At 44.0% G+C, this 72,089-nt stretch overlaps 1 protein-coding gene across 1 annotated transcript; it reads left to right on the forward strand.

Moving 5' to 3' along the window:
* Positions 1-3,302: 3,302 nt before the first annotated feature.
* On the forward strand, positions 3,303-33,665 carry EN1 (engrailed homeobox 1). The gene is made up of 3 exons (XM_072122178.1): positions 3,303-3,616; positions 3,671-4,456; positions 33,182-33,665. Exons 2-3 carry the CDS (start codon positions 4,093-4,095, stop codon positions 33,496-33,498), a joined length of 681 nt encoding a protein of 226 aa, XP_071978279.1. The 5' UTR covers positions 3,303-3,616; positions 3,671-4,092; the 3' UTR covers positions 33,499-33,665.
* Positions 33,666-72,089: the final 38,424 nt, after the last annotated feature.

Here is a 72,089-nt window from a genome sequence, read left to right on the forward strand (position 1 = left end):
AAAGGTATTAGAAGAATTACATGTTTTATACACAGAGGTATCAGTAGTATTGTAAATATATATACATAGTTATTAGTAGTATTATATGTTGTATACACAGATGTATAAACAGTATCACATAAAATATACACAGATGTATAAGTAGTATTACATGTTATATACACTGTGGTATTAATAGTATTAAATATTATATGCACATTAGTAGCATTGTATATTATATACGCAGTGGTATTAGGCATAATAAATATTATATACACAGCAGTATCCGCAGTAATTTATGTGTTAAAAACTCAGTTGTAATAGTAGTAATTTATGTTATATACTCAGTGGTATTAGTAGTAATATATGTTATATACACAGAGTTATTAGTAGCATTACATATTATATACACAGAGGTATTAGAATGATTACATGTTATATACACGGAGTTATTAGTAGCATTACATATTATATACACAGAGGTATTAGTATGATTACATGTTATATACACAGAGGTATTAGTATGATTACATGTTATATACACAGTGGTATTAGTAGTAATATATAATATACATAGTGGTATTAGTAGTAATATATAATATACGTGGTGGAATTAGTAGTAACATGTTATATATATATATATATATATATATATATATATATATATATACAGGAGTATTATTAGTAATATGTGTTATATGCACAGTGGTATTAGTAGTAATATATCATATACGTAGTGGTATTAGTAGTAATATATCATATACATAGTGGTATTAGTAGTAACATGTGATATATATACACAGGAGTATTATTAGTAATATGTGTTATATGCACAGTGGTATTAGTAGTAATAAATATTATATACACAGAAGTATCAGAAGTAATATATGTTATATACACAGTGGTATTACTACTGCTCTATATCATAGACCCTGGCAAGAGGCATTTCTTGTGTGCAGAATAAAACTCATAGATCCATCTTCAATCAGACCCAGGAAAAGTGAAATAGATCTTTTTTAACCACTTATTTGCCCACTTATCCTCATGTGTCCGTTCTGGTTTATTCCCTTTTAAAACCCTAAAAATCTTGGATTTGTCTTTATGTTTTGGTGTGATTTTTCTGCTGTTATGAACAATGATTGTCAGGAATTTTCAGTGCAGCGGAGATTTTTTTAGTATCATGGGATTTTTTTAAGAATGCATCTCTTGGTAAGAAAAATGTTGGGACTGATTATTTGGATACATAGTGATTTCAGTAGTTTGATATTATATGTTATATACACAGATGTATCAGTAATATTATATGTTATGTATGCAGAAGTATCATTAGTAATATATGTTATATACACAGAGGTATTAGTAGTATTATATGTTATATACACAGTATATAAGTAGCATTACATATTATATACACAGAGGTATCAATAGTATTATATATTATACACAGAGGTATCAGTAGTAATATGTTACACATACAGAGGTATCAGTAATATTATATGTTATACACATAGAGCTATCAGCAGTAATATATGTTATACACACAGATATATCAGTAGTAATATATGTTATACATACAGAGGTATCAGTAATATTATATCTCATATATACAGAGGTATCAGTAGTAATAGATGTTATACATACAGAAGTATCAGTAATATTATATGTTATTCACACAGAGATATCAGTAGTATTATATATTATACACAAAGGTATCAGTAGTAATATATGTTATACATACAGAGGTATCAGTAATATTATATGTTATACATACAGAGATATCAGTAGTAATATATGTTATACATACAGAGGTATCAGTAATATTATATGTTATATACACAGAGATATCAGTAGTATGATATCTCATATATACAGAGGTATCAGTAGTAATAGATGTTATACATACAGAGGTATCAGTAATATTATATGTTATATACACAGAGGTATCAGTAATATTATATGTTATATACACAGAGGTATCAGTAATATTATATGTTATATATACAGAGGTATCAGTAGTATTATATCTCATATACACAGAGGTATCAGTAATATTATATGTTATATACACAGAGATATCAGTAGTATGATATCTCATATATACAGAGGTATCAGTAGTAATAGATGTTATACATACAGAGGTATCAGTAATATTATATGTTATATATACAGAGGTATCAGTAGTATTATATCTCATATACACAGAGGTATCAGTAGTAATAGATGTTATACATACAGAAGTATCAGTAATATTATATGTTATTCACACAGAGATATCAGTAGTATTATATATTATACACAAAGGTATCAGTAGTAATATATGTTATACATACAGAGGTATCAGTAATATTATATGTTATACATACAGAGATATCAGTAGTAATATATGTTATACATACAGAGGTATCAGTAATATTATATGTTATATACACAGAGATATCAGTAGTATGATATCTCATATATACAGAGGTATCAGTAGTAATAGATGTTATACATACAGAGGTATCAGTAATATTATATGTTATATACACAGAGGTATCAGTAATATTATATGTTATATATACAGAGGTATCAGTAGTATTATATCTCATATACACAGAGGTATCAGAAATGTTATATGTTATACACACAGAGATATCAGTATTATTATATTTCATATACACAGTGGGTGTGTAGTAATCTACGATATATTGTTATCATTCTAGTTAGAGCTTTTTTTCGTCTTCCCTTCTAGCATCCTGTAACTTCATATTTGTGTCATTCCTATTCCTCTGTGATGTTTTGTATATGTTCTATACATCGTGCATATTATACACTGACACGTTATCTACGTCATAGTATACCTGGTATACACCGTGTAACATTCTACAGGATATAGTCTGCATCTATCCGTAGTATCCAAGTAGCTTTGTGCCTCATATAACACCTCGGCAGTGGCATCATACAGTATATGGAGAATTGGGTCACATTGCTGTATGACGTCACACATTGTTATTATTATTACGTATTATATACAGATATTTCTGGGGACACTGTTTCTCGGCGTCAGATCCCTTCTCTCCCATTGGTCCGTGTCAGGAATGTCAGGCAGATTCCGGGCTTCCTATTGGTCGCCCACACGTGCAGCCGCTTCACGTGCTTCCAGCAGGGGGTGAAAAAGTCCATAGGAGAAGAAGAGCAGCCAGAGAGAGGAGAGAAGAGGAAGGGGAGCACAGAGTGGGGGAGCAGGGGACAGTACTACTGCCTGGGGGAGCAGGGGGCATTATTACTGCCTGGGGGAGAAGGGGACATTATTACTGCCTGTCGGAGCAGGGGACATTACTACTACCCGGGGGAGCAGGGGACATTACTACTACTCGGGGGAGCAGGGTACATTACTACTACCCGGGGGAGCAGGGGACATTACTACTACCCGGGGGAGCAGGGGACATTACTACTACCCGGGGGAGCAGGGGTCATTACTACTACCCGGGGGAGCAGGGGACATTACTACTACCCGGGGGAGCAGGGGACATTACTACTACCCGGGGGAGCAGGGGACATTACTACTACTCGGGGGAGCAGGGGACATTACTACTACCCGGGGGAGCAGGGGGCATTACTACTACCCGGGGTGCAGAGGAACTTACTACTACCCGGGGTGCAGAGGAACTTACTACTACCGGGGAGCAGGGCAAATTGCTACTACCCGGAGGTGCAGAGGAAATAACTACTACCTGGGGGTACAGAAGACAGTACTACTACCCGGGGGTGAAGAGGACATTACTACTACCCAGGGGTGAAGAGGAAATTACTACTACCCGGGGGTGAAGAAGACATTACTACTACCCGGGGGTGAAGAAGACATTACTACTACCCAGGGGTGAAGAGGACTTTAGTACTATCTTGGGGTACAGAAGACTTTACTACTACCCGGGGCTGAAAAGGACATTACTACTACCCCGAGGTGCAGGGGACAGTACCACTACCTGGCTGCCTAATAAGGGGGTGCCACCCCTGCCAGTGATGAGGAGTCGGGACTTTTAGTGCGCACAGTTAGAGGGTAACAGTCCAGTGGGTGCTGAGTCCCCTGGGGTCACCCATCTGGGGTGGGCTCCGGGGCTGATTGGTGCCACAATGGAAGATCAGACTGAGCACAGTCCCGGAGCCCCGAGCGATGCGGACAATGGGGGGTCCCCGCCACCCCAGCACCCAGGGGCGCTCCCGCACCGAACCACCAACTTCTTCATAGACAATATTCTTCGTCCAGATTTCGGCTGCAGGAAAGAAACCCCCGGCAGAGAGAACGTGAACCCCCTGCACGCCCGGCCGGGTCACCCGAGCCCGGACTCTGATTCCACCTCCGAAAGCTCCAAGGGGAACGAACCCAACCCCGCGCTGCTGCTGGTGGGGAACACGGCACCCCCAGCCCACAAGAGTGACCCGCTGGTGTGGCCCGCCTGGGTGTACTGCACCCGCTACTCCGACCGACCGTCCTCAGGTGAGTGTCCACCTACCTGACTACCGCCTGCATACATTCTATGCATGATTATATTATAGCGTATATACCCGACTACTGCCTAGATGTATTATATACACGACTACTGCCTAGATGTATTATATACACGACTACTGCCTAGATGTATTATATACACGACTACTGCCTAGATGTATTATATACACGACTACTGCCTAGATGTATTATATACACGACTACTGCCTAGATGTATTATATACACTACTATAGTGTAGAGAGAAAGGGTTTGTTGTAGCAATGTAATGAGAGCCGGTGCATGGAATAGCTGCTGCCTGGGTATATTATAGATTGTATATATATATATATATATATATATATATATATATATATATATAGCCCAGCTTTCTAATATACATGATAGTGTTATAGCTCATATATACACATTGTCTGGATACATTGTAAACACGATGAAATTATAATTTATTTACTCTGACTACTTGATACATTATATACCTCGACTCCTGCCCAGATGTATTATATACACTATTATAATATATATTTATTTATACATACACATAGGTATACCAAATGATGCTTGTATACATTTTATATATATATACTCCGACTACTGCATGGATACATTATAGGTTATATACCTCGACTCCCGCCCAGATGTTTTATATACACGATTGTATTGTAGTTTATGTCTACACAAAATAATGTATGGATATAAGATATACACGATTAGAGTTTGTGAAGGACAACTACTGCCTGGATAGATTATTTAAATTATTATATGATAGTTTATATATCTCGACTCATGCTCAGTTGTATACATGATTTTATTCTAGCTATACAGCAAATGCTACCTGGATACATGAAATACATGATTGCAATATAAAACACACACACACACACATATATATATATATATATATATATATATATATATATATATATATATATATATATATACATATATAGACGCCTGCCCAGGTGTATTATTTATACGACCGTCTTATAACTTATATTTACACCAAACACTGTCTGGATACATGATATACACGATTGTACTATAGTGTGTGGACTGCCAGATGTATTATTTTCGTGAATACATTATAGTTTATTCATAAACACAAAATACGATACCTGAAATACACGATTACTTTATATTATATACACTCCGACCACTGCCTGGACAAATTTACACGTTGGCATTATATTGTATATACTCCGACTACGACATACATTCTAGTCTATATACATTGTAAATAAACTGTATATTGTTTATGTACTGGATACTGGATTGTATTATAGGTTATATATACAGCAAATATTGCCTGGATACATGATATACACGATTATAATTTAATATATAAACACTCCGACTACTGACTGGATACATTATAGATTGTATACCTTGATATATATACTACATATATATACGATCATATTATAGTTTATATACACACCAAATACTGTCTGGATACATGATATACGTGATTATAGTATTGTTTATGAAGCCCGACTACTGCCTGGAAACATTATATACATGATAATATACACTTCGACTACTGGATAAATTATATATTTTTTATATTAGAAATAAACAGTATATAGTTTATGTGCTGGATACATTATATACCATATACACAGACTCCTGCCCAGATATATACACGATTTTAATATACAGCACATACTGCACAGGAACATTATATGCACGATTATGTTGTAGTATATATAGAACCAAAATTGGAGACATGATATACACGATTACTATATATATACTCCGACTACTGCCTGGATACATCATATACTCGACTATAGTATTGTTTATGAAGCCCGACTAATGCCTGGATTACTTATATATAAACGGTTACATTATTGATTATATACATCCCAAATACTGCCTGGATATATAATATACACGATTATATCATAGTTTATATATACAACGAATACTGCCTGGATAAATAATATATATGATGATATTTCACTTTATATACCTCTACTACTACCAAGATATACAGTAATATTATTGCTTAAGCACCACAAATACTGCCTGGATATTTTATATACACGACTATATTATAAAATAAGAGGGTAAAAAAAATCTGCCATTACTATGTATCCTTGTATGATGATAATATTAGTGAATGGATATAAAAGCTGCCCATGCAATAACTGCAAAAGACTAAACTATTTACAACATGAAGCACTGACAATGTATTAGTAATAGTAAGAAGATTCTAATTCATAGAAAAAAAAAATGTGCAAGACCTAAAAAGACAATGCACTAAAAATGCAGTGTGATAGTAACGAGTATAGGAATGAGGGGGAAGGAATTTGGAGCAGCACCGTGTAAAAGGAAGTTGGGTGCAGGTCTTCGCAAGGTCTGACGAAAACCACAGTAGATAGGCACAATCACAAGTAGGAAAAATGAAGAATTCTTTCGCCTTATCCTTAAAGGCAATGTTTGATAATGCCTTTAAGGATGAGGCGAAACGTTGCATACTGATGGTGGAATAAAGAATTCTTCATTATTTTACTTGGAGTTCTGCTTCTTCATTGATTGTGAGTATAGGAATGAGTAATAATGATGGTAAAGCTAGAATATATTAATGTACTAGAAGAAATGAATGATGAACGTTATAAAGCAGCATTCACACGTAGACAATATGGCTGCGCTTTATGTTCGGTATAAAATGTTAGGAAAGCTGATTGATCCAGGAAGTTTCTCCAATAATCAAGACAATCAGTACTTCATCTAGTTTTTAAGTAGTCAGGATTTTTTATAGTTATTGAATAAACAATGATCACATCCATTCACCCTCAGACATGGAGACCAAGTCACAGCCTTCACCCTCCATCCACAGGATCCCTGGGGTGTACAGCTACAGACACCGACTCTATGGATTACTGACAGAGCCCTATATTTCATTACATGCAGTCTGGATATATAATATATACGATTATATATATATATATATATACCTCATATACCCTGAATACAGGATATACACGGTTATAGTATAGTTTATGAAGTCCGACTGCTGCCTGGATATATGATATACACGATTACATTACAGTTTATGTACTCTGACTACTTTATACATTATATACTTCGATTCATGCCCAGATGTCTTATACAAGGCTGTATTATAGTTTATATATACACCAAATACTGTCTGTATGCAGGATATACACGTTATTGTAATGTTTATGAAGACCGACTACTGTCTAAATACTGGATACATTATATACACATTTATATTGGATTAAATAGACTCCGACTACTGCCTGGATACAGGATACATTATATACAGGAGTACATTGTGTTATATACACTCCGATTACTCCCTGGATACTGGATACATTATATACACGATTACATTATATTATATACACTCCGACTACTGCCTGTATATTGGATACACTATATACACGATTACATTATATTATTTACACTCCGACTACTTCCTATATACTGGATACATTATATACACGATTACATTATATAATATACACTACGACTACTGCCTGTATACTGGATACATTATATACACGATTACATTATGTTATATACACTCCGACTACTGCCTGGATACTGGATACACTATATACACGATTACATTATGTTATATACACTCCGATTACTCCCTGGATACTGGATACATTATATACACGATTACATTATATTATTTACACTCCGACTACTTCCTATATACTGGATACATTATATACACGATTACATTATATAATATACACTACGACTACTGCCTGTATACTGGATACACTATATACACGATTACATTATGTTATATACACTCCGACTACTGCCTGGATACTGGATACATTATATACACGGTAACGTTATATTATATAAACTCCAATTACTGTCTGTATATTGGATACATTATATACACGATTACATTATATTATATATACTCCTACTACTGCCTGGATACTGGATACATTATATATACGATTACATTATATTATATATACTCCAACTACTGTCTGTATACTGGATACATTATATACACGATTACATTATATTATATACACTCCGACTACTCCCTGGATACTGGATAAATTATATACAGGGATGCATGATATTATATACATGCCGACTACTGCCTTATTATAGTTTACATACCTCGACTCCTGCCAATATGTATTATTATATACCATTGTATTATAGTTTATATACACACCAAATACTGTATTATTGTATATAGTATTATTTATGAAGCCCGACTTATTAATTATATACATTATAAATAAACAGTATTTAGTTTATGTACTAAATACATCTTAGCTTATATACCTCGACTCCTGTACAGATATATTACATATAGGATTGTATTGTATATATACACCTAAAATATTCCCTGCATATGTGTTATACACGATAATAGAATAGTTGAAGTCCGACTACTGACTGAATATAATGTATGATATATGATAACACGATTACATTACGACTACTTGAAACAATATATACCTTTACTCCTGTCTAGATGTATTATATGCACGATTGTATTATAGCTAATAGATACACACACCAAACAATGCCTGGATACATGGCTATAATATTGTTTATGTAGACCGAATATTGCCTGGATACTGGATACATTATATACACGACTACATAATATGATATACAATCCGACTACTGCCTGGATACTGTGTACATTAAATACACGATAACATTATATTATATACACTCCGACCACTGCCTGGAAACTGGATACATTATATACATACGACTACATTATATGATATGATGTACACTCCGACTACTGCCTAGATGCTGGATACATTATATACACGATAACTTTATATTATATATACTCCGACCACTGCCTGGAAACTGGATACATTATATACATACGACTACATTATATGATATGATGTACACTCCGACTACTTCCTAGATGCTGGATACATTATATACACGATAACTTTATATTATATATACTCCAACTACTGCCAGGATACTGGACACAGTATATACACGATTACATTATATTATATACACTCCGACCACTGCCTGGATAAATTTACAGGTTGGTTTTATATTGCATATACTCCGATTACAGTATACATTCTAGACTATATACATAAAAAATAAACAGTATATTGTATATGTACTTGTTACTGGACTGTGAAAATCGTGTATATTATGTATCCAGTCAATATTTGCTCTCTCTCTCTCTCTCTCTCTCTCTCTCTCTCTCTCTCTATATATATATATATATATATATATATATATATATATATATATATAGAGAGAGAGAGAGAGAGAGAGAGAGAGAAAATATTGATTGGATACATAATATACACGATTTTCACAAAAATAGCGATGAAGCAGCACTCCATAGTGAAAAAGTGTAATTTCTTTATTCCACTTTTTCACTATGGAGTGCTGCTTCATCGCTATTTTTGTGTAGATCGCTGCTGGTTTAGTCTGACCTATTGTGGAGACCTGGACCCGACATATTCTACTACAGGGTGCTGCTCAACTTCCTTCTTAATCCCTGCATATACAACATACAGTCTGGATACATGATATACGCGATGATAGTATTCTTTATGAAGCCCGACTACTGCTTGGATACATTATATACACGATTTTATTATATTAAATACACTCCTACTACTGGATAAATTATAGATAATTTATATTACAAATACACAGTAAATGGTTTATGTGCCTGGATACATTATAGATCATATACCCAGACTCCTGCCCAAATATATACACGATTGTAATATACAGCAAATATTGCATATTACACATTATATGCACGATTCAGTTATAGTATATATAGAACCAAAACTATATATATATACTCCGACTGATGCCCGAAGACCTGATATATACAATATTAATACAATATATATGTACTTTATATGCTTCAGATGATACAATAGCCCATACACACGACGTTCCCCAGCCCCTCCAGCGATCCCCCGCAGCATAGATATTATATACCTGATCATTGTGAGGTCGGATTCCGTTCTGTAAAAAGTTCTGTAAAAACGATAAATACATTATAAATTACTGTTTCGATCCTTAAATTATATAAACTGCTTCAATCTTTCTACATGAATATGATATATTCACACAGAGTAGAAAACCTCGACCAAAAATAATCAAGGGGAAATATCCCTCCGATTGTGCCATAGGCCTCTTTGTAAATAGTATTATTATTTTAAAAATACACATTGTATAGATTTATATATAAAATGCCGATTCTTTTTCATATACATTTTAAAATCGTTTCTGCCTAAATATAAGAAACCTGATTGTACCAGAACAGGATTTAAACAGCTAACATATTAAATATAGTATATCATATCTCCATGATGTCTCCCCTGTATACTATATCCCCCTAATGTCTCTCCTGTATATTATATCCCCTGATATCTCCCTGTATATCCCCCCCATGTCTCTCCTGTATATTATATCCCCCCGACATCTCTCCTGTGTACTATATCCCTCTGATGTCTCTCCTGTATATTTTATCACCCTGACGTCTCCCCTGTATATTATACCTCCCCGATTTCTCTCCTGTATATCATATCCCCCTGATGTCTCTCCTGTATATTATATCCCCCTGATGTTTCTCTTTTATATTATATCTACTGGTCTTTCTCCTGTATATAATAACCCCTATTGTCTCTCCTGTATATTATATCCCCCGGATGTCTCTCTTGTTTATTATATCCCCTGGTGTCTCTCCTGTATATTATATCCCTCAGATGTCTCCCCTGAATATTATATCAACCTGATGGCCCCCCTGTATATTATATCCCCCGGATGTCTCCCCTGTATATTATATCCCCCTGATGTCTCTCCTGTATATTATATCCCCCTGATGTCTCTCCTATATATTATATCCCCCTGGTGTCTCTCCTGTATAGTATATCCCCCCGATGTCTCTCCTGTATATTATATCCCTCTGATGTCTCCCCTGAATATTATATCAACCTGATGGCCCCCCTGTATATTATATCCCCCCGATGTCTCTCCTGTATATTATATTCCTCTCTCGTGTATATCATATCCCCTGTCTCTCCTGTATATTATATCCCCCGATGTTACTCCTGTATATTATATCCTCCTCATGTCTCCCTGTATATCCCCCCATCTCTCTCCTGTATATTATATCCCCCGATGTTACTCCTGTATATTATATCCTCCTCATGTCTCCCTGTATATCCCCCCATCTCTCTCCTGTATATTATATCCCCTTGATGTCCCCCCTGTATATTATACCCCCTGATGTCTCTCCACTATATTATATCCCTCTAATGTCTCTCCTGTATATTTTATCACCCTGACGTCTCCCCTGTATATTATACCTCCCCGATTTCTCTTCTGTATATCATATCCCCCTATTGTCTCTACCGTATATTATATCCCCCTGATGTCTCTCTTGTTTATTATATCCTCCTGATGTCTCTCCTGTATATAATATTCCCCCGATATCTCTCCTGTATATTATATTCCTCTCTTGTATATCATATCCCCTGTCTCTCCTGTATATTATATCCCCTGATATCTCCCTGTATATTCCCCCCCATGTCTCTCCTGTATATTATATCCCCCGATGTTACTCCTGTATATTATATCCTCCTCATGTCTCCCTGTATATCCCCCCATCTCTCTCCTGTATATTATATCCCCTTGATGTCCCCCCTGTATATTATACCCCCTGATGTCTCTCCACTATATTATATCCCTCTAATGTCTCTCCTGTATATTATACCTCCCCGATTTCTCTTCTGTATATCATATCCCCCTATTGTCTCTACTGTATATTATATCCCCCTGATGTCTCTCTTGTTTATTATATCCTCCTGATGTCTCTCCTGTATATAATATTCCCCCGATATCTCTCCTGTATATTATATTCCTCTCTTGTATATCATATCCCCTGTCTCTCCTGTATATTATATCCCCTGATATCTCCCTGTATATTCCCCCCCATGTCTCTCCTGTATATTATATTCTCCTGATGTCTCTCCTGTATATTATATCCCCCTGATGTCTCTCCTGTATATTATATCCCCCTGATGTTTCTCTTTTATATTATATCTACTGGTCTTTCTCCTGTATATAATAACCCCTATTGTCTCTCCTGTATATTATATCCCCCGGATGTCTCTCTTGTTTATTATATCCCCTGGTGTCTCTCCTGTATATTATATCCCTCAGATGTCTCCCCTGAATATTATATCAACCTGATGGCCCCCCTGTATATTATATCCCCCGGATGTCTCCCCTGTATATTATATCCCCCTGATGTCTCTCCTGTATATTATATCCCCCTGATGTCTCTCCTATATATTATATCCCCCCGATGTCTCTCCTGTATATTATATCCCTCTGATGTCTCCCCTGAATATTATATCAACCTGATGGCCCCCCTGTATATTATATCCCCCCGATGTCTCTCCTGTATATTATATTCCTCTCTCGTGTATATCATATCCCCTGTCTCTCCTGTATATTATATCCCCCGATGTTACTCCTGTATATTATATCCTCCTCATGTCTCCCTGTATATCCCCCCATCTCTCTCCTGTATATTATATCCCCCGATGTTACTCCTGTATATTATATCCTCCTCATGTCTCCCTGTATATCCCCCCATCTCTCTCCTGTATATTATATCCCCTTGATGTCCCCCCTGTATATTATACCCCCTGATGTCTCTCCACTATATTATATCCCTCTAATGTCTCTCCTGTATATTTTATCACCCTGACGTCTCCCCTGTATATTACACCTCCCCGATTTCTCTTCTGTATATCATATCCCCCTATTGTCTCTACTGTATATTATATCCCCCTGATGTCTCTCTTGTTTATTATATCCTCCTGATGTCTCTCCTGTATATAATATTCCCCCGATATCTCTCCTGTATATTATATTCCTCTCTTGTATATCATATCCCCTGTCTCTCCTGTATATTATATCCCCTGATATCTCCCTGTATATTCCCCCCCATGTCTCTCCTGTATATTATATTCTCCTGATGTCTCTCCTGTATATTATATCCCCCCGACGTCTCTCCTGTATATCATATCCCCCTAATGTCTCCCCTGTATATTATATCCCCCTGATGTCTCTCCTGTATATTATATCTCCCTGATGTCTCTCCTGTATATTATATCCCCCTGATGTCTCCCCTGTACATTATATCCCCCTGATGTCTCTCCTGTATATTATATTCCTCTCTCCTGTATATTATATCCCCCGATGTTACTCCTGTATATTATATTCTCCTGATGTCTCTCCTGTATATTACATCCCTCTGATCCCCCCCTGTATATTATATCCCCCCGATGTCTCTCCTGTATATTATATCCCCCTGATGTCTCCCCTGTATATTATATCTCCCTGATGTATCTCCTGTACATTATATCCCTCTGATGTCTTCCCTGTATGTTATATCCCCCTGGTGTCTCTGGTGTATATTATATCCCTCTGATGTCTCTCCTGTATATTATAACCCCCCCATGTATCTCCTGTATATTATATCCCCCTTATGGCTCCCCTGTATATTATATCACCCTGATGTCTCTCCTGTATCCTGTATATTATATCTCCCTGATGTCTCCCCTGTATATTATATCCCCCTGATGGCCCCCCTGTATATTATATCCCCCTGATGTCTCGCCTGTATATTAAATCCCCATGTCTCTTCTGTTTATTATATCCCCCTGATGTCTCCCCTGTATATTATATCCCCCTGATGTCTCTCCTGTACATTATATCCCCCTGATGTCTCCCCTGTATATTATATCCCCTGATGTCTCCCCTGTATATTATATCCCCCTGATGTCTCTCCTGTACATTATATCCCCATGATGTCTCTCCTGTATATTATATCCCCCTGATGTCTCTCCTGTATATTATAACCTCCCTATGTCTCCCCTGTATATTATATCCCCCTGATGTCTCTCCTGTATATTATATCCCCCTGATGTCTCTCCTGTACATTATATCCCCCTGATGTCTCCCCTGTATATTATATCTCCCTGATGTCTCTCCTGTACATTATATCCCCCTGATGTCTCTCCTGTATATCATATCCCCCTGATATCTCTCCTGTATCCTGTATATTATATCTCCCTGATGTCTCCCCTGTATATTATAACCCCCCCCATGTCTCCCCTGTACATTATATCCCCCTGATGTCTCCCCTGTATATCATATCCTTCTGATGTCTCCCCTGTATATTATATCCCCCTGATGTCTCCCCTGTATATCATATCCTTCTGATGTCTCCCCTGTATATTATATCTCCCTGATGTCTCCTCTGTATATTATAACCCCCCCCCCATGTCTCACTTGTATATTATATCCCCCTGAAGTCTCTCCTGTACATTATATCCCCCTGATGTCTCTCCTGTATATTATATTCCCTGATGTCTCACCTGTATATTATATCCCCCTGATATCTCTCCTGTATATCATATCCTTAGCTTATACCATTAATAATCCCCAATACACAGCTCTATGGGGGTATATACTGTACTAGGGTGTTATATACTGATTGAAATATGACAGGAGAGACCCCCGTATCCTGCAGCTCCCAGCACATATGTACAGGACATGATACATGGTACATTCCCCCATATATCACAGACATATTATATGCAGATGACATAATGATGCTGTGTGTATATTGGGAATATTTTCACTCTCATCATATCTACGGCTATAACGACTACTACTCCTATTATGGCTGTTATCCGAGTTTTTAGGGGTTTTAAGGGTAAACGTTCAGGGCCACAGAAAAGCCGTTTCCCCAGGTCTTGCAGGCTTTTTGCAACCGTAGAACCTGACACTTTTCCTGTGTTCTAGTTTCCGGACACGTTTTTGGCACATACCAAGTTCTATAACAATCCATGAATGTGGAGATAGTTCAGACTATTTTTGTTTGTGCAACAATTCATTAACCCCTTGTGATTAACCTAACATCCCAGTGTAAATCACCGGACCCTGCGCCACTGTTAATGAAAGTCCCCCCAGAAGTCTCTGAAGTCTCTGTTAGAGCCTCTCAATGGTCCCCAATCACTAGGACGGCACCAGTACTTCCTTCTATCCAGCCCAGTGACATCACATAAAACTGGAAGGGATAGGAAAACTAAAGGCAACTTTGAAACCAACAAAAGACTAAATGTCTAAGGACACATGCAAACCATTGTTTTATCCTGTGGTGGTACACACCATCTGTCTCATGGCAAGTCCTATTCTCAGCGCCGGTCGGAAAAACAAACAAACCATGAACTCACCTTTCCGACGTTCCCCCGAAGCTCTGCAGCTTCATCAGCCCCGTCCTGCAGTGACAGCTCTGTGTGTGCCGGCGTTGCACAGACTGTTACCGCAGGACGGAGAGGATAAAGTAGCGGAGCTTCGGGGAACGTGAGAAAGGTGGGTTCATGGTTTATCAATTTAACGTGCTGGACTGACTGGCTGTATAGCAATATACAGGGGGACTGGTTGGCTGTATACTGGGGGACGTGCTTGGCTATATACAGGGAAGCTGTCTGTATACTGGGTGGGGTGGCTGTTTGGCTATATACAGGGGGGTCATCTATATACTGGAGGGGAGGTTGGCTGGAGGTGTTATATAGCATAGTAGTTATATTCCTGTACATAGAGGCAGTATTATAGTAGTTATATTCTTGTACATAGGGGGCAGTATTATAGTAGTTATATTCTTGTACATAGGGGGCAGTATTATAGTAGTTATATTCCTGTACATAGGGGGCAGTATTATAGTAGTTATATTCTTGTACATAGGGGGCAGTATTATAGTAGTTATATTCTTGTACATAGGGGGCAGTATTATAGTAGTTATGTTCCTGTACATAGGAGGCAGTATTATAGTAGTTATATTCTTATACATAGGGGGCAGTATTATAGTAGTTATATTCCTGTACATAGGGGGCAGTATTATCGTAGTTATATTCCTGTACATAGGAGGCAGTATTATAGTAGTTATATTCTTGTACATAGGGGACAGTATTCTAGTAGTTATATTCCTGTACATAGGGGACAGTATTATAGTAGTTATATTCCTGTACATAGGGGGCAGTATTATAGTAGTTATGTTCTTGTACATAGGGGGCAGTATTATAGTAGTTATATTCTTGTACATAGGGGGCAGTATTATAGTAGTTATATTCTTGTACATAGGGGGCAGTATTAAAGTAGTTATATTCTTGTACATGGGGGGGGGGGGGGCGGTATTTTAGTAGTTATATTCCTGTACATGGAGGGCAGTATGATTGATAGTAGTTATATTCTTGTACATTGGGGGCAGTATTATAGTAGTTATCTTCTTGTATATAGGGGGCAGTATTATAGTAGTTATATTCCTGTACATAGGGGCAGTATTATAGTAGTTATATTCTTGTACATAGGGGGCAGTATTATAGTAGTTATATTCTTGTACATAGGGGGCAGTATTATAGTAGTTATATTCTTGTACATAGGGGGCAGTATTATAGTAGTTATATTCTTGTACATAGGGGGGCAGTATTATAGTAGCAATATTCTTGTACATAGGGGGCAGTATAATAGTAGTTATATTCTTGTACATAGAGGCAGTATTACAGTAGTTATATTCTTGTACATAGGCGCAGTATTATAGTAGTAATATTCTTGTACATAGGGGGCAGTATTATAGTAGTTATATTCTTGTACATAGGGGCAGTATTACAGTAGTTATATTCTTGAACATAGGGGGCAGTCTTATAGTAATTAACATGGGGGGCAGTATTATAGTAATTATATTCTTGTACATAGGGGACAGTATTATAGTAGTTATATTCTTGTACATAGGGGGCAGTATAATAGTAGTTATATTCTTGTACATAGGGGGCAGTATAATAGTAGTTATATTCTTGTATATAGGGGCAGTATTATAGTAATTATATTCTTGCACACATGGTGCAGTATTATAGTAGTTATATTCTTGTACATAAGGGCAGAATTATATTAGTTATATTCTTGTACACGGGGCACTATTGTAGCAGTTATATTCTTGTACATAGGGGGCAGTATTATAGTAGTTATATTCTTGTACATAGGGGGCAGTATTATAGTAGTTATATTCTTGTACATAGAGGGCAGTATTATAGTAGTTATATTCTTGTACATAGGGGGCAGTATTATAGTAGTTATATTCTTGTACATAGGGGGCAGTATTATAGTAGTTATATACTTGTACATAGGGGGCAGTATTATAGTAGTTATATTCTTGTACATAGGGGCAGTATTATAGTAGTTATATTCTTGTACATAGGGGGCAGCATTATAGTAGTTATATTCTTGTATATAGGGGCAGTATTATAGTAATTAACATGGGGTGCAGTATTATAGTAATTATATTCTTGTACATAGGGGACAGTATTATATAGCTATATTCTTGTACATAGGGGGCAGTATTATAGTAATGTTCTTGTACATAGGGGGCAGTATTATAGTAGTTATATTCTTGTACATAGAGGACAGTATTATAGTAGTTATATTCTTGTACATAGGGGGCAGTATTATAGTAGTTATATTCTTGTACATAGTGGGCAGTATAATAGTAGTTATATTCTTGTACACAGGGGGCAGTATTATAGTCGTTATATTCTTGCACACATGGGACAGTATTATAGTACTTATATTCTTGTACATAGGGGGCAGTATTATATTAGTTAGATTCTTGTACATAGGGGGCAGTGTTATAGTAGTTATATTCTTGTACATAGAGGGCAGTATTATAGTAGTTATATTCCTGTACATAGGGGGCAGTATTATAGTAGTTATATACTTGTACATAGGGGGCAGTATTATAGTAGTTATATTCTTGTACATAGGGGGAAGTATTATAGCAGTTATATTCTTGTACATAGGGGGCAGTATTATAGTAGTTATATTGTTGTACATAGGGGGCAGTATTATAGTAGTTATATTGTTGTACATAGGAGGCAGTATTATAGTAGTTATATTCTTGTACATAGGGGGCAGTATTATAGTAGTTATAGTCTTGTACATAGGGGGCAGTATTATAGTAGTTATATTTTTGTACATAGGGGGCAGTATTATAGTAGTTATATTGTTGTACATAGGGGGCAGTATTATAGTCGTTATATTCTTGTACATAGGGGGCAGTATTATAGTAGTTATATTGTTGTACATAGGGGGCAGTATTATAGTAGTTATATTGTTTTACATAGGGGGCAGTATAATAGTAGTTATGTTCTTGTACATAGAGGGCAGTATTATAGTAGTTATATTCTTGTACATAGGAGGCAGTATAATAGTAGTTATGTTCTTGTACATAGAGGGCAGAATTATAGTAGTTATATTCTTGTACATAGGGGGCAGTATAATAGTAGTTATATTCTTGTATATAGGGGCAGTATTATAGTAATTATATTCTTGCACACATGGAGCAGTATTATAGTAGTTATATTCTTGTTCATAGGGGCAGAATTATATTAGTTATATTCTTGTACACGGGGCACTATTGTAGCAGTTATATTCTTGTACATAGGGGGCAGTATTATATTAGTTATATTCTTGTACATAGAGGGCAGTATTATAGTAGTTATATTCTTGTACATAGGGGGCAGTATTATAGTAGTTATATTCTTGTACATAGAGGGCAGTATTATAGTAGTTATATTCTTGTACATAGGGGGCAGTATTATAGTAGTTATATTCTTGTACATAGAGGGCAGTATTATAGTAGTTATATTCCTGTACATAGGGGGCAGTATTATAGTAGTTATATTCTTGTACATAGGGGGCAGTATTATAGTAGTTATATTCTTGTACATAGGGGGCAGTATTATAGTAGTTATATTCTTGTACATAGGGGGGCAGTATTATAGTAGTTATATTCTTGTACATAGGGGGCAGTATTATAGTAGTTATATTCTTGTACATAGGGGGCAGTATTATAGTAGTTATATTCTTGTACACAGGGGGCAGTATTATAGTAGTTATATTCTTGTACATAGGTGGCAGTATTATAGTAGTTATATTCCTGTACATAGGGGGCAGTATTATAGTAGTTATATTCCTGTACATAGGGGGCAGTATTATAGTAGTTATATCCCTGTACATAGGGGGCAGTATTATAGTAGTTATATTCTTGTACATAGGGGGCAGTATTATAGTAGTTATGTTCTTGTACATAGAGGGCAGAATTATAGTAGTTATATTCTTGTACATAGGGGGCAGTATTATAGTAGTTATATTCTTGTACATAGGGGGCAGTATTATAGTAGTTATATTCTTGTACATAGGGGGCAGTATTATAGTAGTTATATTCTTGTACATAGGGGGGCAGTATTATAGTAGTTATATTCTTGTACATAGGGGGCAGTATTATAGTAGTTATATTCTTGTACATAGGGGGCAGTATTATAGTAGTTATATTCTTGTACATAGGGGGCAGTATTATAGTAGTTATATTCTTGTACACAGGGGGCAGTATTATAGTAGTTATATTCTTGTACATAGGTGGCAGTATTATAGTAGTTATATTCCTGTACATAGGGGGCAGTATTATAGTAGTTATATTCCTGTACATAGGGGGCAGTATTATAGTAGTTATATCCCTGTACATAGGGGGCAGTATTATAGTAGTTATATTCTTGTACATAGGGGGCAGTATTATAGTAGTTATGTTCTTGTACATAGAGGGCAGAATTATAGTAGTTATATTCTTGTACATAGGGGGCAGTATTATAGTAGTTATATTCTTGTACATAGGGGGCAGTATTATAGTAGTTATATTCTTGTACATAGGGGGCAGTATAATAGTTGTTATATTCTTGTTTATTGGAGAAGGTATTGTAGTAGTTTTTTTTTTGTATATAAGTAAGTATAAACTTGTGTTCTGTAAAAAAAAGAGGCTTTATTCCTGTACAAGAGAGGCAATAACAGTCTATTTCGCTGCGCTCTTGTGTTGATTTAGACCATCTATAAACAGTTTGTGTGGAGTTTAGTAGCTCCACCCACATCACATGGCCACACCTACTTGTTTTGACTCCGCCCACAGAATGGGGTCACTTTTACATTTTTTTCCAGGGCAACTTTGAATTCCCAGTCCGCCCCTGGTTGTGAGTGTTGGAAAAGCAGCAATACTGTGGTGCCGACACCTCCGAAATACGGCAAAAGAGCCACAGCTAGAAGGCTGAAAGTCAATAATAAATGCTCCTCAGAGCGTGTCCTCTAATCAGAGCGGGTCCTATTTTCTGTGCAGGTGCTATTCAAAAAGTCGGTCGTATTCTCTGAGGCAGGTCCATTTCTCAGACACGGGTCCCGTTCTCAGAGCCAGGCCCTGTTCTCAGAGTGGGTCCTGTTCTCAGAGCCGGTCCTATACTCTGTGCAGGTCCTGTTCTTACAGACAGGTCCTGTCTTATTCTTATAGCGGAACTTATTCTGTTATCAGAGCGGGTCCTGTTCTCAAAGCGAGTCCTGTAATCAGAGCTAGTTCTATACTCTAAAGCAGTCCTATTCTGAGAGTGGGTCCAATACTCAGAGCGGGTCCTGTTATCAGAGCGGGTCCTGATATCAAAGCGGGTCCTTTCCTCAGAGCGGGCACTGTTTTTAGAGCGGGTCCTGTTATCAGAGTGGGTCTTATTCTCAGAACATTTCTGTTCTTACACGCAGGTCCTGTTCTCAGAGCCTGTCTTATTCTTATAGTGGTACTTATTCTCAAAGGTGGGTCTTGTTCTCAGAGACGGGCCCTGTTCTCAGAGCGGGTCCTGTTCTCAGAGCGGGTCCTATAATCAGAGCCCGTTCTATACTCTGTGCAGGTCCTATTCTGAGAGTGGGTCCTATTTTCAGAAGGGGTCCCATACTCAGAGCAGGTCCTGTTATCAGAACGGGTCCTCTCCTCAGAGCAGGTCCTGTTATCAGAACGGGTCCTCTCCTCAGAGCAGGTCCTGTTATCAGAGCGGGTTAATTTCTCAGAGCGGGTCCTGTTATCAGAACGGGTCCTCTCCTCAGAGCAGGTCCTGTTATCAGAACGGGTCCTCTCCTCAGAGCAGGTCCTGTTATCAGAGCGGGTTAATTTCTCAGAGCGGGTCCTGTTATCAGAACGGGTCCTATTCTCAGAGTGGGTCCTGTTATCAGAGCGGGTTAATTTCTCAGAGTCAGTCCTACATACTTTGCAGGTCCTGTGCTCAGAGGGGAGTTCTGTTCTTACAGACGGGTGCTGTTCTCAGAGCCTCTCTTATTCTTATAGCAGAACTTATTCTCAGAGCTGGTCCTGTTCTCAGAGTGGGTCCTGTTCTCAGAGCGGGTCCTGTTTTCAGAGGCAGGTCCTGTTCTCAGAGGTGTTTCCTGTTATAAGAGAGGGTCCTGTTATCAGAACGGGTCTTGTACTCAGGGCGGGTCCTGTAATCCAGCGGGTCCTGTTATCAGAGCGGGTGCTGTTATCACAGCGGGTGCTGCTTTCAGAGGGGGTCCTGTTATCAGAGCGAGTCCTGTTTTCAGAGCGGGTCCTGTAATCAGAGAGGGTCAGGTTACCAAATCGTGTCTTGTAATCCAGCTGGTCCTTTAAACTAGCAGGTGCTGTTATCAGAGCGGGTGCTGTTATCAGAGCGGGCCCTGTTCTCAGAGCGGAAGCTGTTATCAGAGCGGGTGCTGTTATCAGAGCGGGCCCTGTTCTCAGAGCGGGTGCTGTTATCAGAGCGGGCCCTGTTCTCAGAGCGGGTGCTGCTTTCAGAGAGGGCCCTGTTCTCAGAGCTGGTCCTGTTATCAGAGCGGGGCACTGTTCTCTGAGCAGGTCCTGTTATCAGAGCGGGTCCTGTTATCAGAGCGGGTCCTGTTATCAGAGCGGGTCCTGTTATCAGAGCAGGTCCTGTTATCAGAGCGGGTCTTGTTCTCGGAGTGGGTCCTGTAATTCACCGGGTCCTGTTATCAGAGCGGGTGCTGCTTTCAGAGAGGGTTCTGTTCTCAGAGGCGGGTCTTGTTCTCTGAGCAGGTCCTGTTATCAGAGTAGGTGCCGTTATCAGAGCGGGTGCTGTTATTAGTGCGGGTCCTCTTCTCAGAGTGGGTGCTGTTATCAGAGTGGGTCCTGTTATCAGAGTAGGTGCTGTTATCACAGCGGCTGCTGTTCTCAGAGCCGGGCCTGTTATCAGAGTGGGGCCTGTTATCAGAGCCGGTCCTATACTTGGTCGTGTGTGTAGCTCTCCTATAGAAATGTATAAGCCTGTGTGGATGGGGCTATAGCTGCATAGCTCCCAACCGTCCCGATTTTGCCTGGAAAGTCCCGTTTTTCTTACCCCTGCCCCGCCTCATGGGCAGCTATGAGATTGTCACGGATTTTCGGATTTGCGCTGTGTCCGCATAGTAAATACTTTGAAAGCCAGAACTGATAGTACAGAATGGCTTCTACAGACATCGGGCAGGGAATCCTTTTTCAGAGAAGTGTCGGGCTTAGCGGAGAGGAGGGACCACGTCATCAGCTTCAGATCAGCATCTGTCCATATATGGTCACTGCATCTCCTAGGGTTCCCCAGAGCAGACATCGGGAGGGAATCCTTTTCAGAGAAGTGTCGGCTTAGCGGAGAGCAGGGACCACGTCATCAGCTTCAGATCAGCATCTGTCCATATATGGTCACTGCATCTCCTAGGGTTCCCCAGAGCAGACATCGGGAGGGAATCCTTTTCAGAGAAGTGTCGGCTTAGCGGAGAGCAGGGACCACGTCATCAGGTTCAGATCTCTATCCATATATGGTCACTGCATCTCCTAGGGTTCCCCAGAGCAGACATCGGGAGGGAATCCTTTTCAGAGAAGTGTCGGCTTAGCAGAGAGCAGGGACCACGTCATCAGGTCAGATCAGCATCTGTCCATATATGGTCCCCAGGGCTTCCCCAGACACAAGCTCTTTATATAATTACTGCACTGCACTGATATATAGATAGGGATCTTCTCAGAGATTATTGTAATTATTGAGACTATTATTATTATTATAAATTTTATTATTTTTATGATTATGGAGATGATTATTAATAATAGTAAAAATAATAATCATATCAATAATAATAATAATCTCCATAATAATAATAATAATAGTCTCAATAATTACAATAATTTCTGAGAAGATCGCTCTCTATATACCAAGGCATTAAAGGGGTATTCCAGGAATCAGCATAATTCATATACAAGTGGGCACTCAAAATATAAGCTAATGTGTAATTAGTTGTTATTTAAAATTTTGCTCCCCTTAGCAGAAAATGCTGATGGCATAGACTGTAATGAAGAATTAAAATGCTACCGGCCCTTTAATCAGTCCGTTAATTTCCTCCGCGCGGTCCGTCGCAGAAAAGAAGATGGCCGCTGGTCACATGTCCACATCACATGTCCTGCACCTGCCTGGGCAGGTCATGTGATCACCACTACGTTTGGCTGTACTCGGTTGGTTGCAGTGCATCGAGTATGGTCAGTGTTGTGGTGATGGCAGTTACACATCATTACTATGGTAACAGAGCAAGAAAACCTGTTACATCATCATTGGGAGCAGAGCCTGAGAGGGAGGAGGAGTTACTGAGAACTAAAGGATCATGGAACTTGTAGTTTCCAATGGCAACCATCTTAGTGATAACTCCACCTACTTTAGAGAGGCCATAAATTTTGTCATAAAATCAAATTATTTTAGCTCCGTTTTGTGACTAATGACATTGAGTATTGTTGTATTCATTTATTTATATCATCAAGGGTTTTTGTGTCAGACATTCATATTCCCGGAATACCCCTTTAAATCTGTGTCACAGTGTAACAGTAGTCATAGTTCTTAGTTACCAAAATTCTACACCTTGTTAATCACAGGGGTTACAGCTCAGTTGGTTGAGGCGCTGTGTTATTATTGTACATGGACACTGCAGGTTCTGGGTTCAAATCCCAATGAGGATACTTTTTTTTTTTTTATTGAGATGATTTTTATTATTATAATATGGCTAAAATTTGGGGCGTGGCCAGGGAGTGATTGGGGGTGTGGCTTAGGGGGATCGCCATTTTGTCCCTCTTTCCCTTTCACAAATGTTGGGAGGTATGTAGCTGAGGTCTGACACTCGTTCCAGTGGCTTGTCCGGATATACGTGTCCAGAGCCCCAGTGTACCGTCCGTATTTGTGGATCAGTTTCTAGGTAATAGACTTATGTGACTCAGACACACGGCCCATAAAACCGACCCAGAAACGCTTAGAATAAATATGATTGTGTGTAGAAGGTCTAAAACTACTAAAAGATCCAAATACACCAGAATGACGCCCACAATTGTTCTCCATTGATGATTACTACTCTCGTCATTACTGTATATTATAACACTGACATTACTATTATTACACATAATATTACTGCTACTTTTACAAATCTTCCTTTATAAGGCTCATTTCACACTGTGGTCAGATTTTCCGTTTTTTTTAAATCCTTTGAAACGAGAAAAAAAAAAACGATGATAAATAAACGTAGATAAACTGACAGTGACTGAAGGCAAAAGGCCACTGGGTCACTGTTCTGCGCTCAAGTCTCATTGCACCTGAATTATCACAAGCTACAAGCATCTGTGATGAGTTGACTTCCTGTCTATTATTTGTCTCTTTACTTTAGGTGCAATGTTAGATTCGGGCTCTTACATGTGATCCTGCTACAAGCTCCTCTCTGCTTCTCTCCCGCACCCCAGCGGCAGCATGAGAATAACACTTACAGCAGAGCCCAGATGTGTGACACCCACACCCAGTAATCTCCTCTGATGGGGCTTCTCCTGGAGGGGATTCTCTGGTGCTGATCTTCTACTGCCCCCCCTGTAATTCTGCCCGTATCCTCCTCAGACACCAGTGTGGTCATCCTGCTACATGGGGAAACTTCTCTGTACTATCTACAGCTCCCACACACTTCTTTTCTATCCTGCTACATTGGGACACTTCTCTGTACTATCTGCAAAATCCTACAAACTTCGATCCTGCTACACAGGACACTTCTCTGTCCTGTCTGCAGCTCCCACTCACTTCTTTTTAGCCCTGCGAGGTGGGGACACTTCTCTGTACTATCTGCAAAATCCTACAAACTTCAATACTGCTACACGGGACACTTCTCTGTCCTGTCTCTCCCCCACTCACTTTTCTTCTATCCGGCTACACGTGGACATTTCTCTGTACTATCTGCTGCCCCTACACACTTCTCTTCTATCGTGCTACACAGGGACACTTCTCTGTTCTATCTGCAGATCCTACTCAATGCTCTTCTATCCTGCTACACAGGACATTTATCGGTACTATCTGCAGCTCCGACACACTTCTTTTCTATCCTGCTACATGGGTCACTTCTCTGTCCTGTCTGCAGCTCCCACTCGCTTCTCTTCTATCCTCCTCTGAGCTGCTTCTTTTGCAGATTGTTTTTGAATAGAAGGTCATGAACTGTAAACAGAGGCTGCACGCAGTGTCTGTAGTGTCTGCTGAGCTCTGCCGCTAGGGATAAGTTGCTCTGCACAAGAGCTCAGTGTTGCTTCTAAGTTTACGCCGCCTTCAGGCTGGAGTGTTTTTGTACCTAAATGAAGTAGTTGCTAATGATGAATTATTAGGCGCAACAAAACATCGGGGTCGGTAGAAAAAATGAGTAAAACATGGTTATTTTTGCTGTGCGGCTAGTTTGGTGTTTAGTCGCAAACTGGTGCAAAAACAGCGTGACAATATGAAAAGGTGCAAAAACAACAGAAAAAAACTAGTGATACATCAGGCCCATAGTGTGTGTTTATTTAACTGGTACTTTAAGACACTTGTCTTTCTGTTTTTTTGGAAAAATCCGTTTTTTTCCCTTTATCTTGGCTGCACATTTCCTTTTTACTTACACTTCCAATACATCGATCTATAGGTTCTACATCTATCTATTTCTCCCTCATAATAGTTGCTATCTATGGATATCAAATTTTTATCTACCTACCGATTTTGGTGGGTAAGGGCTATGGATTATGGCATAGCCTGGGTCATGCCGTGGATTATGGCTGGGGTCAGCGCTGTGGATCTGTGGTATAGCCGGGTTCAGTGCTGTACATCATGGAATAGCGAGGGTCAGTGCTGTGAATTATGGTATAGCCGGGCTCAGGGCTGTGGAGAATGGTACAGATGTGGTTATAGCTGTGAATTATGGTATAGCAGGGGTCGGGGCTGTGGATTGTGGTATAGCTGGGGTCAGTGCTGTGGATCATGGTATAGCCATGGTTAGTGCTGTGGAATATGATTATGGTATAGTTGGGGTCAGGGCTGTGGAATATGATTATGGTATAGCAGGGGACAGGGCTGTGGATTATGGTATAGCAGGGGAAAGTGCTGTGGATTATGGTTATGGTATAGTCGGGGTCAGGGGTATGGATCATGCTATAGATGGGGTCAGTGTTGTGGATTATGGTATAGCCAGGGTCATTGCTGAGGATCATGATATAGCAGGGGTCAGGGCTGTGGATAGTGGTATAGCTGGGGCCAGTGCTGTGGAGTATGATATAGGCAGGATTAGCTCTGTGGATCATGGTATAGCCGGGGTCAGTGCTGTGGAGTATGGTATAGGCAGGATTAGTGCTGTGGATCATGGTATACCTGGGGTCAGGGCTGTGGATAATGGTATATCCGGGGTCAGGGCTTTGGATCATGGTATAGCCAGGGTTAGTGCTGTGGGATATGATTATGGTATAGTTGGGGTCAGTGCTGTGGATCATGGTATAGCAGGGGACAGCGCTGTGGATTATGATATATCCGTGGACAGGGCTGTGGATCATGGTATACCTGGGGTCAGTGCTATGGATTATGGTATATCTGGGGTCAGGGTTGTGGATAGCGGCATAGACAGGGTCAGGGCTGTGGATTATGGTATATCCGGGGTCAGGGCGCTGCATCATGGTATAGCCAGGATCAGTGCAGTGGATTATGGTTATGGTATAGTCGGGGTCAGGGCTGTAGATTATGGTATAGCTGTGGTCAGTGCTGTGGATTATGGTATAGCCAGGGTCATTGCTGCGGATCATGTTATAACCGGGGGTCAGGGCTGTGGATCATAGTATAGCCGAGGTAAGGGCTGTGGATTGTGGTATAGATGGGGTCAGGGCTGTGGATTATGGTATAGATGGGGTAGGGCTGTGCATCATGGTATATCCGGGGTCAGTGCTGTGGGTCATGGTGTACCCAGGATCAGGGCTGTGGATTATGGTATAGTTGGGGTCAGGGCTGTGGATTATGGAATAGATGGGATCAGGGCTGTGGATTATGATATAGCTGAGGTCAGGGCTGTGGATTATGGTATAGCCGGGGTCAGGGCTGTGGATCATGGTATAGACAGGGTCAGGGCTGTGGATTATCGTATAGCAGGAGTGAGGGTTTTGCATCATGGTATAGCAGGGGTCAGGGCTGCGGATTATGGTATAGCAAACGTCAGGGCTGTGGATCATGATATACCCGTGATCAGGGCTGTGGATTATGGTATAGCAGGCAGCGTGCTTTGGATCAGGGTATACCAGGGGTCAGGGCTGTGGATCATGGTATAGCCGGGGTCAAGTGTGTGGATCAAGGTATACCCGGGGTCAGGGCTGTGGATCATAGTATAGCCGGGGTCAAGTCTGTGGATCATGGTATAGCCAGAATAATAGCTGTGGATCGTGGTTTAGACGCGGCCAGGTTATGGTGTATCCGAGTCAGGGCTCTGCATCATGATATAGCCAAAGTCAGTGCTGTTATTATGGTATAGCAGGTGTCATGCTTTGGATCGTGTTATACCCATGGTCAGTGCTGTGGATCATGGTATAGCAGGGGTCATACTTTGGATCATGGTATAGTAGGGGTCATACTTTGGATCATGGTATAGCCGGGGTCAGTGCTGTGGATCATGGTATAGCTGGCGTCAGGGCTGTATATAATGATATAGCAGGGGTCAGGGCTGTAGATCATGGTAAAGCCGGAGTCAGGCCTGTGGATTATGGTATAGCCAGAATAACAGCTGTGAATTGTGGCTTAGACAGGGTCAGGGCTGTGGATTATGGTATAGTCGGGGTCAGGGCTGTGAATCAGGGTATAGCCGGGGTCAGTGCTGTGGTTTATGGTTATGGGTATAGCCAGGGTCAGGGCTGTTGATTATGGTATAGCTGGGGTCAATGCTGTGGATTACGGTATAGCAGGGGTCAGGGCTACGGATCATGGTATAGCTGGGGCCAGTGCTGTGGATTATGGTATAGCTGGCGTCAGGGCTGTATATAATGATATAGCAGGGGTCAGGGCTGTAGATCATGGTAAAGCCGGAGTCAGGCCTGTGGATTATGGTATAGCCAGAATAACAGCTGTGGATTGTGGCTTAGACAGGGTCAGGGCTGTGGATTATGGTATAATCGGGGTCAGGGCTGTGAATCAGGGTATAGCCGGGGTCAGTGCTGTGGTTTATGGTTATGGGTATAGCCAGGGTCAGGGCTGTTGATTATGGTATAGCTGGGGTCAATGCTGTGGATTACGGTATAGCAGGGGTCAGGGCTACGGATCATGGTATAGCTGGGGCCAGTGCTGTGGATTATGGTATAGCTGGCGTCAGGGCTGTATATAATGATATAGCAGGGGTCAGGGCTGTAGATCATGGTAAAGCCGGAGTCAGGCCTGTGGATTATGGTATAGCCAGAATAACAGCTGTGGATTGTGGCTTAGACAGGGTCAATGCTGTGGATTACGGTATAGCAGGGGTCAGGGCTACGGATCATGGTATAGCTGATGCCAGTGCTGTGGATTATGGCATAGCCAGGGTCATTGCTGCGAATCATGGTATAGTCGGGGTCAGGGCTGTGGATGGTAGTATAGCCAAGGTCAGGGCTGTGGATTATGGTATAGTCGGGGTCAGGGCTGTGGATTATAGTATAGACAGCGTCAGAGCTGTGGATTATGGTATAGATGGGGTCAGGGCTGTGCATCATGGTATATCCCGGATCAAGGATGTGGATTGTGGTATAGTTGAGGTCAGGGCTGTGGATCGTAGTATAGCCAAAGTCAGGGCTGTGGATCATGGAATAGCGGGTTTAGGGCTGTGGATTATCGTATAGCAGGGGTGAGGGTTCTGCATCATGGTATAGCAGGGGTCAGGGCTATGGATTATGGTATATCCAACGTCTGGGCTGTGGATCATGGTATACCCGGGGTCAGGGCTGTGGATCATGGTCTAGCAGGTGTCGTGCTTTGTATCATGGTATACCCTGGGTCAGGGCTGTGGATCATTGTATATCTGGGATCAAGCCTGTGGATTGTGGTATAGCCAGAATGATAGCTGTGGATCGTGGTTTAGACAGGGTCAGGACTGTGGGTTATGGTGTATCCGGGGTCAGGGCTCTGCATCATGATATAGCCAGAGTCAGTGCTGTGGATGATATAACAGGGGTCTTGCTTTGGATCGTGCTATACCTGGCTCAGAGCTGTGGATCAAGGTATAGCAGGGGTCATGCTTTGGATCATGGTATAGCCGGGGTCAGGGCTGTGGATCATGGTATAGACGGTGTCATGCTTTGGATCATAGTATAGCAGAGGTCATGCTTTGGATCATGGTATACCCGGGGTCAGGGCTGTGGATCATGGTATAGCCGGGGTCAGGGCTGTGGATCATGGTATAGCTGGGGTCAGGGCTGTGGATCATGGTATAGCAGGGGTCAGGGCTGTGGATCATGGTAAAGCCAGGGTCACGCCTGTGGATTATGGTATAGCCAGAATAATAGCTGTGGATTGTGGTTTAGACAGGGTCAGTTCTGTGGATTATGGTATATCAGGTGTCAGGGCTGTGAATCATGGTATAGCCGCGTTCAGGCCTGTGGATTATGGTATATTCATAATAAGAGCTGTGGATTGTGGTTTAGACAGGGTTGGGTCTGTGGATTATGGTATATCAGGGGTCAGGGCTGTGAATCATGGAATAGCCGGAGTCAGTGTTGTGTATTATGGTATAGCTGGGGTTAGGACTGTGGATCATGGTATAGATGGAGTCAGTGCAGTGGATCATGGTAGAGCCGGGATCATTGCTGTGGATTATGATATAGCAGGGGTAAAGACTGTGGATTATGGTATACCCGGGGTCAGGGCTGTGGATCATGGTATAGCCGGGGTCAGGGCTGTGGATCATGGTATAGCTGGGGTCAGGGCTGTGGATCATGGTATAGCAGGGGTCAGGGCTGTGGATCATGGTAAAGCCAGGGTCAGGCCTGTGGATTATGGTATAGCGAGAATAATAGCTGTGGATTGTGGTTTAGACAGGGTCAGTTCTGTGGATTATGGTATATCAGGTGTCAGGGCTGTGAATCATGGTATAGCCGCGTTCAGGCCTGTGGATTATGGTATATTCATAATAAGAGCTGTGGATTGTGGTTTAGACAGGGTTGGGTCTGTGGATTATGGTATATCAGGGGTCAGGGCTGTGAATCATGGAATAGCCGGAGTCAGTGTTGTGTATTATGGTATAGCTGGGGTTAGGACTGTGGATCATGGTATAGATGGAGTCAGTGCAGTGGATCATGGTAGAGCCGGGATCATTGCTGTGGATTATGATATAGCAGGGGTAAAGACTGTGGATTATGGTATATCCGGGGTCAGCGCTGCGCATCATGGTATATCCAGGGTAAGTGCTGTGGGTCATGGTATAGCAGAGGTCAGGGCTGTGGATTATGGTATAGCTGGTGTCAGTGCAGTGCATCATGGTATAGTAGGAGTCATGGCTGTGGATCATGGTAAAGCTGGGGTCAGGCCTGTGGATTATGGTATAGCCAGAATAATAGCTGTGGATCGTGGTATAGACAGGGTCAGTGCTGTGGATTATGGTATAGTTGGGTCAGGGCTGTATATAATGGTATAGCAGGAGTCAAGGCTGTGGATTATGGTATTGCCGTTCAGGGCTGTGGATTATGGTGGATCATGGTATTGCCGGGTTCAGGACTGTGGATTATGGTATAGTTGGAGTCATGGCTTTGGATCATGGTATAGCTGGAGTCAGGGCTGTGGATAATCATATAGCAGGGGTCAGGGCTGTGGATTATGGATTATGGTGGATCATGTTATTGCCGGGTTCAGGGCTTTTGATTATGGTATAGTCAGGGGTCACGTCTTTGGATCATGGTATAGCCGGAGTCAGGGCTGTGGATAATCATATAGAAGGGGTCAGGGCTGTGGATCATAATATAGCGGGCGTCAGGGGTGTGGATTATGGTGTAGCGGGGGGTCAGGGCCGTGATTCATTATCATTATTATATTGCAGTCCCCCATTAATCAATGCCCCCTCTTCTATATTGTAGCCCCCTATACTAACACCTAAATTTATACCCAGAGAAGACAAGAGACCAGGCCCTTATTTAGCTCGTAAAACGATGAATCTAGGAGACTTAACACTTGTGGATCAAGTTCTGAACAGAGAAAAACAAACTCATTGAGGGGCATAAATGAACATTAAATCAGGTAGGACAGAAAAGGGTCAAATGTTACAGAAAGAAACAGACACATGCAATACTAGGGCAATTAACAGATATATACCATGGCAGAAAGTCAGATTGGATTTAAAGACACAGTAGATGGGTGAAAATGGATTCAGCAATCAGAGATATTTACCTGTAGAAGAGAAGAGAGTGTGGTGTTATATCCATTCAATGTATAACTGCAGCATACTTGTCAGAATATTATGCTAAGCAAACCAAGAATGCAAGCATCTAAGAATTATTATTATATAAATCAGTGCCCCTCTTTTATATTTTAGCCCCCCTAATAATCAGTGCCCCCTCTTCTATATTGTAGCCCCCCCATTAATCAGTGCTCCCTCTTCTATATTGTAGCCCCCAATTAATCAGTGCTCCCTCTTCTATATTGTAGCCCCCAATTAATCAGTGCCCCCTCTTCTATATTGCAGCCCCCAATTAATCAGTGCTCCCTCTTCTATATTGTAGCCCCCCCATTAATCAGTGCCCCCTCTTCTATATTGTAGCCCCCTATTAATCAGTGCCCATCTGCTATATTGTAGCCCCCCCCATTAATCAGTGCCCCCTCTTCTACATTGCAGCCCCCATTAATCAGTGTCGCTCTTCTATAATACAGCTCCCGCATTAATCTGTGCCCCTCTTCTAAATTATAGCCCCCCATTAATCAGTGCCCCCTTTTCTATATTGTAGCCTCCCATTAATCAGTGCCTCCTCTTCTATATTGCAGCCCCCCATTAATCAGTGTCCCCTCTTCTATATTGCAGTGTCCCCATTAATCAGTGCCCCTCTTCTATATTGCAGCCCCCCATTAATCTGTGTGCCCTCTTCTATATTGGAGCCCCCCCCATTAATCAGTGCCCCCTCTTCTATATAGTAGCCCCCATTAATCAGTGCCCCCTCTTCTATATTGGAGCCCCCCCATTAATCAGTGCCCCCTCTTCTATATAGTAGCCCCCGTTAATCAGTGCCCCCTCTTCTATATTGCAGCCCCCCATTAGTCTGTGCACCCTCTTCTATATTGTAGCCCCCCCCATTAATCTGTGCCCCCTCTTCTTTATTGCAGCCCTTACTAATCTGTGCACCCTCTTCTATATTGTAGCCCCCATTAATCAGTGCCCCCTCTTCTATATTGCAGTCCCCCATTAATCTGTGCACCCTCTTCTATATTGTAGCCCCCCCATTAATCTGTGCCCCATCTTCTTTATTGCAGCCCTTACTAATCTGTGTACCCTCTTCTACATTTCAGGACCCCGCACTCGGAAGCTGAAGAAGAAGAAGAGTGAGAAGGAGGACAAGAGGCCACGCACAGCCTTCACCGCGGAGCAGCTGCAGCGACTCAAGGCCGAGTTCCAGGCCAATCGCTACATCACAGAGCAGCGGCGTCAAACCTTGGCCCAAGAGCTCAACCTCAATGAGTCCCAGATTAAGATCTGGTTCCAGAACAAGCGGGCCAAGATCAAGAAGGCAACAGGCCTAAAGAACGGACTAGCGCTGCACCTAATGGCGCAAGGTCTGTACAACCACTCCACGACCACAGTGCAGGACAAGGAGGACAGCGACTAGGAGGGCTACAGGGTGAGAGGGAGACCCTGTATAGACTGAGGTCAGGACCCCCACAGCCCCTCCACCTGGGGGCGCAGAACTGTCCTTTCAAGCCAAAGATTTTATTATGATGACGATAATGAGATTGCGTCTGGAGGTTATTGGAGGCTGTAATTTATTTTATAATAAAGTGAATATTCCAAAACAGACCTGTCTCACTGCCGAAGTGTCCTCATCTCCTTACTGCCGCACTCGCTTCATCTCTCCTCCCACTGCCCCACTCTCCTCATCTCTCCTCCCACTGCCGCACTCTACTCATCTCTCTTCTTACTGCCGCACTTTCCTCATCTCTCTTCTCACTGCCGCACTCTCCTCTCTCCTCCCACTGCCGCACTCTCCTCATCACTCTTCTTACTGCCGCACTCTCCTCATCTCTCTTCTCACTGCCGCACTCCTCATCTCTCCTCCCACTGCCGCACTCTCCTCATCTCTCCTCCCACTGCCACACTCTCCTCATCTCTCCTCCCACTGCCACACTCTCCTCATCTCTCTTCTTACTGCCGCACTCTCCTCATCTCTCTTCTTACTGCCACACTCTCTTCATCTCTCTTCTCACTGCCGCACTCTCCTCTCTCCTCCCACTGCCGCACTCTCCTCATCTCTCTTCTCACTGCCGCACTTTCTTCTCACCTCCCACTGCCGCACTCTCCTCATCTCTCCTCCCACTGCCGCACTCTCCTCATCTCTCTTCTTACTGCCGCAATCTCCTCATCTCTCTTCTTACTGCCGCACTCTCCTCATCTCTCCTCCCACTGTTGCACTCTCCTCCCACTGCCACACTCTCCTCATCTCTCCTCCCACTGCCGCACTCTCCTCATCTCTCTTCTCACTGCAGCACTCTCCTCTCTCCTTCCACTGCCGCACTCTCCTCCCACTGCCGCACTCTCCTCATCTCTCCTCCCACTGACGCACTCTCCTCATCTCTCCTCCCACTGCCGCACTCTCTTCCCACTGCAGCACTCTCCTCATCTCTCCTTCCACTGCCGCACTCTCCTCACCTCTCCTCCCACTGCCGCACTCTCCTCATCACTCTTCTTACTGCTGCACTCTATTCATCTCTGCTCTCACTGCCGCTCTCTACTCGTCTCTCCTCTCCAAACCACACTCTCCTCATCTTTGTTCACCCCACCGTACTCTCCTCTCACCATCCACATCACCACGGTACTCTCCCCACAGTCTCTTCTCTCCCTGCCACACTCTGCTGGTCTCTCCTCTCTCTGCAGCACTCTACTCGCCACAGTCTGACGGTCTATCTTTTCCCAGTCACACTCTCCTCTCCCTGCTGGATAATACTCTTCTCCCCTAGTCTCATATGGGTAAAAAAAAGACACATGTCCATCAAGTTCAACCAAGAAAAGGAAGGGTGGATGAGGAAGGGACTTAGGGAAACAATTCTATATAGCATATATCAATATGTAGATGTAAAAAGGCATCTATACCCTTCTTAAAGGCCTCTGCTATCCTTGTTGTGCTTTGCTCCTGAACTCTCTGCAATCCCTGCTGTGCTCTGCTCCTGAGTCCTCTGCTGTCCCTGATGTGCTCTGCTCCAGAGCCCTCTGCTGTCCTCTGCTCTCGAGCTCTCTGCTGTCCCTACTGTGCTCTCCTCTCGACCTCTCTGCTGTCCCTTCTCCTGAGCCCTCTGCTGTCCCTGCTGTGCTCTGCTCCCGAGCCCTCTGCTGTCCCTGCTGTGCTCTGCTCTCGAGCTCTCTGCTGTACCTGCTGTGCTCTGCTCCCGAGCCCTCTGCTGTCCCTGCTGTGCTCTGATCTCGAGCTCTCTGCTGTCCCTGCTGTGCTCTGATCCCGAGCCCTCTGCTATCCCTGCTGTACTCTGGTCCCGAGCTCTCTGCTCTCCCTGCTGTGCTCTGCTCTTGAGCTCTCTGCTGTCCCTGCTGTGCTCCTGAGCTCTCTGCTGTCCCTGCTGTGCTTCTGAGTTCTCTGCTGTCCCTGCTGTGCTCCTGAGCTCTCCGCTGTCCGTGATGTGCTATGCTCCTGAGCTCTCCGATGTCCCTTCTGTGCTATGCTTCTCAGCTCTCTGCTGTCCGTGCTGTGCTCTGCTCCTGAACTCTCTGTTGTCCCTGCTGTGCTCTGCTCCTGAACTCTCTGCTGTGCTCTGCTCCCGAACTCTCTGCTGTGCTCTGCTTCTGAGCCCTCTACTGTCCCTTCTCCCAACCCCTCTACTGTCCCTGCTGTGCTCTGCTCTCGAGCTCTCTGCTGTCCCTGCTGTGCTCTGCTCCCGAGCCCTCTGCTGTCCATGCTGTGCTCTGGTCCCAAGCTCTCAGCTCTTGAGCTCTCTGCTGTCCCTGCTGTTCTCCTGAGCTCTCTGCTGCCCCTGCTGTGCTTCTGAGCTCTCTGCTGTCCCTGCTGTGCTCCTAAGCGCTCTGCTGTCCGTGATGTGCTCTGCTCCCGAGCTCTCTGCTGTCCCTACTAGGCTCTGCTCCCGAGCTCTCTGCTGTCCCTGCTGTGCTCTGCTCTCGAGCTCTCTGCTGTCCCTGCTGTGCTCTGCTCCTAAGCTCTCTGCTGTCCTTGATATGCTGTGCTCCTGAGCTCTCTAATGTTCCTGCTGTGCTCTGTTCCTTAGCTCTCTGCTGTTCCTACTGTGACCAGTGCCTGTGCTGTGTACTGTCCCTGCTGTGCTTTGCTTCTGAGCTCTCTGCAGTCCCTGCTGTGCTCTGCTCTAGAGCCCTCTGCTGTCCCTAGTGTGCTCTGGTCCCGAACTCTCTGCTGTCCCTACTGTGCTCTGCTCCCGAGCTCTCTGCTGTCCCTGCTGTGCTCTGCTCTTGAGCCCTCTGCTGTCCCTGCTGTGCTCCTGAGCTCTCTACTGTCCCTGCTGTTCCATGCTCCTGAGCTCTCTGATGTCCCTGCTGTGCTCTGCTCCTCAGCTCTCTGCTGTCCCTACTGTGACCAGTGCCTGTGCTTTGTACTGTCCCTGCTGTGCTCTGCTCCTGAGCTCTCTGCTGTCCCTGCTGTGCTCTGCCCCCGAGCTCTCTGCTGTCCCTGCTGTGCTTTGCTCCTGAGCTCTCTGCAGTTCCTGTTGTGCTCTGCTCTAGAGCCCTCTGCTGTCCCTAGTGTGCTCTGGTCCCGAGCTCTCTGCTGTCCCTGCTGTGCTGTGCTCCTGAGCTCTCTGCTGTCCCTGCTGTGCTGTGCTCCCTAGCTCTCTGCAGTCCCTGCTGTGCTCTGCTCCTCAGCTCTCTGTTGTCCCTACTGTGACCAGTGCCTGTGCTCTGTACTGTCCCTGCTGTGCTCTGCTCCTGAACTCTGTTGTCCATGCTGTGATCTGCTCCTAAGCTCTGTTGTCCCTGCTGTGTTCTGCTCCTGAGCTCTCTGCTGTCCCTACTGTGACCAGTGCCTGTGCTCTGTACTGTTCCTGGTGTGTTCTGCTCCTGAACTCTGCTGTCCCTGCTGTGATCTGCTCCTAAGCTCTCTGTTGTCCCTGCTGTGTTCTGCTCCTGAGCTCTCTGCTGTCCCTGCTGTGCTCTGCTCCTGAGCCCTCTGCTGTCCCTGATGTACTCTGCTCTTGAGCACTCTGCTATCCCTGCTGTGGTCTGCTCCTGAGCTCTCTGCTGTTCCTGCTGTGCTATGCTCCTGAGCTCTCCACTGTCCCTGTTGTTCTCTGCTCCTGAGCTCTCTGCTGTTCCTGCTGTGACCAGCGCTTAAGCTCGGCTATACCACATATTGACAGTTCTCATAGTAAAGAAGCCTTGTGTCGCCTCTGGTGATTAAACCTTGTTTTCTCCAGACGCAGACTTTCCACCTTGTCTTTTTATTTGATTTAATCTGAAACATCTTTCCACAATATTTTAATATATTTATATAAATTAGTCATGTACCCTCGTAGTTGTCTCTTTTCCAGACTAAATAGATCTAGTTGTTCTTTCCTCATAACTGAGACCCTCTGTACCCCTTCTCATTGCTGTGAGTCCACATTGAACGCTCTCCGGCTCCAGGGTTTCTTTTTTATGGACCGGTGCCCAGAACTTGAGGGCATATTCCAGGTGAGGCAGGACCAATGCCGTGTATAGTGGTAATATTACATACCTATCCCGGGAGTCCAGACCTCGGGACACGACAAGATCTTGCTGGCTTTAGAGGCAGCTCATTGACATTGTGCTGTTATTTAATCTATGATCTACTAGTCACCCAGGTCCGTCTCAACAAGGGACTCTCCCAGATTTATTTTCCCAAGAACATATGTTACATGTGGATTATCAGCCCCCAGGTGCAGAATCTTACATGTATCCAGATTGAACCTCATTTGCCAAGTGGACTCCAAACACTCCGGGGGTCATTCGCTTTTTTTGTCGGGATTCCCGAATATTACCGATTTGCGCCAAATTCTGCACGCGATTGGATTGTGGCACATCGGCGCCGGCTTGCATGCGACGGAAGTCAGGGGCGTGGCAGTCGGAAAACGACGGATTTGGAAAAACTGCGGAATTTAAAAAAAAAAAAAAAGTGTAGCTTGACACACACTTACCTGCACCAAGAAATAGAAGGTGAACTCTGGTGAACTTCAGCGGACCTCGACGCAGCAGCGACACCTGGTGGACATCGGGCGCACGGACCTTAGTGAATCCCGGCAGACCCGAATCAGCGTCGGAGAACACGACGCTGGATCGCGACTGGACCGGGTAAGTAAAAGTGTCTAAGTCACATGAATCTATTACTTGTATCCTCCATAGACTGTAAACTGTGGGGCCTAAACATAAAACTATTTTATGACCAGTCACAGTCAACAAGAGGCTCCCTTTAGTATGGTAAAACAAACTATAATATGGGAGAATTTTATAGGAGATAGATAGATGATAGGGAGATTGATGGGAAGCACGGGGGTGCAGTGGTTAGCACTACAGCCTTGTAGCGCTGGTCAACATCTGCAAAGATTTTGTAAGTTCTCTCTGTGTTTGCGTGGGTTTCCTCCGGATCCTCCGGTTTCCTCCCACAAAAATTACTGCTAGGCTCATTAGATTGTGAGCCCCATTGGGGACAGGGACTGATTTGGGAAGCTCTGTGCAGCTCTGCGGAATCTGTGTGCGCTATATAAATAAAGAATTATTAATTATAATTATTATGATAGAAGATAAATATTAAAGATGATAGAGATTTCTAGATGCAGAACTTTAAAGTAGATGAAATATACAGGAGATGGATATGAGAGATAAATACAGTAGAAGAGAGAGAGATATTAACTGATAAAGAGAGATATAGAACGGAGATATTAACTGTTAAACTGCTGTCGGGAGTGATTTTTATATATAAAAATGGCACCTGATATTCTCACTTTAAACCTGAATATCTCTGGATCCCTGGCACCTAGAAACACAATTCAAGATTCAGTTGAAAGAAGAGAGTCTCCCCTTTCAATTGCCCACTTTGCCTACCCATAGCACCGGCCCTGAGAGAAAAGCAGATGTGTATATGGACAAAAAATCTTTATTAAAGAAAGAGGCACAGGTTAAAAACAATTAAAAAACCCTATCTGGGTATACAATCAAAGAACTCCCCAAGCAATAGCGATGTATTAACTCCGAGTAAGGGTAATGTATTGAGCTGGGCAAGCAGACGAGTAGATGATAAGTATACACATAACCCAGTATGATAGGAGTGTGAGTAAAGTAGAGAGAGCTGCAGCCCAACATACAAGATATAAACACAGTAAGATAGAGTACATTACTGTATGTGCAAGAGCCCGTCTTGTGGGCTTCGTCAGGGGTTGCCAGTGTATTGCGCATAGTGCCCTTAAATACCCCTAAAGTCATTTATAGCTACGTATGTTTTGTATTATAATTGCTATAAGGTAAGATCTGTTCCCTTGCTGCTCTGGTGTGACACAGTCATACGCGCCGTTCCTTTTAGCTACGTATTATTTCTTTCAATAGTACTTGATACTTTCTTTTTCATGGTGGTTTTTATAGCACTTGACACTTTAGAAGCGCAGTTATATTTGTGCTGTCATTTTCGTCGTTTGATTCCAGGTTATTTTGTTAGACACTGGAGACACTTTAGATGCGCCGTTATTTGTGCTGCCTGTTCTGTGTTGTTTTATTGAGCAATAGACACTTTGGGGCAAATTTACTTACCCGGCCCATTCGCGATCCAGCGGCGCGTTCTCTACTCTGGATTCGGGTCCGGCCGGGATTCATGAAGGCAGTTCCTCCGCCGTCCACCAGGTGGCGCTGCTGCGCTGAAAATCATCTCCACGCGCCGGAATGCACCACCTCGGACCAGGTGAAGGTAAGCGGTCACCAAGCGACACTTTTTCGGTTTTTAAATGCGGCGGTTTTTCCGAATACGTCGGGTTTTCGTTCGGCCACGCCCCCCGATTTCCGTCGCGCGCATGCCGGCGCCGATGCGCCACAATCCGATCGCGTGCGACACAATCCCGGGGCAATTCAGGTACAATCGGCGCAAATCGGAAATATTCGGGTAACACGTCGGGAAAACGCGAATCGGGCCCTTAGTAAATGACCCCCATTGTGTTATTTTGTTATCCTGAGTGTTTTTAAGAAACTTGTCTTCTTGAGAATACCAGTTTAAGTTTATAGATTGAAAAGCAGTGGATCAGAGCAGGTTGGACCCCAATGTTCTGAAAATGGGACTTATGTGACTGGACACCAAGAGAAGGCGGAGATACTCAGGTTTTTTTTAAATCTCTGTTTATACAATAAAAGAAAAAACGTGGGTGGTGCAAGTGCTGAGGATCTGGTGGGGGTGGTGCAAGTGCTGAGGATCTGGTGGGGGTGGTGCCAGTGCTGTGGATCTGGTGATGTGGTGCCAGTGCTGGGGATCTGGTGATCTTTATATGTGTTGTTGTTTGCATTATAATAGCGTTTAGCATGAATTGTATAACTTAGGGACATAAATATTCTTTTATTTCCTTTTTCCCCATTTTTTCTTATTGCTCATAATATTGAGTAATGAATAGGATGGGGAACTTTCGTATAACCGTACTAACTTTGCATTTGAGTTTGTTAAAGGTCTAGGGCACTGGTGGCTAACCTATGGCACGGGTGCCAGAGGTGGCACTCAGAGCCCTTTCTGTGGGCACTCAGGCCATCACCAGAGATGACTCCAGGTATCTTCCTGCAGTCCCAGGCAGCCCAGAACTTGCTGTGCACAGAGCTATTTGTGACAGTGCTACCTGGGACTACTGGAGGAGTGGAATGGATCTGGATTATCATTGTGGCTCCTGCTCCGACCCTGACAATTCTTCCTGTTTATGGGACCGTGGAGGGAAGCTACAATGATCATCCAAATTTCTTCTATTTTCTGCTTTATTGGTGTCCTCAGGGGCTGGTATCAATGAAAATTGGAACAGAGCAGGGAGTATAAATCACAAATTAAATTTCTATGTTGGCACTTTGCGATAAATAAGTAGGTCTTGGTTGTAGTTTGGGCACTCGGTCTCTAAAAGGTTCGCCATCACTGGTCTAGGGTCTTGCAATATGGTTGATAACATGGTGTTTTATGAAATATAATGTTTACTCTGGGTCTGTAGTCTATCGTCTATCGAGCATGAATATGTCTATATATTTTTTCGCGACACTTTTTTTTTTTAAATGCGGTGGTTTTTCCGAATCCGTCGGGTTTTCGTTCTGCCACGCCCCCGATTTCCATCGCGTGCATGCCGGCGCCGACGCGCCACAATCCGATCGCGTGCGCCAAAATCCCGGGGCAATTGAGGGAAAATCGGCGCAAATCGGAAATATTCAGGTAACACGTCGGGAAAACGCGAATCGGGCCCTTAGAATGCGCAATACACAGGCATCCCATGACGAAGCCCGCGAGACGGGGATACGCATGGGGCCATCCACTCTCCCCAGGTCTTGCACATACAGTAATGTACTCTATCTTACTGTGTTTATATCTTGTATGTTGGGCTGCAGCTCTCTCTACTTTACTCACACTCCTATCATACTGGGTTATGTGTATACTTATCATCTACTCGTCTGCTTGCCCAGCTCAATACATTACCCTTACTCGGAGTTAATACACCGCTATTGCTTGGGGAGTTCTTTGATTGTATACCCAGATAGGGTTTTTTAATTGTTTTTAACCTGTGCCTCTTTCTTTAATAAAGATTTTTTGTCCATATACACATCTGCTTTTCTCTTCTATACTTTACTAGATGTGTCTACCTTTCATAGTGTAAATACCTTACCCCATTTTTTGCTTGTCCCATAGACTGTATTACACTACACAGCTTGTACTACTACTCCCATCCTCCATATTGTATTACACTACACAGCTTGTACTACTCCCCTCATCCACCATAGACTGTACTACACCGCTTGTACTACTCCCATCCTCCATAGACTGTATTACACTACACAGCTTGTACTACTCCCCTCATCCTCCATAGACTGTACTACACTACACAGCTTGTACTACTCCCCTCATCCTCCATAGACTGTATTACACTACACAGCTTGTACTACTCCCCTCATCCTCCATAGACTGTACTACACTACACGGCTTGTACTACTCCCATCCTCCATTGACTGTATTACACTACACAGCTTGTATGACTCCCATCCTCCATAGTCTGTATTACACTACACAGCTTGTATGACTCCCATCCTCCATAGTCTGTATTACACTACACAGCTTGTACTACTCCCATCCTCCATAGACTGTATTACACTACACAGCTTAATGCCTTGTGATACTATATCCACAGCAGGTTTTCTGTAGTTATATGGAGATACTATATACACAGCACAGCACTGGCACCACCAACACCAAATCCTCAGCACTGGCACCACCTTCACCAGATCCTCAGCACTGGCACCACCCTCACCAGATCCTCAGCACCGGCACCACCTTCACCAGATCCTCAGCACTGGCACACCTTCACCAGATCCTCAGCACTGGCACCACCTTCACCAGATCCTCAGCACTGGCACCACCAACACCAAATCCTCAGCACTGGCACCACCTTCACCAGATCCTCAGCACTGGCACCACCCTCACCAGATCCTCAGCACCGGCACCACCTTCACCAGATCCTCAGCACTGGAACCACCCTCACCAGATCCTCAGCACTGGCACCACTTTTACCAGATCCTGAGCACTGGCACCACCCTCACCAGATGCTAAGCGCTGGTGCCGTCCACACCAGATCCTCAGCACTGGCGCCACCCTCACCAGATAATCAGCAGTGGCACCACCCTCACCAGATTTTCAGCTCTAACGCCACCTGCAACAGATCCTTAGCACCAACAACAGATCGACAGAACTGGCTCCTACTCCAGACCCTCACCAGATCCCCAGCACTGGCACCACATCACCAGAACCACAGCACTGGCACCACCCCCACCAGATCCTCAGCACTGGCACCACCCCCACCAGATCCTCAGCACTTGCACCACCCACGTTTTTTCTTTTATTGTATAAACAGAGATTTAAAAAAAACCTGAGTATCTCCGCCTTCTCTTGGTGTCCAGTCACATAAGTCCCATTTTCAGAACATTGGGGTCCAACCTGCTCTGATCCACTGCTTTTCAATCTATAAACTTAAACGGGTATTCTCAAGAACACAAGTTTCTTAAAAACACTCAGGATAACAAAATAACACAATGGGGCTTATTTACGAAGGGTTCGCGGCTGCACTTTTGTCACACTTTCCGACGTTTTCAGGTTTTGCATAGCTGTGACAGGTATTTAACGCAATGGAATTTTTTCGCAACTGCGATGGATTTCATACGTCAGAAATCAGGGGATGTGCCATTGGACGATCCAACTGATTCGGATAAAGCGTGTGATTTAACTTTCAAATTGAGTCGCAAGATCAAGCACTTCCATGCACCAGGAGGGTGAACTCCGTCGGACCTGAGTGGGGAAGTGACACATGCAGGATATCAGGCGCACGATCTACGTGAATCGCGGCACAGTGCATGATCGTCGGACAATGCACTTACGGTGGACTCCTCCGGACGGGTGAGTAAATGTGCCCCAATCTCTAATTCACAGTTATTAACAGAAAATCCATAATTTATGTTGTGTGTTGTGGAATAGCAGAGATGTAGGAGGCTTGACATTGTGTGCAATAGGCATCTCTTGGATCTCATTTTATCACTGATCTGTCTAATCTCTCTTTCTACATGTCAGATACTAGTACAATGTTCAGAAGCCAGATGAAAGTGTATATAACCCTGGACCCTGATAATCTAACCACATTGTCAGCTCACAGAACTACAGGGATCATAAGGGGTGTCATTTACTAAGGGCCCGAATCGCATTTTTCCGTTGGTTTACCCGAATATTACCATTTTTCGCCGATTTTACCTGAATTGCCCTGGGTTTTCGGTGCACGCGATCGGATTGTGGCACATCGGCGCCGGCATGCACGCCACGGAAATGGGGGGGGCGTGGCCATCAGAAAACCTGACGGATTCGGAAAAAACGCGGTGTTTAAAAAAAAAGTGTCGCTTGACACGTGCTTACCTGCACCCAGCAACGGATCGTGAACTCCAGCGAACTCCGACGGACTTCAGCGCAGCAGCGCTGCTGGATCGCGACAGGACCAGGTAAGTAAATCTGCCCCAATGTGTCTGGTGTAAACCATCACTTGGTAGAGTGATAGATGGGCAGTATGTCCCTTTAAGGCTCCTGGTTTTCATGTTATAGGGGCCATGGTTTTGTAACTGGACTTTAGATCCATGGTTTAGATGCTCCACAGTTCCTGCCTTGACAACTCCTCTTCATACTCCATGACCTGTTATATACCTGACCCTTTAGCTGCAGGTGTGTGTGTTCAGATTGTTGAGGAGCAAATGGACAGAGGAAAAAGGTGCTGGGTCCTGGACTACACAGCGCGAGCAAAAGCCTGAAAAGCTGGGTGAAAGCCATTGTTGGACTATTCCTTTTGTACTGCTACCCTGAAACTAAGGACATTATGGGGCAGATTTACTTACCCGGTCCATTCGCGATCCAGCGGTGCGTTCTCTGCGGTCGATTCGGGTCTTCTGGCCATTCACTAAGGCAGTTCCTCCGACGCCCACCAGGTGTCGCTGCTGCGCTGAAGTCCGCCGGAGTTTACGAACCTATACTTGGTGAATGTAAACGCTTGTCCAGCAACACTTTTTTTTTTTTCATTCAGCGGTTTCTAAGAATCCGGCGGTTTTTCGTTCGCCCACGTCCCCCAATTTCCGTTGCGTGCATGCCGGGGCCGATGCGCTACAATCCGATCGTGTGCACCAAAAACACGGGCAATTCAAGAAAAATTGGCGCAAATTGGAAATATTTGGGTAACACGTCGGGAAAACGTGAATCAGGCCCTTAGTAAATGACCCCCTATATTTTGGTTTTATGCTGAAGAAAGCTTCTTGAGTTCTTGTTGGACTGTGTTAAATAAATCTTTGGACTTTTATTTGGATAAACCTGCCTGGATGTGAATTTGTGCCAGACAACAAGTCTGTCTGAAGGGTCCCATTTCCCACACTGGTTAGAGAGTCCCCGCCCACAGCCTAGAATTTTGCACTGACCATCCTAGGGAGTGATAGGAGCTAAAACAGTAATGAAACATCGTAAAATTGTGAAGTAAAGGGTTACAAATGATCTTTATTGTGTTAACATTACAAGGGGATTGAAATTCGAGAATTTTGTTTCATGGGAAAACCCCTTTAAAGAATTTCTCCATCCTGGAGTGGCATGAGGTGATTGACTGGCCTTCGGCTCCCTATTATATATTTAATAGGGAGCTGTTCAGGAACCACAAGAGCCTGCTCTTCTTATTGAGTGGAGCCTAATGAGTCACTAGGAAGAGCTGTAATTCCCATCACTACCGTCCTCTCTGCAGCTCCCACACACTTCTCTTATATCCTGCGCTGAGATGCTGCTTTTGCAGATTGTTTGTAAATAGAAGGTCATGAACTGTAAACAGAGGCTACACGTAGTGTAAACACTGGCTGAGCTCTGCCGCTGTACTATACAGGGGATACACTGCTCTGCCACATGTCTTACACAGGGGATGCACTGCTCTGCCGCTATGCTATACAGGGGATACACTGCTCTGCCACATGTCTTATACAGGGGATACACTGCTCTGCCGCTATGCTATACAGGGGATACACTGCTCTGCTGCTGTACTATACAGGGGATACACTGCTCTGTTGCTATGCTATACAGGGGATACAAAGCTCTGCCGCTGTGCTATACAGGGGATACACCGCTCTGCCGCTGTATTATACAGGGGATACACTGCTCTGCTGCTGTACTATACAGGGGATACACTGCTCTGCTGCTCTACTATACAGGGGATACACTGCTCTGCTGCTCTACTATACGGGGGATACACTGCTCTGCTGCTCTTCTATACGGGGGATACACTGCTCTGCTGCTCTTCTATACGGGGGATACACTGCTCTGCTGCTCTTCTATACGGGGGATACACTGCTCTGCTGCTGTACTATACAGGGGATACACTGCTCTGCTGCTGTAATATACAGGGGGATAAACTGCTCTGCTGCTGTACTATACAGGAGATACACTGCTCTGCTGCTGTACTATACAGGAGATACACTGCTCTGCTGCTGTACTATACAGGGGATACACTGCTCTGCTGCTGTACTATACAGGGGATACACTGCTCTGCTGCTGTAATATACAGGGGGATAAACTGCTCTGCTGCTGTACTATACAGGAGATACACTGCTCTGCTGCTGTACTATACAGGGGATACACTGCTCTGCTGCTGTACTATACAGGGGATACACTGCTCTGCTGCTGTACTATACAGGGGATACACTGCTCTGCTGCTGTACTATACAGGGGATACACTGCTATGCTGCTGTACTATACAGGGGATACACTGCTCTGCTACTTTGCTATACAGGGGATACACTGCTCTGCTGCTGTGCTATACAGGGGATACACTGTTCTGCTGCTATGCTATACAGGGGATACACTGCTCTGCTGCTGTACTATACAGGGGATACACTGCTCTGCTGCTGTACTATACAGGGGATACACTGCTCTGCTGCTGTACTATACAGGGGATACACTGCTCTGCTGCTGTACTATACAGGGGATACACTGCTCTGCTGTTGTACTATACAGGGGATACACTGCTCTGCTGCTGTACTATACAGGAGATACACTGTTCTGCTGCTGTACTATACAGGGGATACACTGCTCTGCTGCTGTACTATACAGGGGATACACTGATCTGCTGCTGTACTATACAGGGGATACACTGCTCTGCTGCTGTACTATACAGGGGATACACTGCTCTGCTGCTGTACTATACAGGTTATACACGGCTCTGCTGCTGTACTATACAGGGGATACACTGCTCTGCTGCTGTACTATACAGGGGATACACTGCTCTGCTGCTGTACTATACAGGAGATACACTGCTCTGCTGCTGTACTATACAGGGGATACACTGCTCTGCTGCTGTACCATACAGGGGATACACCGCTCTGCTGGTGTACTATACAGGTGATACACTGCTCTGCTGCTGTACTATACAGGGGATACACTGCTCTGCTGCTGTACTATACAGGGGGTACACTGCTCTGCTGCTGTACTATACAGGGGATACACTGCTCTGCTGCTGTACTATACAGGGGATACACTGCTCTGCTGCTGTACTATACAGGGGATACACTGCTCTGCTGCTGTACCATACAGGTTATACACGGCTCTGCATAAGAGCTCAGTGTTTTCTTCTTCAGGCTGGAATGATTTTGCACAAAAATTGTGCCTAAATGAAAGTCGACGAATCATTAGTGGGAGCAGCAAAACATCTTGATAGGTAACATGGTTATTTTTGATGCACCCTAGTTTGGTGCAACCAAATAAAACAAATGATACATCTGGCCCATTGGGCAGAATCTCAGTGAATGTAGTAAAATATTAGATCCACTAGGACTAGGTTATACTGTTCTACAGTCAAAGCTCAAAGGTGGACAGTAATATACAATGTCCAGGAGAGGCCGGACACCATGGAGGCTTAGTGTACAATGTCCAGGAGAGGCAGGACACCATGGAGGCTTAGTGTACAATGTCCAGGAGAGACAGGACACCATGGAGGCTTAGTGTACAATGTCCAGGAGAGGCAGGACACCATGGAGGCTTAGTGTACAATGTCCAGGAGAGGCAGGACACCATGGAGGCTTAGTGTACAATGTCCAGGAGAGGCTGGACACCATGGAGGCTTAGTGTACAATGTCCAGGAGAGGCAGGACACCATGGAGGTTTAGTGTACAATGTCCAGGAGAGGTCGGACCCCATTAAGGCTTGGGGCCACATTTATCACTTGTTTTTTCTGTTGTTTTTGCGCCTTTTCGTTTAGGCGCACCGTTTTTGCGATTAAACGTCAAATTAGCCGCGCAGCAAAAATAACCACCTTTCCCTCATCTATCGTTCAATTCCAGATGTTTTGCTGCGCCTAATGATATTCATCACGTGCGACTTTTGCATTTAGGCGCAAAAACGGGCGCAAAAACACTCCAGCCCGAAGGTGGCGTTATCTGAGAAGAAAGCACTGAGCCCCTTTGCAGAACAGCTCATTTCTAGCAGCAGAGCTCAGCCAGACACTGGAGCATATAATAGATACAATTAGATACATTACAGACAGGAGCTGCAGACTCTATTTACAGTTCATCACCTTCTATTTACAAAATATTCTGCAAAACCTGAGCTCACAGAAGAGAAGTTTGCACAAGTTTGCAGAAGCTTGCAGAATTTTGCAGATACTACAGACAAGTGTCCCCCATGTAATTCTGCACAGTGTCTGAGGGGGATATTGTGCAGAATTACAGGGGTGCAGCAGGAGACCAGCACTAGGGGATCCCCTCCAGGAGAAGCCACTGCTGAGGAGGTCACTGGGTGCTGGGTGTCACACACCTGGGTGCTGCTGAGGAGGTCACTGGGTGCTGGGTGTCACACACCTGGGTGCTGCTGAGGAGGTCACTGGGTGCTGGGTGTCACACACCTGGGTGCTGCTGTGAGTGTTATCTTCATTCTGGGCTGTGGGAGAAGCAGAGAGGAGCTTGTAGCAGGATCACATGTAAGTGCCTGAATCTAACATTGCGCCTAAACTGCGCCTAAACTGTGTTAAAGTAAAGTGATTAATGAGAGGCAGAAAATATACTTATCACAGATGGTTGTAGCTATGTGATAATTCTGGCAAAACAGTGCGCCCGAATTTAGGCGCAACTACTACACTTAGGCGCACAAAAGTGATAAATGTGGCCCTTAGTGTACAATGTCCAGGAGAGGCCGGACACCATGGAGGCTTAGTGTACAATGTCCAGGAGAGGCTGGACACCATGGAGGCTTAGTGTACAATGTCCAGGAGAGGCCGGACACCATGGAGGCTTAGTGTACAATGTCCAGGAGAGGCAGGACACCATGGAGGCTTAGTGTACAATGTCCAGGAGAGGCAGGACACCATGGAGGCTTAGTGTACAATGTCCAGGAGAGGCCGGACACCATGGAGGCTTAGTGTACAATGTTCAGGAGAGACAGGACACCATGGAGGCTTAGTGTACAATGTCCAGGAGAGGCCGGACACCATGGAGGCTTAGTGTACAATGTCCAGGAGAGACAGGACACCATGGAGGCTTAGTGTACAATGTCCAGGAGAGGCCGGACACCATGGAGGCTTAGTGTACAATGTCCAGGAGAGGAAGGACACCATGGAGGCTTAGTGTACAATGTCCAGGAGGCAGGACACCATGGAGGCTTAGTGTACAATGTCCAGGAGAGGCCGGACACCATGGAGGCTTAGTGTACAATGTCCAGGAGAGGCAGGACACCATGGAGGCTTAGTGTACAATGTCCAGGAGAGACAGGACACCATGGAGGCTTAGTGTACAATGTCCAGGAGAGGCCGGACACCATGGAGGCTTAGTGTACAATGTCCAGGAGAGACAGGACACCATGGAGGTTTAGTGTACAATGTCCAGGAGAGACAGGACACCATGGAGGCTTAGTGTACAATGTACAGGAGAGACAGGACAACATGGAGGCTTAGTGTACAATGTCCAGGAGAGGCAGGACACCATGGAGGCTTAGTGTACAATGTCCAGGAGAGGCAGGACACCATGGAGGCTTAGTGTACAATGTCCAGGAGAGGCCGGACACCATGGAGGCTTAGTGTACAATGTCCAGGAGAGGCTGGACACCATGGAGGCTTAGTGTACAATGTCCAGGAGAGGCCGGACACCATGGAGGCTTAGTGTACAATGTCCAGGAGAGGCAGGACACCATGGAGGCTTAGTGTACAATGTCCAGGAGAGGCCGGACACCATGGAGGCTTAGTGTACAATGTCCAGGAGAGGCCGGACACCATGGAGGCTTAGTGTACAATGTCCAGGAGAGGCCGGACACCATGGAGGCTTAGTGTACAATGTCCAGGAGAGACAGGACACCATGGAGGCTTAGTGTACAATGTCCAGGAGAGACAGGACACCATGGAGGCTTAGTGTACAATGTCCAGGAGAGACAGGACACCATGGAGGCTTAGTGTACAATGTTCAGGAGAGGCCAGACACCATAGAGGCTTAGTGTACAATGTCCAGGAGAGGCAGGACACCATGGAGGCTTAGTGTACTATGTCCAGGAGAGGCAGGACACCATGGAGGCTTAGTGTACAATGTCCAGGAGAGACAGGACACCATGGAGGCTTAGTGTACAATGTCCAGTAGAGGCCGGACACCATGGAGGCTTAGTGTACAATGTCCAGGAGAGGCAGGACACCATTGGGTCTTAGTGTACAATGTCCAGGAGAGGCAGGACACCATGGAGGCTTAGTGTACAATGTCCAGGAGAGGCAGGACACCAAGGAGGCTTAGTGTACAATGTCCAGGAGAGGCCGGACACCATGGAGGCTTAGTGTACAATGTCCAGGAGAGACAGGACACTATTGGGTCTTAGTGTACAATGTCCAGGAGAGGCAGAACACCATGGAGGCTTAGTGTACAATGTCCAGTAGAGGCCGGACACCATGGAGGCTTAGTGTACAGTGTCCAGGAGAGACAGGACACCATGGAGGCTCAGTGTACAATGTCCAGGAGAGACAGGACACTATTGGGTCTTAGTGTACAATGTCCAGGAGAGGCCGGGCACCATGGAGGCTTAGTGTACAATGTCCAGGAGAGACAGGACACCATGGAGGCTTAGTGTACAATGTCCAGGAGAGGCAGGACACCATGGAGGCTTAGTGTACAATGTCCAGGAGAGGCCGGACACCATGGAGGCTTAGTGTACAATGTCCAGGAGAGGCCGGACACCATGGAGGCTTAGTGTACAATGTCCAGGAGAGGCAGAACACCATGGAGGCTTAGTGTACAATGTCCAGTAGAGGCCGGACACCATGGAGGCTTAGTGTACAATGTCCAGGAGAGACAGGACACCATGGAGGCTCAGTGTACAATGTCCAGGAGAGACAGGACACTATTGGGTCTTAGTGTACAATGTCCAGGAGAGGCCGGGCACCATGGAGGCTTAGTGTACAATGTCCAGGAGAGACAGGACACCATGGAGGCTTAGTGTACAATGTCCAGGAGAGGCCGGGCACGATGGAGGCTTAGTGTACAATGTCCAGGAGAGACAGGACACCATGGAGGCTTAGTGTACAATGCCCAGGAGAGGCAGGACACCATGGAGGCTTAGTGTACAATGTCCAGGAGAGGCAGGACACCATGGAGGCTTAGTGTACAATGTCCAGGAGAGGCAGGACACCATGGAGGCTTAGTGTACAATGTCCAGGAGAGGCAGGACACCATGGAGGCTTAGTGTACAATGTCCAGGAGAGGCCGGACACCATGGAGGCTTAGTGTACAATGTCCAGGAGAGGCAGGACACCATGGAGGCTTAGTGTACAATGTCCAGGAGAGACAGTACAGCATGGAGGCTTAGTGTACAATGTCCAGGAGAGACAGGACACCATGGAGGCTTAGTGTACAATGTCCAGGAGAGGCCGGGCACCATGGAGGCTTAGTGTACAATGTCCAGGAGAGGCAGGACACCATAGAGGCTTAGTGTACAATGTCCAGGAGAGGCAGGACACCAAGGAGGCTTAGTGTACAATGTCCAGGAGAGGCCGGACACCATGGAGGCTTAGTGTACAATGTCCAGGAGAGACAGGACACCATTGGGTCTTAGTGTACAATGTCCAGGAGAGGCAGGACACCATAGAGGCTCAGTGTACAATGTCCAGGAGAGACAGGACACCATGGAGGCTTAGTGTACAATGTCCAGGAGAGACAGTACAGCATAGAGGCTCAGTGTACAATGTCCAGGAGAGACAGGACACTATTGGGTCTTAGTGTGCAATGTCCAGGAGAGGCCGGACACCATGGAGGCTTAGTGTACAATGTCCAGGAGAGGCAGGACAGCACATAATAGTGTAGCAATAAGTTTATTCCACATAAAATGCGTAGGGTAGAACTATTTATATCACATATGTTTAACTGTAAAAAATAATAAAGATTGATTGGTCACTGTGATAGAAGAGAGAAGCTTTGCTTTGTGATATATAGGGTTATATGATAGAAGAGAAGCTGATCTGTGTGATATATAAGGTTATATGATAGAAGAGAAGCTGATCTGTGTGATATATAAGGTTATATGATAGTGGAGAAGCTGAGCTGTGTGATATATAAGGTTATATAATAGCGGAGACTGTGTGATGTAAATAGTAGTTGTGTTTCTCCAAATCGGGAATAGGTCACCAATGTAAAAAATGAATAAAAGTGAATGAACTGTCTGTAATGATGGTAAGATAATAGGAATTGGCATATGCAAGGGTTGTCCTCGTGCCCACAGCTCTGCCATGTGAAATATGAAATCACTCACTATTACTACTACAGACAACCTTGTTTTCCTCATCTTGTCATCCAGTCCTATTTATACTATGAAGACTCTTTTACCATTTTGGCCGATTCTTATTATTACAAAGAAATAGAAGTAAATCCTGCCCCTGTCATACAGAAGTCTGTAAAGCAAATATTAGATGGAGTCGTTAAATGAAAAATTATTATTAAGGAAGAAGCCATCCCCTTCTATGTCGAAGTTTTATCTTCTTCCCAAGATTCATAAAAATGGAAATAAAGCACCAGGACGTCCAATTATATCTGGAATTGGTTGTATCACAAGTAACACCTGGCACCTTGTGGATCTACCGTTTATATAATACGTTAATTAACAAACCCAATACAGTAACATTGGACGTCAATTCTTTATATTCAACTCTAATATGTAGAGAATATTATTTAACGAAAGTCCCCTCCCGGCCTGCTGATGTTAAGAAGCTTCTATTCGAGTTCCTTTCCTTGGTCTATGGCTCATCTCTACACCAGGTGGGCACGGCTGTGGGCACGAGGGCAGATCTATTCCTATTATCTTACCATCTTCATAGAGGGTTTATTCATTTTTATCAGTTCCTTATTTGGACAGGCACAAGTTACGATGGCCCGGGATAAATATATACTTAGATGCTGAATGAACCAGTCACCAGCGGCTATCAATAATAACATGAAGGGAGGTGCAATATTCTGCAGAGTACCCTGTATAATGATATCAGGTGATGAGGGACATAAATGGGAGGAGAAATCATTAGAGAAAATAAAGTGAAGTTACATGCAGGGTGGAATGTTCTGCAAGAAGACATGGGTTATAGAGGCACATGTGAAGCTTTGGATGTAGGGTATTAGTCTAATAGTCCAGGATAGTGCATTCCAGAGAATTGGTGCAGCTCGGATGGGTTTTGGAGCAGCGGCTGATGGCCTGTGACCTCTGATAGGATGTTTAGGCCTCTCCGTCCTCGGCTCTTGCTTTGAATTATATTCCCTATTTCTCCTCAGTGTAGGGTGCAGAGGGAGCTCCATGTCAGACTATGACGGCCGCTCACTGGAATCTTCATGTAAGGCAGGAGAAGGTCTATCATCTGCAGGTCCTGTGGGCTCTGGTGTAGCTACCATCTATGAGGTTTGCAGGGTCCATCATGGGATTATGAGCTCTTGTTGTAAACTATGAAAGAAACCATTCACTGACAGCAAGCAGAGGTAAGACACATAATGGGCAGTGACTAGTGAGTCATTTCTCTTCAGACCATCCCAGTATTTTACAGACTGTAAGTATTTTAATTTGTCATCCACACATGCACTCCAGACTGTGTGGTCCCTGGTAGGACAATAATGACCAGATGTGAGAAACCTAGTGGGCATCTGCGGCACCTGTTATACTGACCCCAGGGTGAGAGGGCGCTGTGTACATGAATGTGCACTGCCCTATGTGCTAGGATAGAGGTAGCAGACACTTTAGGGAGGTGGAGCAGTAAGTTTTCTAGAGAGCATTGTGTATCATCGTGGTTCCATGTTGGTTCCTTACATGATCGTCATACATGATGTTCTCCTTCCATCTCCTGATGCCAATGGTGGCTCTGATGGGTCTTTCTACATGTTCATAGGTGGGATCTGGCCCGTCAGTGCGGCCTCCATGCACAGCAAGCATCGAGCCTGAGGAGGCCAAGGTTCTCAAGCCTTTTAAACAGAACTGATTGCAAGATTCTGGACATGCTCTACACAGTGGTTGCTCAGATCCTGGACTGGATCCGGCTTGGTCACTTGTTCCATCGCAGGGAGTCAGACACCATGGACCCTGTATAGTCTGTGTTACACACAGATTATGGCTGTTAGACAAGGATCCAGTGTCCTCAGGGCCCGGGGAGATGCGGCTCAGCCTCTGGTGATTTCTCGGTCCTTTTGTTCCACACATGTAGAATATTAGCAAACAATGCATGTGATCCTGACACATCTGCGGGGCCTGCAGACCACACATCAGGGGTTACGCCTTCTTAAAGACCTTGTCAGATCCATATGTACAATGTGGGGGTCATTATATATGTCCCTTAACCCCTTCCCCACCAAGGCCTCTGCCAGCTTCTCCCATCTGCGGAGCACATTCCTGCACGCCCATCACTTTATAGGAACGTGTGAAGATAATGTGACGGGACTCAGCAGACACGGTGATATGATCTGGTCCCATCTCCAACCTGAAGAACTGGTCGGACATGAATGTTCTCATCATCAGTTATGAGCAATTCTTAACCCCTCCAAGACCGAAATCTACCAGAGGAAAAAATCAGAGGGAGAAGAAAATCACTCAGGCAATGAAGATGGCGGAGAGGGCTCCTAGGTGAACACGTCGCTTCTAGGATATGATGAATGATCCTGGACTTGCAGTGTCCAGCCTCTGGGAAGCAGCTGGATTCACTTGCAGAGACATATTTCATGTTCACACCTCTTCTTTTCATATTTCACTAGGCGCCTCGAAAACACAACAAAATAAACCATACAAATCTCTTCATAAACAGCAGCAATGAAAGGAACCACCCAACTACATTGCACCCTGGGAAATTTCTGTACACCCCCAAACCTCTAAAGGCGCTAGGCATGGACTGCAGGGATTTGAAAGGCTCTCGACCTCAGATACAAAACCAGGATAACGTATTAAAGGAAAATTAAACGTTATAGTTTTGGGTGATGTGAGGAGGCCTCAGCCTTTTATTCATAGAGAACATAATATTTCATTATTTAACAGTGGTGGATAAAGTGCAAACAAATTAAAAATCAGACAAGCCCATCTATTCTTGGGAAAACCCTTACCCTGAATGGTGGCTGAAGCACAGGAGTCGGCATCTGACCACCTGACATCTGCAAGAAAACAGAAGGAAACAGCCAGAAACCGAAAAAAGGACAAGGGACCAATAAAGAATTAGCCTGAGGACAGGGTGGGAGGGAGACTAACCGTTCCGATCCTGACGGCATAAGGAAAAAGATCCCCCACGTGTCCTCATGACTTTTAAGACCTCAGGACGACCCCCCCCCCCCAGCACACCTGTGACCACCCATCTGAAAAACTCCTGCAGTTCCACGTTCCTTCTCTAAATGATTTGGGGCTAATGATGTCCTGCCATATGAACGAGAGCCACGGCTATAACTACAGGTGAAGACGTCCACCACACTGGCGCCTACGTCCACCACACTGGTGCGTACGTCCACCACACTGGCGCGTACGTCCACCACCCAGGCGCGTACGTCCACCACCCAGGCGCGTACATCCACCACCCAGGTGCGTACATCCACCACCCAGGCGCGGACGTCCACCACACTGGCATGGACATCCACCACACTGGCATGGACATCCACCACACTGGCACGGACGTCCACCACACTGGCGCGTACGTGCACCACACTGGCGCGTACGTGCACCACACTGGCGCGTACGTGCACCACACTGGCGCGTACGTCCACCACCCAGGCGCGGACGTCCACCGCGCAGGCGCGGACGTCCACCACACTGGTGCCATGCACTGCCTATATTCCTGAATACAATTATCTTCTCTCATCTTTTTGGGCCTGAAGCTTCCTAGTAATGGATGAAAGGACAAGTCTGACCCACATCGGCCCTCGCTTGTTTGACAGACTCTGATGCCCCAACACTGTGTTTGCAAAAACTGGCAGGACCGGGGGAAGCGCTGCTGGTGGTGAAATTCTGATATTAAAGATTGCAAATATATTCACCCCGATGATGATTTGTTTTATAAAAAGCTGATTACAACAATTTTAATTAAGTAAACATCTCTCAGGAGGGTCGGCTCGGCGTTATGTGGAGCCACCGGCGACTGTCTGCGCCACTTTAATTACTTTCCACCCGAGAAACTCTGCAGTGACTGCGCCGTACAATTAACGCAGCGCTCTCCCCGTATAATAAACCTGCTCTTTAATATTTAATTTTAATTAAATTACTTAAATTGTTTACTTAATTTCTTGCACTTTATTGTTAGAGGCTGATGAAAGATTTATGGTCTAAGACCATTAACAAGGAAGAAGGAACCAACAACATCCACAATGCTGATATTATGGACGTCACATCGGGTACTCAGTGTACAACTACCACACCTGACAGATCCACAGCACAATATAGAAAACTTACAGCCTTGTACACATTGAAAGGAGAATGACAAAAGTTGAATAGATTATACTGTAGCCCTCTTTGTACAAGAATATAACTGCTATAATACTGCCCCCTATGTACAAGAATATAACTGCTATAATACTGCCCCCTATGTACAAGAATATAACTACTATAATACTGCCCCCTATGTACAAGAATATAACCACTATAATACTGCCCCTATGTACAAGAATATAACTACTATAATACTGCCCCCTATGTACAAGAATATAACTACTATAATACTGCACCCTATGTACAAGAATATAACTACTATAATACTGCCCCCTATGTACAAGAATATAACTACTATAATACTGCCCCTATGTACAGGATTATAACTACTATAATACTGCCCCCTATGTACAAATATATAAGTACTATAATACTGCCCCCTATGTAAAAGAATATAACTACTATAATACTGTCCCCTATGTACAAGAATATAACTACTATAATACTGCCCCCTATGTACAGGAATATAACTACTATAATACTGCCACCTATGTACAAGAATATAACTACTATAATACTGCCCCCTATGTACAGGAATATAACTACTATAATACTGCCCCCTATGTACAAGAATATAACTACTATAATAATGCCCCCTATGTACAAGACTATAACTACTATAATACTGCCCCCTATGTACAAGAATATAACTACTATAATACTGCCTCCTATGTACAAGAATATAACTACTATAATACTGCCTCCTATGTACAAGAATATAACTACTATAATACTGCCACCTATGTACAAGAATATAACTACTATAATAGTGCCCCGTATGTAGAAGAATATAACTACTATAATACTGCCCCCTATGTACAAGAATATAACTACTATAATACTGCCCCCTATGTACAGGAATATAACTACTATAATAATGCCCATGATGTACAAGAATATAACTACTATAATACTGCCCCCTATGTACAAGAATATAACTACTATAATACTGCCTCCTATGTACAAGAATATAACTACTATAATACTGCCTCCTATGTACAAGAATATAACTACTATAATACTGCCCCCTATGTACAGGAATATAACTACAGGCGGTCCCCTACTTAAGAACACTCGACTTACATACGACCCCCAGTTACAAACGGACCTCTGGATATTGGTAATTTATTGTACTTTAGTACTTGGCTACAATAAACAGCTATAACAGTTATCACAGGTGTCTGTAATGAAGCTTTAGTGTTAATCCTGATTCTTATGATAACCCAACATTTTTAAAATCCAATTGTCACAGAGGCCAAAAAAGTTCTGGCTGGGATTACAATGATAAAATATACAGTTCCGACTTGCATACAAATTCAACTTAAGAACAATTCTACAGACCCTATCTTGTATGTAACCCGGGGACTGCCTATACTATAATACTGCACCCTATGTACAAGAATATAACTACTATAATACTGCCCCCTATGTACAAGAATATAACTACTATAATACTGCCCCCTATGTACAGGAATATAACTAGTATAATACTGCCCCCTATGTACAAGAATATAACTACTATAATACTGCCCCCTATGTAGAGGAATATAACTACTATAATACTGCCCCTGTGTACAAGAATATAACTACTATAATACTGCCCCCTATGTACAAGAATATAACTACTATAATACTGCCCCCTATGTACAAGAATATAACTACTATAATACTGTCCCCTATGTACAGGAATATAACTACTATAATACTGCCCATATGTACAAGAATATAACTACTATAATACTGCCCCTATGTACAGGAATATAACTGCCCCCGATTTGTGTCGCGTGCACGCTGATGCCGATGCGGCAAAAACCCGGGGCAATTCAGGGCAAATTGGAAAAATTCGGAAAACCCAACAGAAATGCGATTGACGGACCCTTAGTAAATGAGCCCCATTTTCTGAACACTGGCCTCTAATGAATGCAGTCTTTTATTCAACACTATTCAAATTTGCAAAAAATAATTTTTTAAAATTTTTTTGATGAATTTAGGTTTTAAAATAACCTAGATAACAGGCGTTTTTTTTATACACCTAGAGGAGAGGTGGTTCTACCACCACCATAGACAGGGGGCATCCTCTACACCTAGAGGAGAGGTGGTTCTACCATCACCGTAGACAGGGGGCATCCTCTACACCTAGAGGAGAGGTGGTTCTACCATCACCGTAGACAGGGGGCATCCTCTACACCTAGAGGAGAGGAGGTTCTACCATCACCATAGACAGGGGACATCCTATACACCTAGAGGAGAGGAGGTTCTACCATCACCATAGACAGGGAGCATCCTCTACACCTAGAGGAGAGGAGGTTCTACCATCACCATAGACAGGGGGCATCCTCTACACCTAGAGGAGAGGTGGTTCTACCATCACCATAGACAGGGGGCATCCTCTACACCTAAAGGAGAGGTGGTTCTACCATCACCGTAGACAGGGGGCATCCTCTACACCTAGAGGAGAGGTGGTTCTACCATCACCGTAGACAGGGGGCATCCTCTACACCTAGAGGAGAGGAGGTTCTACCATCACCATAGACAGGGGGCATCCTCTACACCTAGAGGAGAGGAGGTTCTACCATCACCATAGACAGGGGGCATCCTCTACACCTAGAGGAGAGAAGGTTCTACCATCACCATAGACAGAGGGCATCCTCTACACCTAGAGGAGAGGAGGTTCTACCATCACCATAAACAGGGGGCATCCTCTACACCTAGAGGAGAGGTGGTTCTACCATCACCATAGACAGGGGGTATCCTCTACACCTAGAGGAGAGGAGGTTCTACCATCACCATAGACAGGGGGTATCCTCTACACCTAGAGGAGAGGAGGTTCTACCATCACCATAGACAGGAGGCATCATCTACACCTAGAGGAGAGGAGGTTCTACCATCACCATAGACATGGGGCATCATCTACACCTAGAGGAGAGGTGGTTCGACCATCACCATAGACAGGGGGGATCCTCTACACCTAGAGGAGAGGTGGTTCGACCATCACCATAGACAGGGGGGATCCTCTACACCTAGAGGAGAGGTGGTTCGACCATCACCATAGACAGGGGGTATCCTCTACACCAGTGATGGCTAACCTTTTAGAGACCGAGTGCCCAAACTACAACGAAGACCCGCTTATTTATCGCAAAGTGCCAACACAGGAATTTAATTTGTGATTTATACTCCCTTCTCTGTCACAGTTTTCATTGATACCAGCCCCTGAGGACACTAATAAAGCAGAAAATAGTCCCTGGTAGTGCTGTCACTTTAAAATAGCTCTGTGCACAGCAAGTCCTGGGCTGTCTGGGACTGCAGGAAGATACCTGGAATCATCTCTGGTGATGGCCTGAGTGCCCACAGAAAGGGCTCCAATTGCCGCCTCTGGCACCAGTGCCATAGGTTAGCCATCACTGCTCTACACCTAGAGGAGAGGAGGTTCTACCATCACCATAGACAGGGGGCATCATCTACACCTAGAGGAGAGGTGGTTCGACCATCACCATAGACAGGGGGGATCCTCTACACCTAGAGGAGAGGTGGTTCGACCATCACCATAGACAGGGGGCATCCTCTACACCTAGAGGAGAGGTGGTTCTACCATCACCATAGACAGGGGGCATCCTCTACACCTAGAGGAGAGGCGGTTCTACCATCACCATAGACAGGCGACATCCTCTACACCTAGAGGAGAGGAGGTTCTACCATCACCATAGACAGGAGGCATCCTCTACACCTAGAGGAGAGGAGGTTCTACCATCACCACAGACAGGAGGCATCCTCTACACCTAGAGGAGAGGAGGTTCTACCATCACCACAGACAGGGGACATCCTCTACATCTAGAGGAGAGGAGGTTTTACCATCACCATAGACAGGGGGCATCCTCTACACCTAGAGGAGAGGAGGTTTTACCATCACCATAGACAGGGGGCATCCTCTATACCTAGAGGAGAGGGGGTTATACCATCCCCATAGACAGGGGGCATCTTCTACACCTAGAGGAGAGGAGGTTCTACCATCACCATAGACAGGGGGCATCCTCTACACCTAGAGGAGAGGCGGTTCTATCATCACCATAGACAGGAGGCATCCTCTACACCTAGAGGAGAGGCGGTTCTCCCATCACCATAGACCGGGGGCATCCTCTACACCTAGAGGAGAGGAGGTTCTACCATCACCTTAGACCGGGGGCATTCTCTACACCTAGAGGAGAGGCGGTTCTCCCATCACCATAGACAGGGGTGTCTTCTACACCTAGAGGAGAGGGGGTAATACCATCACCATAGACAGGAGGCATCCTCTACACCTAGAGGAGAGGAGGTTCTACTATTTCAAAATAGAGGTGGCATCCTGTACACCTAGAGAACAGGAGGTTTTGCCATCATCAGACACAAGTGGTGGCCTCTACACTTTGAGTTGAAGATGTTCTACCCTTACCACAAACAGGGGCCATATTCTACCATCACCATAGACAGCGGGCATCCTCTACACCTGAACGAGAAGCGGTTCTATCATCACCATAGACAGGGGGCATCCTCTACACCTAGATGTTCTACCACCACAACAAACAGGGGTGTCCTATACAGAAAGAGAAGTGAAGTTTCTATGACAGCAATACAGTATTAGGAAATATAAAAGTGAGATTGTGCCCCTCTAAGGTAGATAAAACACAATCAAATGCCGGAGAGCCCTACTTATTCCCATTAGGGTGGGGGTTTACCCTAGGAAGAGCTGCCTAATAATCAGAAACCGTGTGTAGACTGCACTTAGTGGTTAGTACATGGGGAGATAGGGGATGGGTGATTGGAATGGCGCTAGCTGAATTGTAATCATTTAGGAAAGGAGTCCACACTTCAAAAATATTAGTTTAAATGTTGCTTTATTGATTATGCATCGTCTCCTTCTTCAGATCAAGTAGCAAGTATTGCTGAGAGAGGTAGACTCGGGTGGTTTAGACTCTGAAACGCATCTATAAAGCAAAATTTAATCCAATATTTATGAAGTGGGGACACCTTTCCTGAATGATAACCATCCAGCTAGTGCCGTTCCAGTCACCCCTCCCCGGTCTCCCCAAGTATTACAGCAATAGGCAGGGCGCATCCTCTTTATGTAGAGAATAGCTCGCTATTTCTTTGTCATAGAAAGGGGGATTCCCTACTAGTAGAGAAGAGGCTGCTTGTGAGTAATCAGGCCATCGCCCCATCTTCCAGTTGATATGAACATTTGCTCATTTCAGGATCTTTAAACATTTTAACCCATTGCCGACACGTGCACGTAGGTGCATGTCACACGTGGGCTGAGGGTGAATGGGGAGGGCTTATGGGCGGTGCCCTCTCCATAGCAGGCAAGTCTTTGCTGCATATTGCAGCAAACACTTACCGGTAACACTTACTGCCAGCACCGATCGCTGGTGCTAACCCGTCCAAAAGGATGGACGCCACCATTTTGGTGAAGATCGCCACTCCCCGTTATGTCATTCGGTTACCATGACAGATTTGGGTCTTCTGAAGACCCGAGGCTGTCTGGTTTTATCCTATTCATTCCAATGTGCCATTCACACATTGTAATGAATGAAGAGGAAAATCCCCATATACTGCTATACTGTAGTATGGCATTAAACAGTAGGATCAATCAGACAACCTGGGTTACAGTATCTTAGGGTTAGGGGTCTGAAAAAAAAATGGTAAAAAAAAAATGTAAAAAAAAAAATTCAAATCACCCCCTTTCACTAGAAGTCATATAAATATAAACAATAAAATTCAGAAACAAGTATTGGCGTTTCCCAAAATGCCTGATCTATCACAATATAATAACGGTTTTTCCCAGCGCTTAACCCCGTAACGGAAAAAAGCACCCAAAGTTGAAAATGCCACTTATTTGCGATTTTGAAAAATATAAGAAAATTAAATAAAGTGATGAAAAGTCTGTACAGTCCTAAAAATAGAAGCATTGAAAATGTCATCAAAAGTCACAAAAAATCACAGCCCACACAGCTCCAAAAAGTTAGTTTTTCACCATTTTTTTTTGTACAGGAGGTTTTAATTTTTGTAAATGTTTGAAAACAATAAAAAAAACCTATACAAATTTGTTCTCCCAGTGATTGTAGGGCACAGTGAAAGCCGTAAAATCAAACCCCACAAGTAAATGGCACAAATGCGCATTTTCACCAATTTAACTGTATTTGGAATTTTTTTCCCGCTTCCCAGTACCCAGGATGGAATATAAAATACCATCACAATGAAGTGCAATTTGTTATGCAGAAAACAAGCCGTCACACAGCTCTTTACATGGAAAAATCAAAAAGTTATAGGGGCAGATTTACTTACCCGACCCATTTGCGATCCAGCGGTGCGTTCTCTGCGCTGGATTCGGGTCTGGCCGGGATTTATTAAGGTAGTTCCTCCGCCAGGTGCTGCTCTGAAAAGCATCGGAACGCGCTGGAGTTCACCGAGCCGGGCCGAGTGAAGGTAAGTGCAAGCTCCGCCCCGTTTTTTTAAAAAAATGCGGCGGTTTTTCCGAATCCGTCGGGTTTTCATTTGGCCACGCCCCCTGATTTCCGTCGTGTGCATGTCGGCGCCGATGCGCCACAATCCGATCGCGTGCGCCAAAATCCCGGGGCAATTCAGGGGAAATCGGCACAAATCGGAAATATTCGGGTAACACGTCGGGAAAATGCGAATCGGGCCCTTAGTAAATGACCCCCATAGAATTTTTAAGGTGGTGAGTGAGAAATTGGAAACGCAAAAACGAAAAAGGGCCTCATTGTCAAGGGGTTAATGGGCCAGTTCTGGCGATACTCCTGTGAAGATAGAACAATTGACATTTTTTTTCCCAGCTCAGAAACTTTCTTCAGAATATAATCAATAAATTGCTTGACCTACTTTTGTTTTTCAGGTTCTCGAGGATTATGGCTGAGGTATAATATAGACGCCTGTTTTCTACGCCCAATATCATGTAGGAGATCTGCGGTGCCGACCTGTGACTCTACAGAAAACTTCCCACACTATGAGAAAGCTGCCCAGATCCGGGAGATGTGGGGCCACCTCCTAAGTGATAAGACCCTCAGCTGTGGCCAGATAGAAGGAAACTATTGTGTTTAGCTTATAAACTGAAAACCTTAATCCTGCCATCCAGTTGTACGGCTTAAGGCATCAGATTTTAATGGCAGGGTTGGGGGTGAGCTGGGGTAAAGGAGAGAATTTTCCATCAAGCTGCCGGAGCACGAGTCTGGTTATGATGTTGATGGATCATCAGCATCTTCTCTTTGATATGTAGGTTGGTTGGGAGTCCATGGATGATTTTATGAACAGGATGTTGTCATGTAATAGAGTGGCAGTAGTCTGGCGGCCATGCTGGTAGGGTTTTCATCAGATAGCTATTCCTCCATGCCTAGTCATGAAAACATGATCCCAGCATGCACCGCAGATACAATGAGACAGGAAAAAGATCTGCAGATAGGATGGTCTCTGGCAGGTGCTGGTAGTCGTGTCCTCAAGTCGCACCATATTGTGCAGCTACAGGAGCTTCTACTATCAGGGAGAAACAAATCTACCAGAGAATTCAGCAAAGCCAAATTTAACCCCTTCCCGACATTTGACGTAATAGTACTGCATCGCGGGAGGTGCGTTCCCGCAATTTGCAGTACTATTATGTCAAACTTCGAAGCAGCGAGTGGCGGCTATATATTCTAGTCGACACCCGCCTCTAACACCCGCGATCGGAGATTTCTACGATCGCGGGTGTTAACCCCTAACACGCCATGGTCGCGCTGACCTCGGCGTGTTAGGGGCATTTCACGAGAATCGGACCCCCCCCACGGCGCTTACCGGGGGAGTCCGTGGCTCCGATCGCAGCCCCAGGACTGCCAGTACCTGGGGCTGCACGATCCTCTTCTGGGAGCATGCTCAGTGTGTTACATTACACAGTGTAATAAATCTGTATTACACTGTGTAAGGTGAAGAATAGCTTGAACAAGCGATCAGTGGATCGCTTGTTCAAGCTAACCTGTAAAAGTGAATAAAAACTGTTTAAAACATTATTAACCGATTCATGGTCTTCAATAATCTGGTGCCCCTTGTGTGCCATCGGGGAGCAGCGTCATCGGGGAGCAGCGATCCGTCGCCATGGTAGCCTCGGGCCTGAGGCTACTTCGTTTTAACTCATTCATTACAATGTGCTATCAGCTGTGGTGGATAGGGTCACCCCTTTCTTCTGGACAATCTGCTGCTGGAGGGTTCAGTCACTTCTCATTTACATCTTGATTCTGAGCTTTAGAATATTTACAAAGATAAGAAAGAATACTAATACTGGATATAATCACTTAGGACACACTTTGACCTGGATATTTAGGAAACGATTTGTTCCCCAGTTCTGATCTCCAGTGTATTTTGGTAATTTTGTAAAACACTGTTCTAGTAACACAGTAACATCTTACAAAAAAAAATCCATCAGATGTTGATCAATGGAGATAAAATAAGATAAAGATAAATTAAACCCAAGCGATTGTACATTGTTCTCTAATTTTATTCTCCAGGGTAAATATACACTCACCGGCCACTTTATTAGGTACACCATGCTAGTAACGGGTTGGACCGCCTTTTGCCTTCAGAACTGCCTCAATTCTTCGTGTCATAGATACAACAAGGTGCTGGAAGCTCCTCAGAGATGTTGGTCCATATTGACATGATGGCATCACACAGTTGCCGCAGATTTGTCGGCTGCACATCCATGATGCGAATCTCCCGTTCCACCACATCCCAAAGATGCTCTATTGGATTGAGATCTGGTGACTGTGGAGGCCATTTGTGTCCAGTGACCTCATTGTCATGTTCAAGAAACCAGTCTGAGATGATTCCAGCATTATGACATGGCGCATTATCCTGCTGAAAGTAGCCATCAGATGTTACAGGGGACATTGTGCTCATAAAGGGATGGACATGGTCAGCAACAATACTCAGGTAGGCTGTGGCGTTGTACCAAGGGGCCCAAAGAGTGCCAAGAAAATATTCCCCACACCATGACACCACCACCACCAGCCTGACCCGCTGATACAAGGCAGGATGGATCCATGCTTTCATGTTGTTGACGCCTAATTCTGACCCTACCATCCGAATGTCGCAGCAGAAATCGAGACTCATCAGACCAGGCAACGTTTTTCCAATCTTCTACTGTCCAATTTCGATGAGCCTGTGCAAATTGTAGCCTCAGTTTCCTGTTCTTAGCTGATAGGAGTGGCACCCGGTGTGGTCTTCTGCTGCTGTAGCCCATCTGCCTCAAAGTTCGACGTACTGGGCGTTCAGAGATGCTCTTCTGCCTATCTTGGTTGTAACGGGTGGCGATTTGAGTCACTGTTGCCTTTCTATCAGCTGGAACCAGTCTGCCCATTCTCCTCTGACCTCTGGCATCAACAAGGCATTTCCGCCCACAGAACTGCCACTCACTGGATGTTTTTTCTTTTTCGTACCATTCTCTGTAAACCCTAGAGATGGTTGTGCGTGAAAATCCCAGTAGATCAGCAGTTTCTGAAATACTCAGACCAGCCCTTCTGGCACCAACAACCATGCCACGTTCAAAGGCCTCAAATCACCTTTCTTCCCCATACTGATGCTTGGTGTGAACTGCAGGAGATTGTCTTGACCACGTCTACATGCCTAAATGCACTAAGTTGCTGCCATGTGATTGGCTGATAAGAAATTAAGTGTTAACAAGCAGTTGGACAGGTGTACCTAATAAAGTGGCCGGTGAGTGTATATTTAGGGGGGGGGGGGAATAGCATGGTCAATTGTGTTGAGGGGTATTTATTACTTAGGAGCACAGGATATAATTGTTGGCCAGGTGACATTATACTCTAAGTGAGTGGTACTATTAGAGGTGTAGTGTGGACTGCGGAATCAAATTGAAGACTGCGAAGGTGAATTCAAACATTGATAAGTCATGGCTAGGAGAAGTCATAATGAAGTTGTCATGGGCACCCCCATGATCCATACCACGGATGGAGGGTGCACCCATGCCTCTCTCCGCTGCCCCGGCCTCGCTCCCGTGCACTCACCTCCCCTGGCTCCCGTCCGGACTAGGTCCCGCGCACGGGCATGCGCGGTGCCTCCAGAATTAAAGGGCCAGTGCACAGGTGATTGGCGCTGGCCACTTCCTGTTCTGTATTTTACCCAATGGCTCCCATCATTCCCTGCCGGATCTTTGTGTGTATTCCATGGTGAAAGCTCCCCTGCGATATTCCTGCGTTCCTGTCTATTTCTGCGTTCCTGTGTTTCCTGCGTTACCAGAGTCCCTCCGTGTTGCCGTGTTACCTGACTCCCTCCGTGTTGCTGTGTTGGAAATATGTTTTACCTATAGTTTGAAATATAGGTGAGATCTCATGTATTTAAAAGCAGTATTAAAGTGTTTGTCATTTTTGAAGTTTTTGAGATTGTAGTGAGGATGGAACTGTAACTCATCTGATGTCACACTAAATATATTTCCATAGTTCTATGTGCACCAGACCAAGACTAAGAAGCCATCTAGGTTGTAATTAGTTTGGTCGCATGTACCAGTATTTCTGTCTTATTAAGATACATTCATAAGGAATAAGATTTTATCCTCACCCAACTGTGCTGGAGCTATCTTTCCTTTTCAAGTTTTACTGTGTCCTGGTGCACTACAGTTCAAATCATAACTTCATCAGAAAATTATATGTTAAAATATACATTTCTTGGTAAAACTGATGAAAAAAAACATTGGGGCATTGGTGGATAGTAAACCAGGCAGATGCTGATAATTCAGTATTTGGCCCCTTTGCTCAGTGATGAGAAGAAGCAGATTTGGAGCTGGTACATTCAGGAGTCTTCTTGGAAAGATGCTACAAGTTTCACGACCCCAGATTTGGGGATCCTATGCCTCTTCCTTGCAGATTCTCTCCAGTTCCCTCAGGTTGGATGGTGGAGGCCATTTTCAGGTCTCCCCAGAGATGCCACATTGGGTTTAGTTTCGAGCTGTAGCTGGGCCGGTCAGGAATGGTCACAGGGATGGTCTGAAGCCTCTGAAGTGTTATTTTAGGGTCCTTTTTGTGTCTTGTTGGAAGGTTCAGTGCAGTCTGAGGTCCAGAGTATCTGGAAGAGGTTCTCATTCAGGATATCTCTGTACTTGGCCGTATTCATCTTTCCTTCCATTACACCCAGTGGTCCGGCCCACCTCACCCCTATAGCATTATGCTGCCACCATCAAATTATCATCAAAAAGTGAAAAATGTAAAAGATCTGAATACTTTCTGTACCCACTATATACAAATCTCATGGAATAATGGGGGCAGTTTTGAGCAGCAGTGCATAAAAAGGGCTAAGGGGAGATCTCATTAGGTACAAAGATCTTTTACACATAAGCCTGTGGACAAGGGGGAATTTTCTAAGCTTAGAAGAGAGGTGGTTCTACCATCACCACACATAGGTGGCATCCTCTACACCTACAGAAGAGGTAGTTCTATCATCAGATAGACACGGGGCATCCACTAGACCTAGAGGAGAGGAGGTTTTATCATAACCATAGACAGGGAGCATCCTCTACACCTAGAGGAGAGGTGGTTCTGCCATCACCATAGACAGGGGGCATCCTCTACACCTAAAGGAGAGGAGGTTCTACCATCACCATAGACAGGGGGCATCCTCTACACCTAGAGGAGAGGTGGTTCTGCCATCACCATAGAAAGGGGGCATCATCTACACCTAGAGGAGAGGTAGTTCTGCCATCACCATAGACAGGGGCATCCTCTACACCTAGATGAGAGGTGGTCCTGCCATCACCATAGACAGGGGGCATCCTCTACACCTAGAGGAGAGGTGGCTCTACCATCACCATAGATAGGGGGCATCCTCTACACCTAGAGGAGAGGTGGTTCTGCCATCACCATAGAGAGGGGGCATCCTCTACACCTAGAGGAGAGGTAGTTCTGCCATCACCATAGACAGGGGGCATCCTCTACACCTAGATGAGAGGTGGTTCTGCCATCACCATAGACAGGGGGCATCCTCCACACCTAGAGGAGAGGAGGTTCTACCATCACCATAGAAAGGGGGCATCCTCTACACCTGGAGGAGAGGAGTTCTACCATCACCATAGACAGGGGGCATCCTCTACACCTAGAGGAGAGGAGGCTCTAAGATCACCATAGACAGGGGGCATCCTATACACCTTGAGGAGAGGAGGCTCTAACATCACCATAGACAGGGGGCATCCTCTACACCTAGAGGAGAGGAGTCTCTACCATTACCATAGACAGGGGGCATCCTCTACACCTAGAGGAGAGGAGGTTCTACCATCAACATAGACAGGGGACATCTTCTACACCTAGAGGAGAGGAGGTTCTACCATCACCATAGACAGGGGGCATCCTCTACACCTAGAGGAGAGGAGAGTCTACCATCACCATAGACAGGGGGCATCCTCTACACCTAGAGGAGAGGAGGTTCTACCATCACCATAGACAGGGGGCATCCTCTACACCTAGAGGAGAGGAGGTTCTATCATCACCATAGACAGAAATATTTACTGTAAGAGCAGTGAGACAATGGAGTTCTCTGCCAAAAAAGGTTGTAATGTCTGATAATTTGAACATTTTAATGAGGGGTCTGGATGTCATTCTGTTGATTCAGTAGTTTCTGTTGATTCGATTGCCATATTAGGGGTTGGGAAGGATTTTTTCCCTGCTCTAGACCAATGTTTGCCTTCCTCTGGATCCACACAGTATAGGTATTTAAAAAAATAAGGTTGGCCTTGATGGACTAATGTCTTTTTCATATCTTATTTACTATGACACCATGAGAGGAGCTCACATCCCGTGAAGCGGATCAGAGAATTCTCCAGGAACTTTGTAATCCTATCTGGATGTGCTGGGAGCACTGGGATAGTAAAGGCTTATGTATCCCCATGAATTAGTGTTAAGTGAGGTTCTCTGCAGTGTTCAGAAACCAACCCTGGAGAAGATGAGCCGAGACAGTAGAGGTGTCTAGACGACGTTCTCAGTATGAGGAGACTGGACTCAACATGGTCATCATGTTCCTACCTGATTGTACTTGTATCCTAATACAGAAAAGTTAGTCTGCCACAACCTTGCTGGAGAATCTACTGGTGTCTCTATAAATACAGAGATGGAATATCTACTGGATTAAGGTCCTACCATTTTTTCTAAGGTGTCCCTTACAGGGGTGTCTCTTAACTGGCTGACATTTTGTTATTTTTAGTGCATATATTGATCCCAAGCTCTGACCATGGCTGCTGCACTATGTTACGAGCTGACCCAGTGTATGACATATTGGTACCAGTCTGTATATTGGTAGAGCATGCACCAGTCTGAGCCATCACGGACATCCCTGGATACCAGCCCCGGTGTGTGGCCATTTCCTCTTCTATCTTGTTGGGTGGCTGTACAGCATAACACTGAGCCGGTTGCCCCCGGCCTCTCCAGGAATGCCAAGTAATTCTGTGACAGCTGTAAAGCTGAGGCCGAGCTTCGTCACAGGCCCTGATCTAAGGCCTCCGAGGCCTTGCTCAACCAAGTGTGGACACTTAGTGATGGGAAGTGACCTCCACACACAAGGGAGTCACGTCCCCCACATGTTTGATGACAGGATTAGGAATCATTCAGAGATAAGCAATGGGGATTACATGGCGGATCTAGATATTACACCGTTCCTCTATACGGCGTTGTTATGAGATGATCATTTATTGATTTTAAGATGAGGATTTATGTCAAGTTTACTGTAAAATATACTTGATGTGAAGTGAGGTCCTCGCCAGTGTTCATACATATACACAGACATGCACTGGTATACACACACACACTACTGTACAGACGACCCCTCTGCCCCCGTGACCTCTCTGGATCTTACTTTAGTCCTAGGCTGCAATGATCAGTTGCAGTGTCTGGAATGAAGCTTTATTGATAATCCTTGGCCACATTACAGCACAAAATTTTAAAACTGCAAATGACACTGGGAATTTTTTGTTTCTTCTGGAATAAAATATACCAGTTCTGACTTAAATACAAATTCAACCCAAGTACAAACCTAAAAAGGGAATGGGGCACATTTACTAAGGGTTTTGCACGTTCTTTTAGGTATATACTGCTTGCAGAGGTATTTAACCCCTACTATTACGGCACGGCATGCTCAGTGTCTTACATTACACAGTGCAATACATGTGAGCTGTATAAGAGCTTAATCAAGTGATCAGAAGATGACTTGTTCAAGCTTACATGTCAGTAAAAGTAAAAAAAAGAGTTAAAACAATAAAGTTTTTCTTAATAGAATTAAATAATAAAGAAAGTGAAAGTCCCACCAAGCAGCACAATTCCCTATACACAAGCAATAAAGTTCAAAAAACACTAAATCACTACCCCCCCCCCCCCACACTTATTTGCTATCTCCGTGTCTGTAACAATCTGTACAATAAATCATAATCATAGTCATTGGACCCGCTCGGTGAACGTGGTAAAAAAAAAAATCAGAAAAACTTGCCAAAAATGTAAATTTTTTACATCAAATTGCTTATCAAAAAGCATCGAAATGATACCACTGAAAAGAACAACTTGTCTCGCCAAAAAATAAGTTATGCCACTGTAAAAATGGCGGTCATAAAACAGATGCAATTTTTTTCTATTCTAGATTTTCTTCAATAATGCTAAAAATCTGAAACAAGAATTGATGAGTTAAAAAAAAATCACATCAAAAAGCTAAAGACCCACTAAAATAAATTTTTTTTAAAAGTGCATCTCGTCTCGCAAAAAATAAGCACAAAAAAAAAAAAATTTGCAAAAAAATAAATAAATACAGATTGGATAGCCTTCCTGACAAGCGCAGTAACAGAACGGTGCCGCTGGAAATTACTCGCAAACACGGTTCAGACACAGTGATTGGGTCAAGATGGCGGCTGTTACTGACGGCCATCCATCCTGTCCCATGTACCAGAGGTGTTTTGTGCCCCCCCCCCCCAATTCATGATCAGACCAGTCAATAGCATCAATTTTACTTACAACGGCAGTAATACCGATCACCATGTCTGTAGACACGGTGATCGGGGCAAGGTGGCGGCTGTTCCTAACAGCCACCAACTTTGCCTTGCGGTCCAGAGGGGTTTCGCTGCCCCCCTCTGTTCATGTTCGCCGCTATTGGCTGGTCGATCTGGTTCTTTCCAAAATGGTTTCACTTGTTGGGGCTTTCCTCTGTTTTGTACCACTAGGGCTCTCTAAATGCATCCTGACACCTGAAAACTTTTTCAGCCGAATTTGTCCTCCCAAAAAAAAACAAACAGCAGGGTACAGTGACAAAATGGGTATTGGCATACTCAGGAGGAATTGCACAAAACATCGTAAAATGCATTTTCTTTTTTAACCCATAGTGAATGTGCAAATGTTAGTATTCAATGAATATATGGTAAGATAAAACTACATTTCTGTATTTTCCTTTCATTTATTTTTCACCCTCATGAAACGCTCATAGGGTTAACAAACTTCCCAAAGGCTCTTTTGAATATTTTGAGGGGTGCAGTTTCTTAAATGGTGAGTTTTCTGTCATGTAGGCCTTATAAAGTCACTTCT

This window comes from Engystomops pustulosus, chromosome 8 (genome assembly GCF_040894005.1).
Source record: "Engystomops pustulosus chromosome 8, aEngPut4.maternal, whole genome shotgun sequence".
In the NCBI taxonomy this organism is placed as follows: Eukaryota; Metazoa; Chordata; class Amphibia; order Anura; family Leptodactylidae; genus Engystomops; species Engystomops pustulosus.

Bases quoted from the DNA above. Each gene is read 5' to 3' on its own strand.
- EN1 (XM_072122178.1), top strand. From the start codon at position 4,093: ATGGAAGATCAGACTGAGCACAGTCCCGGAGCCCCGAGCGATGCGGAC. The intron at 4,457-33,181 runs GTGAGTGTCCAC...TCTACATTTCAG, and splicing joins CTCCGACCGACCGTCCTCAG to GACCCCGCACTCGGAAGCTG.